This window comes from Alnus glutinosa, chromosome 6 (assembly GCF_958979055.1).
Source record: "Alnus glutinosa chromosome 6, dhAlnGlut1.1, whole genome shotgun sequence".
In the NCBI taxonomy this organism is placed as follows: domain Eukaryota; kingdom Viridiplantae; phylum Streptophyta; class Magnoliopsida; order Fagales; family Betulaceae; genus Alnus; species Alnus glutinosa.
The window spans coordinates 21,594,502-21,666,590 of NC_084891.1; the positions used below are offsets into that span (position 1 = coordinate 21,594,502).

A 72,089-nucleotide genomic window follows, 5' to 3' on the forward strand; every position below is an offset into this window, starting at 1 on the left:
GATTAGAAGCACGTACGTACAAGTGAAGAAAATTGCTATCAAACGATTGGTTAGAAATTCACAAAATTAGTTTGAAAGACGTTTTTGTACATGTGGACAAGTCTATAAATAGAAGTGAGCACCTTTGTTTTGAAATGTGAGCCAAACCCAGACCCATGCTCGGAGAAGTACACCAAAACTAGCCTACCAAATACGCAAAACTCCTGTTCTATTTATGTTCGTAGAAGAGAGCCGGAGAGGTTCCCCTTAACCCATAGCAAAAGCACCATTCCTCCTGTAGTTGTCGCCACTTCTTCTTCTACCAATATATATATATATAGAAGAGAGCCGGAGAGGTTCCCCTTAACCCATAGCAAAAGCACCATTCCTCCTGTAGTTGTCGCCACTTCTTCTTCTACCAATATATATATATACTTTCTTACTTTAGAAAATTCATTCTATTACGCAAACCAACAAGTCATGGTAAGATAACCTTAGTTAAAAACAACATGATTTTGGTGATCTAGATCGATCAACCTGAAAGCATGACCATGTACTAGTCGTCGACAATGGCAGGCCAGAAGCTCTGTTCCATCCTTTTTCTCTTGCTCAGCCTCTGGGGTCATGCACAGTACATGGCAGCTGTTATACGAGTGGGCGTAGTTCTTGATTTGAACTCCACGGTGGGAGAGATGGCGGAGAGCTGTATATTCATGGCGCTCTCGGACTTCTACGCTGCGAATGCCAATTATCGAACCAGACTCACTCTTTCCACCAGAAACTCTGGGGGTGATGTTCTCGGCGCTGCATGGTCAGGTAACATTAATGCCACTCACATGCTAAAAATAGTGTTATCTTTTTCGTTAGAGAAGCATCAGTATATCCACACAGGCAAAAACACATAGACAAGCGCGCGCATTCTCAAACAGCAATAGCCATATTCCAGGGTTTTTCTGAATAGTTTGAAAGTTATGACTTGGTAGTAGGTCTCTGTAGCGTCCAACAATTTTCTATGTCCCCTATTATGTAACAAGAGTCGAGCAGATCTTCAAGTAATGCTATAAATTTCTTTTGTCATTTTTGTATCCTTCTAAAAATGAGGTGGCTTGTAAAATTTTATATCACCTTAGATCAAATAGTAATTTTAAAAGTCATTTCATTTTTTAAGAGACACGAAAATGACAAATATATAATGGTCCATTTTCTCTATCCCTCACCTTTCCCTTCATCCAAGGCGCGCACTCAACTGGTTTTAGTATACATAACTTTCGATTTTGTTAATGGAACATTTCCCCCACTACTTAGCTAATTAATTAATTGTGATCACTAGCACCGGGAAAAAATAATTAAGAATTCTATAGAGAAGACCTAGACCTTGACTAATGGATGGCTTTCTTCTGTAATCACAAGTTATTAATAGAAAAAAGCAATAACCAAGAGATCGAGCACGTATACACATTTTTTTGGTTGGGCAAAATTGGTTGTATACGGTGAGAAATTATGAATTTCCACGTATTGAAGAAATTTTATTATACGGCAAGCATATTAAATTATCACTTATTCTAAAACTTTAAACTTATGTGGAAAAGTAAATTTAATTATTTAATTTATACTTTAACACTGTTAAGCCTATTAAATCATCACTTATTCTAAAACTTTAAGCTTATATGGAAGAATAAATTTAATCATTTAATTTATACCTTAATATTTCCCATCACATGTAGGCTCAAACTGCCCCTTATAAGAGGGGATCAACACGTAGAATATTAATTGAAATAAGAGGTAAACTGTAGAGTCACTATTCGAAATCAAGACCTCTACTTTGATTCTATGCATGTTAAATCACCATTTATCTCCCATTTATAAGTGACGACCAACAAATAGAATATTTAATTGAAATAAGAGTTAAATTTTAGAGTTATGATTCGAATTCAGGATCTCTGCTCTAATACTATATTAAGGGTATGTTTGAGATTGTGTTTGAAAATAGTTATAACTTTTAAAGTCAAAAAGAGTTTTTGAGGAAAAAAATAAATAAAAAAAAAACCTCATTTTCAAGCTTTTTCCAAAAGTGCGCTTTAGCTTTTTTAGAGCAAAAAAGTCAAAGAGATACTTTTTTGAGGTTTTTACCAAGTAGACTCACTTTTGCTTTGCACAGTTTTCTAAGTACTAAAAGTACTTTTTAAGCTTCTTAACGCAATCTCAAACAAATCTTAAATCACTACTTATTCCAAATTAAAGCTTAAGGTAATAAAAAATAATAAATAAACATACACTAAAAAATATATATATATATATATATATATATGTGTGTGTGTGTGTGTGTGTGTGTGTGTGTGTGTGTGTGTGTGTGTGTGTGTGTGTGTGTGTGTGTGTGTGTGTGTGTGTGTGTGTGTGTGTGTGTGTGTGTGTGTTTAGTGTCGCTTGAATAGTGTTGTTTTTAATTTAACATTGTTTACTGATCAAACTATACTAAATTCAAATTTTTTTAGTGTCTTTTAGTGTTCAAACGAAACTAAATTCAATTTTTTAGTGTCGTTTACTGTTCAAATAATGCTATTAAGCGTCGTTTTGTACTAGCGACACTAACCCAAACAACTCTAAACAGTTTTTTTTTTTTTTTAGTAGTGATATCATTTAATTTATAAATTTAACTTCTAAACAAAACTACTAAACTTGTATTGTATCATCACAAGTAGGTATTTCTAGTTTCTAACTCATTCCTAGGACTGCAGCTCTAGATTTGATGAAGAACGAAGAAGTGCATGCCATCATAGGACCTCAAGGGTCAGCACAAGCCAAGTTTGTCATAGATATGGCTGAAAAGGCTCAGGTTCCCATCCTTTCTTTCTCAGCCACAAGTCCCTCTCTTTCCCCAAAACAGAATCCATTTTTCATTCGGACAGCCCAAGATGACTCGGCTCAAGTGAAAGCCATAATCACCTTAATTAAATTTTATGGTTGGCAAGAAGTCATCCCTATCTACGAAGACACAGATTATGGCAACGACTTAGTTCCATATTTGACAGACGCCTTCCAAGAGGCTGATGTCCGTGTGCCTTACAGAAGTGTCATTCCTCCATCTTCAAAAGAGAATGATATTTTGGAGGAGCTTAACAAATTAAAGGCAATGCAAACAAGAATATTCCTCGTACACATGACTGCTTCTCTTGGCAAGAAGCTGTTTGTACTTGCAAAGAATGCTGAAATGATGAGCGAAGGGTATGCGTGGATAATCACACAAGAGTTATCAGGTTTGTTTGATCCTATTGTTTCTACGTTCATGGATTCCATGCAAGGCGTATTAGGAATCAGGCCATACATACGCATGTCAAAAGATCTTCAAGATTTCCAAGGAAGATGGAGAAAAAATTTCACCTCAGGAAAACCAGACCATATATATGAGATTCCTGGACCGAGCCTCTTTGGATTATGGGCATATGATACTGTTTGGGCATTGGCTATGGCGGTGGAGAAGGCTAGCCTAGAGAATTCTACTTACTTGAAGCAAAATGCTACCAAAAGCAATGTTGATCTTGCGGCTCTAGGAATATCTGAAATGGGTCAAAAACTTCTGAGAACAAATCTAAGTAGCACTAGATTTCAAGGACTAAGTGGAGATTTTCATTTGGTTAAGGGGCAGTTAGAAGCATCAGCCTTTGAAATATTCAATGTTATAGGGAATAGCGAGAGAATTATTGGGTATTGGACCCCTCAGAATGGGCTTTCAAGAGAATTATTCAATGTCTCAATTTCCAAGGACAAACTCAAGCAACCAGTGTGGCCTGGAGACACAGCAGACCAGCCAAAAAAGTTGAGAATTGGGGTTCCACTAAGAGATGGTTTTAATCAATTTATCAGAGTTGAATGGTGTGCTCAGACTAATGAGCTGAAGGTATCTGGGTTTTCAATTGATATGTTCCATGCTGTACTGGATGTGTTACCGTTTCCTCTTACTCATGAGTTTGTGCCCTACGTGAATGAAAATAGGCAGAGTGCAGGGAATTACGATGAACTTCTTTACCAAATTATGCTTAAGGTGACTACTAGTACTTTACCTTTCTAATTAATATACAGGTAACAGGGAAACTTCACTTTAACATTTCGAAACTTTCATTATTTTTGCAATATTTTTTTGGAAGTTTAAAAACTCCCAATTGAAGGTATTAAATTTCTAATTTTTTGCATTGTCACTCCTCCATTAAGTTTTAACGAAAAATCCTAACAGACGTTTTAGAAATTACCAAAATACTCTTGTTTTAAAATATATATATTAATTTTTAATTAAAGGTAAATTTAGAATTTTATAAAATTTTCGGAGCTAGGTATAAAAGTTATTTCACCTTTTTAGCCATATGATTTAACCCAAAATTCTAATGAATGGATGACATTGTAAAAAATTGAAAGTTTTTAAACTTGAGTGTAATTATAAATGTCATGAAAGTTCAAGTGGTTAAGTGAAATTTTTCCTAATATATATATACTATTTAATTTCATGATATATATATATATGATGATCATCGAAATGCAGAAGTTCGATGCGGTGGTCGCAGACACAACAATTGTGGCTAATCGCTCCACGTATGTGGATTTTACATTACCTTATTCCGAATCAGGCGTGTCAATGGTTGTTTTAATGAAAGACAATGAGAAGGAAAACATATGGATTTTCTTGAAGCCGCTAAGCTGGGATCTTTGGTTAACAATCGGGGCTGTCTCCATTTTCACAGGTCTGACAATATGGGCTCTTGAACACCGTGTAAATACTAGGTTTAGAGGCCCCCGAGAGCAACAGATTGGCATGATCTTCTGGTTCTCCTTCTCAACGCTCATCTTGGGTTACAGTACGTAAATTCTCTTCCTTTTCCCTACAAATAATTAAACACAGTTTTTTTTTTTTTTTTAATGATAATTAAACGGGGCCTCTGTTTCCAAGAAATTAAACATATTAATCTGGACATATACATTGTTATGTAGGAGGATCACTGGTGAACAAGTGGTCAAGATTTGTGGTTATCATTTGGGTATTTGTGGTAACAATCCTTACACAGAGTTACACTGCAAGCTTAGCTTCAATGTTAACTATACGACGCTTGAAGCCAAAGTTTGAGGATGTAACAGAGATAAGAAGGAATGGTTTGTACGTAGGATATTACAAAGATTCCTTCGTTAGAGGGCTTCTCGTAAAACAGTTGCATTTTGAGGAGTCCAAGTTGAAGCCTTACAAAACTCCAGAGGAGTATGATGAAGCCTTGTCAAATGGGAGCGACAACGGCGGGGTGGCTGCTATTTTTGATGAGATTCCCTACGTTAAGCTCTTCGTCGCCAAGTATGGCCCTAAGTATGCAGCGGTTGGACCAATCTACCAAACTGAAGGCTTAGGCTTTGTGAGTCTCCCTCGATCTCTCTCTCTCTCTCTCTCTCTCTCTCTATATATATATACCTCTCAGCCTCCCCTTCTATTATAATTCGCATAAGATTAATTAATCCATGTCAAATATATAGAATATATACATTTCTATATATTTTTTATTGGTAGGCTTTATATATATATACAATCGTTGCATGCATTCACTTAATTTGTAGGACCAGTATGATGGGCATGAGAGGATTCACATCCGACTCCACAAATATTTAGTTAAACATCATTTTTTTATTATTATTTTAGTTATATATATATCAATTTTTTCAAAACACTTAAATAGTACTGCAAAAAAAGCCCACTTCCTGGCATTTTTTTTTTTTTATTGCCAGAGTACCTTCAAAATACTTAATAGTACTGCCAAAAAAGCCCACTTCCTGGCATTTTTATTTTTATTTTTATTTTTATTTTTATTTCCAGAGTACGTAGGTATTATTAAACACCAAGAAAACCCTCTTGGCGTTTAATTCCTGGCATAAAGCTTAAGAAGCTAGGATACTCTAGTGTCGAGAAACTTAATTTCCACGACTTTTTTTTTATTATTTCTTTATCTATTTTCATTATTCTCAAAGAGGATGAGAAAATCAAATTGTTTTTTTCTTATTAATTTAACTTATGCATTGCTGAACTACAGTGCTCGACAAATTGTAACAACTTAACTAATCAAATTCTTAGTCAACATGACTAGCTGAATGTTGATCTTTGGTATTTTTCGGTACAGATTAGTCAAAATAACTCCTTTTTTTTTCTTTTCTTTTTTCTTTTTTGGCTATTTTGACTAGTCCAATATGAGTGCTCTCATGCCATTAATTAGTCAATTTATCGAAGTATTTTAATTTTATAGCTAATGTTACCGTGCTTGACTAGCTAACATGTTATCAGCACTACTTTTTACAATATTTTTTTTAATTCCTAGACTAGCTAGTCCATTATCCCACTTAAATTTATCAATTAAATATGACGAAAATAATAATCATTTGGCTTTGTTGCTTCAGGCCTTCCCACTTCGATCCCCCCTAGTCGCTCACGTTTCAAGAGCAATCTTGAAAGTCACTGAAGATAAAGATAAGATGACGGTAATTTGGCAGAAGTACTTTGCAAGTAAAAAAACTATATGCCAAGATCGAAGTGCCGAACACTATTCAGATTCTCTTAGTCTTGGTGTGTACAGCTTCGGGGGGCTCTTCATCATAACAATAGTGGCTTCCATGTTTTCCCTGTTGATATGCATGGGCAGGTTCCTTCACTTGCAGTGGCCAGCTCCTAACACTATTCCTTCACAAGGATCCTTATGGTTGAGACTTGTTGAATTGGCAAAGCATTTCGGCCAGAGAGATCTCAGTTTTCATCCTTTCAGGAGAAATAATAATGAATCTACCCTAAATCATCCTGAAATAGCTAGTAGTGACGATAGTTTGGCAACTTCACCTAGCATATATGATATACAGAACCATTCAAGGACATTCAATGAAAGAGAAGACAATGCTGCTGTCCACGAAGATGATCAAATATTTTCCTCAGGGCGGCATAGTGATGCATCTGCGAATGTGCCTGCCTAACTTATCATAAACATAAATACACTACTTTTATTATTGAATAGTTTAAATAAACTTGTCCGGTATGTGAAGAGTTTTGTTCTGTTTTTTTTTTTTTTTTTTTTTTGAATTGTAATAAGCGATTGATGTAATATAAACATAAAAGTGTATTTGACTTTTTTTACCCAAGTTTGTGACCCTAAAATGGTACGTACAACAAGTTGCTTTCTTAATGATGTCTTCTTAATTAGGCTATTTTAATTTAGTAATTAATGTCTTTCAAGTGAGTACTGCTTGGCTCCGATCGATGGAAGAAACTAGCCAGGAAAGCATTTCAAAAGTAATTCCTTATTGAGCACTCAATCCTTGTATAATTCGTCTCCGTCCATGGAAAGTGGGCAAGCTAGCTGTATGCTCGCTTTGTAAAGTGGAGCGAGCATTATGTTCAGTTTTCTCCACATATAAAACAACCCTACATTTGAATAGGTTCATGGCTTGACCTATGGTTCAGGGTCCTTTTTCTGTTGCCTTAATTTTTGACATTTTATTTTCTTTACTCTTTTTTGGTTTATATTACTTTTAATCTTAAGTACCTGATCATGTGTTTCAAGTGCAATCTTTTTTGTTTTTGTTTTGAGGAATAAGATTTTCATTCCAACACAATATTACAAAGATACACTCCATAAAAACCAAGCTAGATCAGAGTTGCTTAACAACAAAACAATCTACAAAATAAAACCCCATCTATGTTCCTATCCTCTGACATTCACAAAGCTATCGATCGATCTCCATTATTCAAAACAAAACCAAAACTTCAAACTCAACGAAAACAATACTAAAGAACAAAAGAAATCAATAGCATACTCCTATTCTCACACAGCTTTTTATTTCTAAGTAATGCTAATGTGGCAAAATGATGTGGCATAGGGGACACATGGCGGGTGCTAAAAGGTTTTGATGTGGCGGGCTGTTAAATTTTTTGGACGGAATATCGACAAAATGACTGAAAAAGGCAATGGAAAACTTATAGGTACCACTTCTAATAGTTTTTAAAACCGAAATATCCATTTGATAAAAGTGTAAACCACATAAACCAAAAATGTATTTAACCTATATTCGAAGGATACGATTCGAAGGAGACATGATACACGTACATACATCTGTAGTACATCGATAGTACATCTTTTTTCTAAATTAACCATTTGATGTGTACGACCCACATATAGGTCCTATAAATTCAATGGCTGAATTAAAAAAAAAAAAAAAAAAAAAAAAAAAAAAAAAAAGAAGAAGATGTAAAAACATCATTTCTAAATTCGAAGAGACTACTCGCTACTTCTCTAACTTCTGTCAAACTTTCATCCAACTTTTTTTTTCAAATTAATTATTGGATCTATATTTTCTACATGTGAATATATCCTACATATCCAATAGTTGATATTTTAAAAAAAAGAAAAATTGTTAAAGTTAGATTGGAGTTCGGCGGAAATTGAAAAAATAACATTTCTCTAATCCGAAAGATTGTATATATATGAATACCATTCAATTCGAAAAGAAAGTTGAATTTCTTTCCTTCTTTCAAAGTTTATGTTTAGAAAGGTGTTCCTCTATAGCTTTTCAACCGGCCGGTCAACGCACTACAAAAAAAAGCGGAATTCTAGACGGTTTTAAACCGTCTATAAAAAAACCGTCAATAATTCCCCTTTTTTTTGTAGTGACGTACCGAAGAACTAGAATTGTGCGTGGCTTGACCTAGAACAAAAATACGGCACAAAAGAGACTAAAAAATGGGTCTTTTAATACTACAAGCATGTTGCATCGATCCTTCATTGTCGACAGTCATTTGTGGCATGCATGCTTAGCCAAAAGATAATTCAAAAAATAAAAAGCTCCTATGCCATTGCCACATTTTATCGTAGTAGTTACGAAAGAAAGATTAAGAAATCACTATATAAAAATTGAAACACATTAAAAATTTGTTACTTTTATGTAGTTGAGCATGCGGTCCACAAAATTTCATTTAGACACTCAATGTTACAAACCTAAATATTAAGTCTCTAACTCACAACACAAGGGTTGATTTGCTGAATAATTCTCTACCCATAATTTATTCAAATACTAGTTACATACTACGTACGTACACTACTTAGACTCGGCCAAGATTACGACTTATAGTCCTACTTGGACTTTGACTCTTCCATAACTAAGATTATGACTTGTAGTCTAGCTCAGACTAGGATTGTGACTCTTACATAAAGATAAAGACTAACACAATTTATAGTCCTAACTTGCTAAAGACTGTAACAGTCCTCCCCCCTAAAAAACGTCATTGACCTCAAGGAAAAATTCCAAAAAAATTAAAAAGCAATGAATGACTTGCATGGATACAAGTTTGGGTTCTAAGTGTTTCAAATGCTTCCATTGTGTCCATTCTTTTAATTAACTGTTACTGATTTTCTAGGGTTTTGATTTGGAATTGTAAGAGAAAATTGAAATTGAAATAGAAAGAAATTGAGGAATTGATAAAGGAACAAAAGAACAGTAAAATTGATGAATGAAAAATACAGAATTCAGCCACATTCGAGAGGGTCAATCTCTTAGCACATTCGAGAGTGCAATTCCCCAAGTTTACCAAAGTAAACAATTCACTAATCAGCTACTTCTACAATTAGACTCTAGGCCTTATATAGACAAACTCAAGGCCCACTAAGCTACCAAAGCCAAAGGCCCATTAACCCAATATTACCCACTAAGCTACCAAGGCCAAAGGCCAAAGGCCCACTAAGCTATATATTATACCCGTAACACAACTGTTGTGGCCTCTGGTCACTGTTCTCCCTTGAAATTAATCGATTTGGTAAAAAAATGGTGATGCTACCATAGGGATTGGTGCTTGGATTTCAAGCAGTTAGAGGTTGAATTGTTTTGAAATTTTTTGTGTTAGTGGTGGTTGGTTTTCAATGCGGTGAAGTGGGTAGCTTGGTGCTTTTTGTTGTGATAGGTGTGGAGATGATACCGTTGGTTGCTCTGGCATCATTTGATCTAAACGAAAGTTCAAGGCAGCAATTAACTTCCTTACCTCACGCAACTGTGAATCAAACTTTGCCTCGAAACAATCAAGCCTCCAATCAGAACTGGAAGATGGTGATCAAGCCATTATTGGTACGTACTAATGTCAAGTTATTATGAACCTAAACATTAAGTCCATAACAAGATAATTTGGGTAGGTTCTTAGAGAAAACTTGAACCTCACAACACAAGCGTTGATTTGCTGAATAATTGTATCCATACTTTATTCCAATACTGCACTTAAATAGAGTTTACAACACCTACTTAGTCTAGGATTAAATCTTATAGTCCCACTTGAACATGGACTCTTACATAACTAGGATTAGGACTTATAAGCCCACTCAGACTAAGACTAGGACTCTTACATAAAGATAAAGACTAACACAAAAGTGCTCCCAATAATCTGAGAAAGGTAGACACAGATATACTTATAGTCCTAACTTGCTAAGGACTATAACACTCAAATTTGTAAATCAACTTTGACTGCGTAGCTAATGGAAATCTTTAACAAACTACGATATCGACACACTAGAAAGAAGCAAAGTAAAATACAAATATAAAGTATTGCCTAAGCGAAGTAATACTACATACTACACATTCATCCTACTGAGCTGATGTAGCAATGCACATTAACCATTGGATTAATTCTTGTTAAAAAAATAAAATTCAAGGGTTGATAGGCGCTAGGCAATAGCACATCAGCCCAATAAGATATTCTAACAAAAACAAAGGTAGAATGAGAGTATAGTATGTAGCATTATTCTATTAAGCATTCCATTTCACAACCCCTTGTTCATTTGCTCACACTGCTCATTCGAAGACTGGCATGACTACCCACCCTATGTTCACAAACCTGCATATATATATATGTTAATATTCACTTGTTTCGGACATTCTTGAAAATTAAATCTAGGCAATAATTAATTTTTGGTAACAAGAGGGAGTAGTGTTAGCATTATTCTGTGGTTCGAATGGCACTCTAACCCAAATGGACATGTATCAATTTTGGAATTTAGGTGGTTAAACATCACGTGCGATGCACGTGACTGATATTCCGTCTAAAAAGACGAAAAAACTTAATGGATTTGCTAACTTATCATAGTTTGATAGTTTGTGGGGGTCGAATGTTACTTTTTGAACTTATCATAGTTTGTGTGGTTTGTCGTGCTACCTATACATCATAGTGAGCTCATAACATACCCGGTACCGGTCATAACATCATCATAATGGTATTGCGGGAAACGTAGTGCAGGTGCATCTTTCATAAAAGATAACATCATTGAGCTCATAATCATTGTGCACGCATACTTTTTCATAATCATATTCAACTTATAATCTTTTGTGTAGAGCATTGCATGTGCATTTTCATGAATTATACACATATTTGTGACATCACAGCATTTTCATAAAAGATCATAATCTTGATTCATTTCATAAAACATCATGAAAATCGCATCATTTTCATTAAATTAGCATGACATATAAATTGTGTCATTCATTGCAATTTCCAAAATGCGAAAGGAAATATTAAAAATGCATGCATCGTTTATAAAATTTCCCGACATGTATAAAAATCTCATTAATTTAATAGAATGCATTTGTCAGGAATTTCCAAGTGTCTACTTACTTGAATGTTAGCACTTGGAAAAATGTCCTTTTACCTACTCCTTGACCTGAAGCCCTCAAAAAATTCTTGTGCTCATTTCATTTGCGCAGAGACAGAGAGAGAGAGAGAGGAGTTTTGTTTTGTTTCTTATGCATAAAAAGGAGATAACTTTGCTTTCGATAGAATGAGAGGGTTGTGTGTGAGAAGCAAATTTGCGCATCCCTTCACTCAATTAATGCAAATGTCTAGGGCCTATACTTTGATAGCATAGGGATTAGAGGTGAAAATGCGGGTAGAACCGCCCGCATCCGTTATTTGAACCTAAACACTATCCGCTATCCACATATGCGGATACAGATACGGTTTTGGTGTTTGCAAATGCGATTAATAACCACATCCACATTTTCTTTACATATAATAAATATATATTATATTTAATATAAATTTAATTAAATTAACTAAAATGTCGTCGTTTTGGATTCAGTAAGTTTAGGATCTTTAGATTATTAAGTTTTTTTCACTATCATCTCAAAGCTAAACCTCACTACATTTACTTTTCTTTTCTTTTTCTTTTCTTTGAGTAATCCAAATCTCGATTACTCTATGAAACAATAACCATCTATGGTTGATAATCATAAATTGTGTAACAAGTAAAATCTTAATTTATTTAAGCTTGCATATAGTAATAACCACATTATTTAAGCTTGCATATAGATTTGGATAGTAATTCAAAATGGTCATTACCGCATATTTGGATAGCGGATAAGAAACGTATTTAATAACAGCAATAACTGCGCAAATGCGAATATCTAAAAGTGATAACATTATGTAGATGCGGATATTACTAATAATTATATTCGTGTCCGCATTTTCACCCCTAATAAGAATGTATCTTTGTCCCTATTTTTCTTCAAAAATCTTGACTTGTGATTTTTTTTTTTTTTTTCCTTTCTTCTCTTCATTAATGCACATGGATTCCAAATCTAACAAAATACATCATATATATATATATATATATATATATTGACACACACACATCATCTTCATGTCCTCTCTCATCCTCTCACTTTTGAAAATCGGCATTAGATCTATAGGGTCCATATGAGAGACCCACACGAACCCCACAAATCCAATAATAGTTTTCAAAAGTGGGAGGATGAGAGGAGAACAGGAAGAAGAAATGAATCATTTCTCATATATATATATATATATATATATATATATATATTAAGTTGACTAGGTGGCCATGTTAATCTATTCCTACTTTGAAACCAAATCAAAACACAACACATAAAATCAGGATTCTTTTATTTTAGAAACAACACATGAAATAATGGGTTCTTTCTTTTGAAAACATCGCAACCGAGTCTAACACCATACTCTAAACAATCGAACAATATATTTAGACAAAGGAAAATGAATAGCAAGAACGAAAGAGTAGGTTTCTTCCTCTAGAATGCAAGAAACTATAGGTTTTAGTTCTTCTCTCTCTGTCTCACGCTTGGAGGCTGAGAAGTCAAAGAATGACTTTATCTTAGGGTGTTTAGGCTTTTAAAGGGGGTAAGAGTCGAGTTTTTGGAGTTTCTGGTGTTTTGGACACAAAAAAGCTATTTTTTCAAAGTGTTTTGCAATCGATTCCTTCAAGGGTTGATCAATCACCACGCTTTTTTTTTTTCTTTTTTTGAATAAGAAACACTAATATTTTAGAAAAATATAATTTGATTTAAAAATCACACTATTTTTAAAAGAGTGTATTTTAAGGGGGGGGAAAAAAGTTTAATTTATCGGGGTGCTACACAAGGAGAACTTTCATGTATCTTTGATTACAATCAAACTGATTATGGATTTCATATTGCAGAGTAGTGTTTCCACAATGCCACATGTGATCACTCAACACACTAAGATTTTGACCATAAAAGATCTCTCTTAAATGTATCAAAGTGACTTCCACTTCACATTTAAGTTCACACTCCTCTCATAATTGAGAGTCAATGTTATAAGCAGTTGTGAATTCAAGTTATTCAATTGACAGTTGTGTATAGAATAACAACTCACATGGCCTAATTAAGTACATTGTAACCACACCAAACATATCAATCAGAAGTCTTTTATTTCATAATCAAGATAGATCATCATAATTGATATGTTGTAGTCTTATCAAATGAAATGCCAAATTCCATTACCGACTATGAACTAAGGTTTATAAGTCACAAGCTTAAAGTATTATGAGTTAGATCTTCTGTGCGGTAATCTCATTAACACACCCAAATCATATTCAATGTAACTTAAAAAACTATATATGCATAATAGTCACACATGTATAGAACAGTATGCCGAATGTTCTAATAAATCTTAGAAAATAAACATCTTTGTTAATAAACCAAAAATGTTATACAAATGAAATATGCCCCCTTAACAACGTGCTCCACAGTCGAGAGAAGTAAATACTGGAGACTTATTAGGAGCTAAGACACATGGAACAACGACGCTGATCTAATCCATCGCTAGGTTCTCCCCCCCATCTTTGAATTCATATTTGATTTGACAACAATCTCAATCCTCACCTCAACAGATTCTTGATTTCAACTCTTTAATGAGAGTAGCAAAAGAGATAAAATTTTCAGATTTGCAATACAGAACAGAAAATGATTCTACACTTGATTGTTATTGATCGAATCCACAGGCACATTGTCCATCAAAAGAGTCATTGCAACTCAAAATGTGAGTACAGAATAGGAATGACCAGAAAAAAGACCAAACCACATTCAGGCAGTGAACCCCGTGAATTAATCACTGTGTTGTTCTCTACATGTATATCATCATCAGTTATATATAAATATTATACCACAACATTGAAGCGCCGATAAACCTGGTAGCCACTCCCCTTCTAAATAGTAACCTACTCTTCAACATTTTAAAAAAAAAAAAACTATACTGTATGTGAGATTTTGACTAACAATGGATTTGATACAACAACAAATACATCATAACTGATGCACGGAAATGTAATTTACAAGTGCTCTCAGGTAATACACCTGCTTTACATGAATCCTAGACAAACCCAAATGGGAGACGAGCCACGCACTGATATCACTCTCCATTAACCATAATTGATTGAAAAGGAACCCTTTTAATGTCCACAAACGTTGAATAGTCCTTGCTCAGTGGCTGTTTCCACGGCTCCCCATCCATCTGCAGATATACATCTTTCCACTCTCCACCTCTAATTTCCAATCGAATAGCTGCAGCCTGGAAGATATCAGATAAAACTTAATTAATTAGCACTGATGTTTGAGTAAAAGGCTTCAAGAATCATCATTAATTATCAAAATGGCAAACATTTAGCACTTAGAAAGCTCTAATTTCAAATAAGCAATTACCAAATTACCTTACCAGGGAAAAGATTCATATATATAATGACTGCTTGAAACCAGCAAGTAGAGGATGAGAAACCTAAGGCCAGACAATCAAGTACCCAAACCTCGACAACCCAATATATGGAAAACGCCACTAAATAATACAATAAGCTTTCCAAGTTTCTAAAATAGGGTAGGGACTCCTTCAAGAAGTTGAGTGAAAAATAAGATCGTTTCTTCCCCTACTTTCTTCTCCATTCAATTGAAGATCATACTTGATACAATTACATGAGTTTATAAAGAGAAGCAATACAGTCTAATATGGAAAATACAAATAACATGAAAAATGCAATAAATGAGAAAGATATGAAAATCAAATCAGGGAAATCATATCAGAATCAGATAAGCCACATATCTTCAACATTCCCCCAAAAGCTGAGGTGAAGATGTCTCGCATGCCCAGCTTGCTCAAGGCTGAATGAAGAACACTACTCGACACTCTCTTCGTCAAAATATCCGCAAGTTGCTTCCCTATCTTCACATAAGGTGTACAAATCAACTCCGCACGCAACATTTCCTTCATAAAATGTCTATCAATTTCAATGTGTTTAGGTCGATCATACTGAACGGGATTATGAGCAATATTAATCACAGCCTTGTTGTCGCAATATAATCTCATAAACTCCTTACAATCATATCCAAGTTCTTTCGGCAGAATCTTCAACCATAATATATCACATAACCCATAGGCTATGGCTCAGAATTCAACTTCTACACTAGATCTAGCAACCACTTACTGTTTGTTACTACGCTATGTAACTAGATTTCCTCCCACAAGCGTACAATGTATCAAAGTAAATCTTTAATTTGTGATTAATCCAGCCCAATCTGCGTCTGTATAAGCTTCTAAATTCAAGTGATCATGTCGGACAAACAAAAATCCTTTCCCTGGTGAAGATTTCAAATCGAAGTATTCTGTAAACAGCTTCCATATGAAGCTCCCAGGGTGATTGCATAAACTAACTCACTACAATAATTATATAGGCATGTCTGGACGAGTGTGCAACAAATATATTAACTTGCCAACCAATCGTTGGTCTCTGCCTTTATCCACCAGAAGAATCTCACCACTTTCTTCTAACTTTTTATTCTACTCTACTGGATTGTCAACATCCTTGTTTCCTTGAGTAGATCAACAACATATTTCCACCGGGAGAGGAAGACACTTTTTTTTTTTTATGACGAGGATCCCTTTCAAGGCAGGCCACTTTGTGTATCCACCCCTGTCGGGTAAACCTCATACCCGTGCAAAGCACCCCCTCCATACAAATCGAATAATACTCAGACTTCACCAGCGGGCTGGCCCCAAGAAATTATTTGCACTTAAGGGGATTCGAACCTCAAAACATAATGGAAATGCCGGGCTGGCCCCAAGAAATTATTTGCACTCAAGGGGATTCGAACCTCAAAACATAATGGAAATGCCACCAAGACCAAGACCCTTACCACTTGAGCCAAAGTCTTTATATCTTAAATGGCCAAAGTCTTTTTTAAACAATTTCAATCTCACCCATCCGTTAGGATTTTCGAAGGCTGTCGAAATTCTTAAAATACCTTTATTTATTAAAAAAAAAAAAAACGACGACAACAACTACCGAGGGAAGAGTCTGATTTAAGGGTAACTTTTTTAATTTTATATCGTTTACAAGGGTATAAGGGACATCTGATTTAACCCTAAACCCTAACGGAAGGGATGAGATTGCAAAAAATTGAAAGTTCGATACACTAAATTGAAAGTTTTTTAAATTTGATAGGATAATTGCAAGAATGATGGAAGTTCAAGAGAGTTAAATGAAGTTTTTGAATCAATTACCCTTCCCTATGATAAATGTTTGAGGAACAATGCACGATCCGCATGAGTCTATTTGTAGCCACATCTCTGCATAGCTCGAAAGAATCTCTCAAACCACGCCCTCGAAAATTGTTTCGGTCCATATAGGGCTTTCTTCAATTTACACACTTTACCTTAGCTGAGAAGAATTGCAGACCAGGAGGAAGTTCCATGCAAATAACGTAGTCTATCCCCTAAGTTTGAGTAAAGCCTTTTGCTACCAATCACACCTTATATCTTTCCGATAACCCATTAGCCTTATGCTTCACTGTAAACACCCATTTCCATACAACGGCCTTTTTCCCACTAGGCAACTTGACTGGCTCCCATATATTATTTTTGTGTAGAGCTCTCATCTCTTCTGGCATCGCTTCCCTCCACTTTGGATCACTAATTGCCTCCTATAAATTTTGAGAAATAGACACAGAAGACAATTTGAATGCAAAGGAACGATATGGAGGTGAAAGATGTTGATAGGATACAAAGTTAGATATAGGGTGTTGAGTAAAAGATCTAACCCCTTTAGTTGAGCAATAGGCATATCTAGATCATCGAAATAGGTATTGTAGAATTTAAATCAAGGGTAGAAGTACTATTACCTAAGTCAGGGTCAAATATTCAACAAGTAGCATCAGGAATAGCCTTACTTTTCTCGTGTTTGGAGTAACCTCTTAGCTCCTCCACTAGCAGTGGCTCACACGACTTATCAATAGTAGACTTATCGGCCAACAGCTGCTCACCAACAAACCATTGTTGTTTGTCATGCTCTGGCATAGCCGTTGTTGTTTGTCATGCTTTGGCACAAGAGTAGGGTCAGGACTCATAGAAAACTTCTCTTCACTCGAACTATCCCCCGACGAGAAGTGTGGGTGGATGAAAAATATGGTTGCGACTAAAAAAAGTAACACCCATCGAGACAAAACGCTTCTATGAATTGGATGACAACATTTATACCACTTCTGAATAGGGGAATAACCCACAAAGATACATTTAAAAGCACAAGGATCTAATTTACCTAAAGTCGGACCATGAATGTGAACAAAACAGACACAACCAAACACTTTTGGAGAGACACCTTTGGAAGTAGAGAAAAGTGGGGACAATAACTCAAGTGGTGTTTTGAAATATAAGACACGTGAAGGCTTCCTATTGATGAGATATGCTGCAATGAGTAAGGCATCACCCCAATAAGATTTAGGGACACACATCACTCATTAAGGATCAAGTTACCTAAAGAAGATGTTGATTTTTCAACTGAGCAACTCCATTCTATTGAGTATCAACACAAGTGGTTTGATGGATAATATCATGTTCACGAAAAAAGGTACCGAGACTACTAGATAGATACTCACCCCCAATTATCGAAACAAACAATCTTGATATGGGCATTAAACTAGGTTTGAATCATGCAGTGAAACATCTGAAAAACAGAAAACACCTCACTTTTATCCTTTAACAAATAGACCCAGGTGGTCCCAAAAAAATCATCAATGAAAGATACAAACCACTGATGGCCAGATAAAGAAACCACCTAGGAAGAACCCTAAACATCAGTGTGAACAAGAACAAAAGGCACATTTGTTTTAGTTATACTAGAAAAAAAAAAAAAAAAAAAAAAAAAAAAAAAAAAAAATGACAACTAATAATGTTTAGCAAGTTCACAAATTTCACACTAAAACTTAGAAACAGGATTATGCAAACAAAAAAAGAGAGAGAGAGAGAGAGAGAGAGAGAGAGAGAGAGAGAGAAAGTGAGGAAGGAAACATCTATTGCAATAATAGAAAAGAAGGATGTCCTAACCACTAATGCCAAAGCCAAATTCTTGTTGAAACGTCATCTGACCAAACAATGTGATAAGCTTTTGTGAGTTGACCTTGTGCCGTGGACTAAGAATCCAGATAGTACAAACCATCTCTAAGGCTACCGCCACCAATTATCCTCTATGTGACTAGGTCGTGAATAAAACAATAATCAAATTAAAAGATTACTCAAAAATTTAACTCGGATAATACGAGCAACAGACAATAAATTGGCTGCAAAATCTGGTAAAAGATGACTCTACAATTTAACCCACAGGCAAATACAAGCAATGGACAACAAATTGGCTTTAAAATCTGGTATATGAAGGATAGGCGACAATGACATGGGAGGTGTGATAGAAATGGAACTTTTACAAGATAATGACGATAGGGAACCATCGGCTATAAGAAGAAAACAACGAAGATATACCAGTCATATGGTCAGAGGCACCTTTGTCATTGATCCAAGAATCATCAGCTACAATAGTAGATGCATCCAAAGCTGTGGCCAAATTACGTGTATGGGCAAAGAAGGAAGATGCAGTACCAAATATTTCCAATTGAGACATAAGCTAATGAAGTGTCTACCTCTTCCTTGCTAAAAACACCAGTATTGGCATAATTAGAAATAGAATCTGGTGTGGAATAAATCTTCTCTACCAAAGACGTATCATTGGCCCGAGGCCTAGTTCCACCTCCAAAACAACCCCCTCAACCTCTTGTAGGACGGCTACAAGATCTCCAACAAGTCTCCAAATATCTTGAGCCTCGTGTATGGAGAGTTGAATTCTCACTATAGGAGGTCGCCTGACTCTCGATCAACTTTTTGTGAGTTTTTGAGGTCTGACGTGTTGCCAACATCTTAAATTCAGAAATCCAACCAAATAGCTCAAATACACAACACTCAGGCTCAAAAGAGATTAAGAGTAATTAAACAAGAAATTAGAATTCAAACGCCAAAAGTTGCTTCTTTTTTTTTGGGGGGCCTCCGCTGTTGCTAAACGATCTATAGCTTAGGAACCATACGTGTCATCCCTCCCTTTAATAAACGACATGTCATTTTTCTCAGCAGTGAACGGCATATCGTTTTTCTAAGCAATGTACGACATGTAGTTTTGACCAACATGATATGTACTGGCATTTTCCATTCAACCCTAAAGACCTGTCATTTTGTTCCTAGACCAAAACCACCACCTGCAGCAACTAGAGAACGCACTGCCGCCCTTAAACTTCGGTTTTTTCCTCAAAAAAACACCCATAAAAACACTAAGAACTAACCAAATAACCAAGAAAACACTATCTTGATCGATGGATTCCAACCAAAACAGCCTAATTCTCACGTCTCATCTGCAGCCGGCCACATTTGAGAGACCGTGGGTCTCCTCCAACACTTCGCATGTGGCACTCGACAGAATACCCTACGAAAGAAAGACTCAGACAATTGTACAAAGTCATTGTCATGCTTGACAGAGCGGCCAAAAAAAATTCCTGATGAGGTCAGCATCTGTACGGTTGACGTCAACTACCGGACAAACCGGTATTCCCGTGTTTTTCTGGATTGGGGCAAGGAATTTGATGCTTTGATACTAAGTTGAATCACCACTTATCTCAAAAGCTCAAACTAATACGAAATAGTGAATTTATTCATTTAATTAATACTTTAACAATATGGTAGGTTTACTGTGCAAAAGCAGCAAGACTAATGATTTGAAGTTAGAAGCAGATACTGGGAGCAGTATTCAGATCATCATGACTCACTCAAATCAACATTTCCTGAAGCTAAAATTGAGAGTTAATTCAGAAACCAAACCACTTGGTCTTAAAATCACTCCGCAGAATGTACAAAATTGTGTCCCAGTAACATAAAAATACAACAAACACCTTGACTAGTGCCAGATTCTTAGAATGTACATTAGCATTTGAATGGTCAGAACTTGACATAATAGCATAAACAATAAACAATTCTGAATTAGATGCAGTACCTGAGCAATGTGTTTGGCAGAGATGAGTTCAACCATAACAAATGATGCGTGCCATCCTTGCTTTAAGCCAAATATTTCTAGTAGGCCATCATCAACATGAGCCTCAACAAAGCCTCTCTGAAAATAAACCAAAAAAAGAAAGAAATCCAGGTAAGCATCCAACACTTGGAACCGACATTCCAACAAGTATACTTCCACCAAGAAATCATGACATCTAACTATTGACCATACTTGGAATTCAGAGTAACAAAGACCAAGCAGTAGAGAAACAAAAGATCTGATAAGCAACATATTATCTCTGCATCCATTCAATATGCAACCTCCAACATGAAACACTTAAACCTACTCAAACTTAAAACATGGATACTAAAACATCTTTGTAACAAAGACCAAGCAGTAGAGAAACAAAAGATCTGATAAGCAACATATTCTCTCTGCATCCATTCAATATGCAACCTCCAACATGAAACACTTCAACCTACTCAAACAAAAAACATGGATACTAAAACATCTTTTCAATCAGTGCAAAATCAAAAATACACAAATGCATGAGTAAACTATTATGACAGGAAAAGTACAACATGTGAATGAGTATGCATTAGAGGCCTATAAAAAGTGCTGATAAGCAACATATGTCATCTCAAGCACATATATATAATACCTTATCCAAATACTCCGGCTTCAAATTACCCCATGGATTTCTTCCACTTCCATAGTTATGAAGATTTAAAGCCACTATTGCCCTTACACTGACAGGAAACAACTAACAATGTTAGGAGAAATAAAGCAACACAACAAACAAAAAGGCAAGGGCATCCTACTATGATACAAGTCTGATATCAATCTAAATTCAACAATATAGCTTCAAGTCAGAAGGAGGGACCACAATTAGATGATAGCAACAATTGAAACTGATGCATCCAAGTAAAATTCTGATTATCAAATAGTAGTAATAGTAGTACATGTCAAGCAAAAGTTATACCATTAAAACTCTACCTTGAGGGGACTGGAATCTGCTCCCATTCTGAGCAATTGACCTTTTTCACGTGCATCCTTAAAATGTTCTTTAGGCCCCTACAAGGAGAAAATGTTTTCAAATACTTATTTTTTTTCTTTCTATAAATACACATCACCATAGCAATGGTAATTGTCAAGGCAAAAAAACATAGTGCTATTAACACAATCTTGTTGTTAACAACTTTACAATGCAAAAATTTTTACACCACAATAAGGCAATAAGAGTTATCAACTTGTTTACTTGTTGGTGGACGTCTAGAAGGCCGAGTAGTGCTATGATTTGGAAGATGGTGCCGATTTGCCTTTTTTGGTGTGTTTGGAAGAAAAGAAATAATAGGTGTTTCAAGGACTTGGAGAGGTCCATGAAAGATATTTTAGCTTTCGTTTTTTCATACTTTGTATCTTTGGACGGTTGCTTTTGTGTCCCCTTGCTTAGTTATGTCGATTTTCTTTGTTCGTTTTTCCCTTTCTAGTTAGGTGATTCCTTTTGTATACTCCTGGCATACATAGAGACGCCTTACACTTTTAATAAGACTTGATTTACTTATCAAAAATAAAAATAAAAAATAAGGCAACAAGAGAAATTACCTCACCATAATAAGGATAAGGGATAATTGCACCGTTGGTCCCTGTAGTATGCCATAATTATTTTTCACTCCCTATAGTTTAAAAAGTTCATGAGAAGTCCCTGTGGTATGCAATAATTACGTTTTACTCCCTGGGTCGATTTTCCGTCCACAATTTTGACCGAATCTGTTAGCTCTACACGTGTACATCTTAATAAAAAAAAATATAAATTTATTAAAAAATAAATAAATAAACTTATTTTTTTAAAAAAAAATACAAAAAAAAAAAAGGAGGAAAAAGGGCAGGCTTAGGGTGGCTGGGCCACCCCCAGCCAATGGGGGTGGACGCGGCGGCCACCCCTAATAGATCTAGGGGTGGCCCGATGGCCACCCCAGGCGGCAGAACTAGGGGTGGCCTTCGGGCCACCCCCGGCCACTGGGAGTGACCGTGCGCCACCCTAGGTGGCCTCTGGGGGTGGCCGCGCGCCACCCCCGGCGGCCAATGGAGGTGGCCTGGCCACCCCCTTGCCCCCATTTTTCTTTTTTCTTTTTTTTTTTTGTTTTTTCTTTTTTTTGAATTTTAACTTTTTAAAAAAAATATAAGTATTTTTAGTTATTTTTTAATAAATTTATATTATTTTATTAAGATTGGACATGTCAGCGCCACGTGTCACCAATAAGATGATGACACGTGGCGCTGACGTGGCATTTGACGGAATTTGTTAAAAATTTTAACAGAATTTGACGCCAGGGATCGATTTGTAATTATTGCATACCACAAGGATCTCTCATGCACTTGTTAAACCATAGGGAATGAAAAATAATTATAGCATTCCACAGAGACCAATGGTGCAATTATCCCTAAGGATAATTAACCTGCCGCAGAAATTCCTTTAAGGAGATTGATACCCATTTAAGAAAAAAGAAAAATCTAAATCTATATTTGATGAATGACACCTTTATAATGCAAACCTTTTACAGCATCATAAGGTGACAAGAGAAATTACATCACTATAATCAGGATAAACTACCCTGCCGCAAAAATTCCTATAAGGAGATTGATACTAATACAATACTACATTTGTTGACTGGCACAGCCAAGGTAATTTCCTAACAGCATCCTTTGGTCCAAGAGAAATGCCTAAATCTATCTCTTTGAGCTTTTAGGCATTTTAAGGAATTGAACAAAGCTGCAACCATTGCTCGAACAACAAGGTCATTGCTCGACCATAGCTTTGAATATTAATTTCATACTGCCCAAATGAAAGACCCAAGATCCAGAAATCCCCTAATTTGATGATTGAAAGAGCAGATAGCATTTTAAATCCCCATGGAGGAAGAATCACCTTCCCAGGAAGACTAAAGGTGTACATATGGGAGGGAAAACCTCTAAACCTCTCATTCATAAAATCAAAGGAATCATTCATGTTGATGAATTTTCTGTTATTCAGTCCACGACAAAATACAATACCAATCTATTTCTATAATATGTTTTATCAGAATGAGGGAAACAGAATAAGTACAAAACTTTCACTCTCTGCTCCTACTGAGGATTGTGGCAAGCCCTTAAAAACCTCATTTCTAAAATGACTTGCAGGAGCTTTATAGAGAAACTAAGGTGGTAAGCCCTAAGAAATCCCATCTCTAGATGGACTTATACAAGGAGCATAATGTAGGATGTGACGAGATAACCGACACAGTGATCCAGGTTAAGAGTAAGATGCAACAAAATAGAAATCTAACCGACCAAAACACAAGTCAGTTTCTCCTATCCAGTATAGAAGCTCAATGTGTCCACACTGTCATAATTATTGATCAATTTAAACATAAATTGCAAATGATGAGAGTCTCACAGTAAGTAAATAACCTCTCCTCCTGGACAACCAGAAAAATGAAATTATTTTTTTCTGCTGTTAGACTAACGTATTGGCCAAACAAAGCAGCTGAAGCAGCTGAAGAGAGATTGAGAGAGACATGAGAAAAATGTATAGGATCAGAACTAAAAGGAACAAGGTTAGCACGTCACTTTTCTCAGTATTCAGGGCCATTGGAACTTCTAAATAAACATAAGATAGAAGATCTCAAGAAATGAAGCTTTGATCCTCCCTTTTAGAGAAGTGGAAAACCCCAAAAGGCAAAAATTGAACCTGACACATTTATTCATAGGCCTCAGCAATGCCCTCATCACAAACGAGTTTGAAACTTCTCCCTGTGGAAGTATAGCGAAGATGATCTTTAGCAAAAGCAACCCCCCACTCTAAGAAAACTTCAGGTCAGAACTCTTTTAGCAGCCCAAGTAACTTCATAACTATAGCACTGCTACAGAATGTTAAAACCCAAAGCACAAATTCTACAAGGTAAGCTCATCTCCAAAGTTTCCCACCTATTACAATTTGAAACATACCATGCAAATATATGTGCTTAAATTTTGAGCATTCAATAAGTGATTTGGCTTTAAGTAGTTCAAGCCACAAGTTGAGAACTATACTGGAATGTAAGCCGGCGCTACAGGTTGCAAACCAGTTGCGACCATTATGGTTCTGCTCATCCATAAAGTCAAGGATGATTTCTTCTCAACCAGGAGAGAATAATATGTACCCTGTTTGATTACATTTCTAATAATATGAGCTCAGCAAATTATGCACTGCATTCAAATCAAAATGGAATCCCACTTACTCAGAAGAACAAATTTTTTGTTCACTTTTATTCATTAAAAAAAAAAATTTTAAAAAATTGTTCACTTTAAGAAAAAGTAACAAGCAAAGAAAACAATCAGAATAAATACAAACAATTTCAGTTGGGAGAAATCTGACCTTAAACTTGGAATGCTGGTACAAGGTGTGAAGAACCAACCTTGAGTGCAACTGTAACCAGAGTAGATCAGCTGTAATAACAGATGGATCAATCACAATCTTGTGTTAGTATGACCTAAATACCTAATACAATCAGATTTTGGTAAGCAACAGAAAGCCAAAAATGCTGGTCTATGATAATTATAACAAAAACTAATTGCATCTGAACAACAACAATAGTAACATGATGAATAAAATAAGTCTACAGTTCTCTGAATTAATTTGTATAGGATACTCAAAACTTCCAAGTTTCTAATCTATGTACTTATAATTCGAAAGATGAGTTTTCTGATTTCTGTATTTATTTTAATTTTTTTTTTATAAATAGTTTTCTGATTTCTGTACTATCAACGAAACAACCAAAAAAAAAACATAAAAAGAAGCTTCAATTGAACAAATCTAAGCACTGATATCTAATTACACCACTTCAACCAGCCTATTATATCATCATGGCTGTTCTGTTTTCTAGTGCCTCTCTGAAATTTTCTTCCACCTGAAGAGATTCTATTTGGAATTTTACGGAGGGAGGAGATCCTTTAAGTTTGAGAACATGCGGCTTAGGAAAGAGTTGACCCATACTTGGTTTCTTATTAGAACATTTATCTGACTCATCTTAACCTCATTCAACCAAGCTTCAAATTTTTAGGACAATGTATTTGATAGTAAACAGTTGAGACATCTCTTCTTGTGTTATGTTGCAGCATGCACAAAGGAACAAATTCATGAATGCTGGAAGGAAAACAAAATTAATTAGGTAGCACTTAGGATGAACCACTGTTTCATATCCAAAGATTTCAATAATGTCAATTGAAGTTGGACCAATATTATTCATGAGCAACACGTTTTCTCAGGTGTATCAAGGAAAGAAGGAATATTGAAATGTAAAATATTGTAAGAAATTATAAGCTACTTCCCATCCCTCGTTATTCATATTTTATTAGGATTCTAAACAAGACCTACAAATAAATTCCCATATGCCACATAGCAGATATAATAAACTAACCTAGACACAGCAAAGAATGTTGACCCAGATCAATTAAAGGACTTTCTACAACACCAAACTCTAAAGAATGATGATCCAGAGCAATTAAGGGACTTTAAGCAATTCTAAACTCTATTTTCAATGGTATAACACCTCAAAGCAAATATGAAACTCAGGAATAAAGCAATCAAGAGATTCAACCAGACCTTATTTGAAATTGGACCTTGTGCAAGGTAAGGTTTTTCATTGCGTAAATGGTGGAAGCCATAAGCAACTTGGGCGTCCATTCCTATATGACAAAATGATAAAGTACACGAACGTTCACAAAGACGAATCAAAAAAGTTCCATATAGGAAAGAATCTCAAATGGCTGCCATTCAGGCCAAAGGTTTAAAAACAAAGTTCTTCTTACTCTTGCAAGTTTATTTGTTTTTGTTTCTGCACACGTGTGTGTGTGTGTGTGTGTGTGTTTATTTGTTTTTGTTTCTGCACACGTGTGTGTGTGTGTGTGTGTGTGTGTGTGTGTGTGTGTGTGTGTGTGTTCATATAACAGCATTCTCATTTGAGTGAACATGTTTGGTACCCTAAATAGTAGCAATGAGGCTTAGATTCAATCTATTCCTTTGGAAAAAATGGTTTTTGAACAAAGGCTACAGCAGATGCAATAAATCAATCATTCTTAATTAAACATGGTGATTTCTCGAAGTTTAGTTCTTTGGTGAAGAACCAAAAGGAATCAAGATGGACATAAAGGTGCACATGAGCACCAGTAAGACATTAACTAGGCATGCAAAAGCTTCCTTTAGGTGGACCCTTTTAATTCCCCCCCATAACCCCACAAGCGCACACGTTTAAGATATATATATATATATATATATATATATATATATATATATATATATATATATATATATATATATATATATATATATATATATATTTAATTCCCCCCCATAACCCCACAAGTGCGCACGTTTAAGATATATATAATCCATGGCAATAAGATGAGAAATGGGCATGTATCATAATTTACCAATTTTTTTTTTTTTTATTAGTATCATAATTTACCCTCTACCACCAAGTCATATGGCATATATAAATTGATTTAAATTAAACAAGTCAATTAAATATACCAATGCTAAAGTAATTATAAAAGACTCCTTCATAGCAAGTCGCTTTCTGTGGCAACTGCCTCTCAACTTCCAAACCCTGCAGTCACAAGAAAGTTTTCACCATTAAAAAAACAAATGTCTTGTCTAAAAAGATAATATAAAAGCAAAAAGTCTCAATCAACAATAAAGATGCATTAGAAACATGACACATATCCATCAAGATCATGAGACATACAATTCGACTGCACATGCAGTGACTATTCCTTTTCACCAGGATCTATTACTTATCGCCAAAGATGTTAAGAATGCACTGACTCATTCATTTCCAAAAACAAAATAAACTAGTGGTAAAAGAAATATTAACCAATATTTCTACCCAAAATAATAAAAAAATAATAGAGAAAATTTCACTTACCACCCCTGAGCTTTCATCACTTTTGTTACCATACCTTCAAATTTTAAAAAGTGTCAATTTGGTGTATTCATCTTTCAATTTTTTTCAATTTCACCCTTCCGTTAGGATTTTCCATTAAATCCAACCAAAATTCCCAAAATACTCATTTTTTTAATATATATATATATATAAATTCAAAGATTCAGGCATGGGTATTTTTTTCAAATTCCGTTAAATCCTGACAAGACCTAAATCCTTGCAATTTTTTCCTTTTTTTCCTTAAAAAAAAAAAATGTTATTTTAGGAATTTTGACACCCCTCTGTTAGGATTTAACAGAAAATTCTAACGTTAAATCCTAATGGATGGGTGAAATTGAAAAAAATTAAAAGATGAATACACTAAATTGACACTTTTTAAAGTTTATGGGTATGATTGCAAAAGTGAATAAAGATCAGGAGTGGTAAGTAAAGTTTTCCCAAAATAATAATAACATATAAAAATAAAGAACTTAATCTGATTGCTAAAGTCAAATGCATTAGAAAATCCTTTTTCAGTATACAATGTCAAAATCGCCCTCTGATGCAACACTTGCGGCTAAACCAAAATTAATGTATAATGACCCAAAAAAAGTGCTAGCCACGTATGTGCTATACTCCAAAATGACTTCTCACTATTGCAAAGGTGTTGCATGGGCATATGCATCGGAGTTGCAAAAGCATCTATGCTAATTTGATTGCCGGAGTCAAATACATTAGAAAGACCTTCAGTATAAGATATTAGGATCACCTTCTAATATAACACTTGTGGCCAAACATTGGAATTGATATGTGACTTCCCAAAGAAAGTGTTGGTTGCATCATCCTTATACCTCAAAAGGACTAATCACTATTGTGAAGTCGTTACATGAATATGTGCTAAGTCTCACATTGGGCGTATATCAGGTGGAAATGGCCATATAAGTAATTTCATGGAACTCCAATAGTGACTAGTCCTTTGGGGATATAGCATAGAAGTAGTCAATGCTTTCTTTAGGCTATGACAAATGATATCAGAACCAACTTAGTAACATCATGTAATACAAGGCACTACATCGCAACAAAGGTCTTAACGAATACGTCAAGGATTTGGGTGAAGAAGATTGTGAAGATTAAGTCCCACATTGGGCAAGTGGATTGTGAAATTAGATTATGAAGGCATTGTACAGGCATGTTGCAAGTCCCACATTGGTTGTCTACTAGATTGAACCACTCCATAAAAGTGATTCTAGGGAGTTCCAACAGTGACTAGTCCTCTCAGATCATAGCACAAATGTAGTTAGCGTTTTTCTTGGATCATGATATGACACTTACTGTTTATCTAACTAATACATGTTTTCTAAGTTAGACTTAAAGAGGTTTTGTCTTATAGACAGTGAGTGCCCCATGTTTTCAAAATCTCGTTTAGATCAATAATAATTTTTTTGATAAGTACAAAAGCAAAACAAGAGTGCGGGCTCAGAAGGATCCATTGGTTTCTTCTAATCAATAATAATAATATTAATGATACATAAATAAGTAGAAACATATTCACTACAAACTCAGTTTTTGTAGTTCATACATAATGCTGGAGAAAAAGAGGTAGACTGGACAGTGGGAGGTGAGCAGGGACTACAAATGTAAAGCAGTTAAAATTCAATGGGGCATTTTGCAGCCTACCCATCATCATTAATATCATGGATCAGCTATGCTCAATTGCTCATATCATATTTTGAGTTTAATCATTGATCTTACCAAGTATCTAAAGCAGCTTCCATCTTATCTCTCCCCTTTAATAGCAAAGTGGATTCTTTAATCATAAAAGACTACAAAAATAGTTCCTTAATGCTTACAAATATGATAAGTAGAAAAATAGTTACTTTAACTTAAGCACTGCCAAATACCCCACAAACTAGCCAGGCTGGGAGTGACAAGAACAGTGCCATTGAAGTTGAATTCAAAACAAACTCTCAGCAACTTTTCCACCCAAAAGAATTTGATTCTTTAAAATTTGTCTCTATATCTAACATAGACATAATAACAACTCAAGAAAGAAAAATAATACATCTTTTGAATTAATTTTCACAATCAAGAATCACAATATTAACACTGAAGAGAACCTCCAGGACTGAGAAAATATATTATAAAGCATATCATTATTTAAAAAATAGTGAAACTAAAAATTATATACACATTAAGGCAATACAGAAATATTTCCTAAAACCCATTAGCCACACCAGTATTTCCCTCACAAACAGAATTTTTAAACTTAAATAGTAGGGAAAACTCCACTTATAACCCTTGATCTTCTATCACTTTTGCAATTAAGTACTCAAACTTTAAAAAGTGACAATTTAGGGTATCCATCTTTCAATTTAAAATTTTCCATTAAATTCTGTCAAAATTCCCAAGATACCCCTCTTTTTTTTAGGAAAAAAAAATGGGCAAGGATTTAGGTGTTGATCAGAATTTAACGGAATTTGCAAAAAATACCCATGCCTAAATCTTTGAAAATTTTTATAAATAAAAAAAATTGGGGTATTTTGGAATTTTGACAGGATTTAACGGAAAATTCTAACGGATGATTGAAATTAAAAAAATAATAATAATAATAATAATAAAAATTGAAAGATGGATAACCTAAATTGTCAATTTTTAAAGTTTGACTACTTAATTGCAAAAGTGATGAAAGATCAAAGGTTGTAAGTGAAGTTCTCCCTAAATAATAAATAAAGAACATACACTTAGATTTATGACTCACATATACCATGTTCTTTGTGCAGGCCACACCACTAGTGAGTATCTACCATAACAAGTTTTTCAATGCAAGATTCTCAAATTTAATCAAGAACATTTGGAAAATAAATAAATAAAGACCTCATATATCATATGTCATCATAGATATGGTATTATCAGATCAAGAGATTTAACCAGTATAGGTATAAAGCTGAATTTGTTAAAAACGACACAACAGCTCAGAATATGTATTTACACATGATATGTGTTGGTAGCTAACATATCACAATATAAACATATTCCAGAAGAAGCAAAACATAATAAATATAGATGAGATTTTGTTTATATCAGCAAAAATAGTATAACGTGAAGTAACTAGAACAGCAACCTCATCAAGAGCACAATCTTCTGTAGGCTTCAGAGAGAGAGGTGGATTAACAACTTTGCCAGCCGGCATTGACAGCCGAATATTCCAACTGCACCATCAAAAAGAGACTTGACATAACTGCTAGTCACATGAATAAGCCATCATAAAACAGTAGTTTTACCAACAAAAAAAATTGGGTGACCCAAAAAAAGGAATCCTAGCTAACTTAGATGATCATAAGAGGCAAACACATTATAGCATTTGTATGGGTAAAATATAAGAGATATTGTCGTTAATTTTCAAAATAATAAAACAATCACTTATAGGCTAGAAAGTCTACAATTACATTTTATTTCATGACGAAGAACCCCTTCAAGGCAGGGCCACTTCATGTACCCAACCCACAACATACAATCATATTTTATGTATCTTTGTCAATTTGTTCATCACATGCTAGTCATACAACTAGAAAATGGCATATACAGGAGCAAACTTGCTTGCGTATCAAAACAAATCCAGAATTCACCACCTAATATTTACTCATTTTTAATAATTATATGGAAAATGAAAATTAATGATAAATTTTTAACTTCATTAATATGCTTTTTATGAAATAAATTTACAATCAAGTGCTCTTAATCTGAATTGCACGATAAAATAATGATAACTTCAGCTGAATTCTATTGATTATGTAACCTTTAAAAATGTTGCAAAAAAATATATAAATTCAGATGGATGAAACTCATTACTCAGATTGACTTTTTTAACATTTCAACTCATTTGCTAATGGGACATTCTTTTAAAGTAGCAGAACCTTGAAGCACTGCCCAATGAATTCATCAGATAATAATGCAGAAACATTAAGGATTATAAGCTTCAAAGCTAAGCCAAATCCATCGTCCTTAAACCCCAAGTCTCAAGGCATTAACCTTATTCATCTTCTCAAACTACTTTTTTTTTTTTTAAGTAAGTAATAATAAGAATTTCGTTTGAAAGAGAAGGGAAACCTCATCTATCTGGGAAGTATGCAAAAGGTTCCCTTGAAGAATTGTAATCTAAGGCATATATAACTTCAACAACTGTTAATTACCAGCAAGGCATGACTATGGCGATGCAAGCGTACCCTCTAGGCGAAGGAAAGGAAAGGCTCAGGTGTTGGAGCGTTGAATGTTCCTTGTGGGTTTTGGGTTTAAGGGCTTTGGTTATTGTGGGTTTGTTTGGGCTTCATTCTTGTAGCATTGAGTACTCTTTGTGGGTTTCTAGTTGAGGGTTCGGGCTTGAGGGCTTTTGGTTGTTGAGGGTTTGTTGGGTTTCTTTCTTTTTGTGGGCTATTTCGTTTTTCACTTTCTAGTTAAATGCTTCCTCTTATATACTTCCGGTGTACTTAGGGGCGCCTTACACTTTTAATAAGATCAGTTTATTACTTATCAAAAAGCAAGCATGATCAATTACTAGCAATGATTAGAAAAAGTAATCAGCATTCCCAACCCTAAAATTAAGAGAATGGTACTAACTGTTACTGAATAAGAGAAAGCTCACCTATCCAAATGGCAGATTGGACCTGCACTCGCCCTGTGGAGAGATCTTTTGACAGCTGATTTCCATGCAAAAGGCAATGAACCACCCTGTGATGAAAGCATTCAAGCGCAAAGTTCAACAGGCAAGATATAACTTGGCAAACTCAAAAAAATTCAGTGTGCAAGGAAGCTTACCCAACCAAAACTTCTTGATAGGTCATTCCCAGTACCAAGCGGAATGATTCCTACAGGAGGAAATGGCTCTCTACTCTGTTTCTTAAGTTCTCCAAGACTTCCTAGCACCCAACCAACTGTACCATCACCTCCAGCAACCTGCTCAAGAATCTCTATATCTTACATTGGACATGAATATAGTTTTGGCGCATTCACAAAATGCCACTATTATCATTTCCTTATAGGTAAGTGGAGGAAATGCAGCTGAGTAATATACAGCAGACCAATATGTGAAAATGAGTTTCATGTTAAATTGACCAGAGAACATACCACAACCCTCATCTTTTCACGAGTCTCTCTGGCACAAGAGTCGCCAAGAGCAGCCAGCATCTCTAGGCATTTCAATCCATACCGGACAAAGTCATTAGGACTCACCTCTAGTAGGTTAAAAACCTGCACTACAAAGTACTTCCAGCTCAGAAGACCAAATTTCCAAACAGCAAACAGAAAAATATTATAGAAATAAACTAAAAAGGTCTCCCCCGCCCCAAAAAAAAAAAAAATCCTAAACCAAATAACTTCTTTCAAACCTACATTTAAGTTGCAGAATCATAAACGACAGCTGCATATTGTTTAAGTGATTTCAACAACATGGATAGACACACACACACACACACATGAATATATATATATATATATATATATATATATATATATAGAGAGAGAGAGAGAGAGAGAGAGAAAGAGAGAGAGAGAGAGAGAGAGAGAGAGAGAGAGAGAGAGAGAGAGAGAGAGATTATCATAGGAACCAACATAGTAAATTGTAGGTAAAAGTAACAATTCCTAACTTTGAGAGGGAAATCCTGAATTTGTTAGATTCCATAACCTGATAGTTAGAAGCCTTGTGGGCATGGCTGGAAGAAAAAATTTCCTATTCTCTGCCCTCCATAACATTCAAATTTTCACAAGTTTGTTTCCAAATCCTCTCAAGATAGTCAGAAAGTTAAAAACTTATCATGTCAGACATGGTAGCTAAACATGTTGCTTTTAGAGGCAAATGCAGAATAAAATTTCATAGAGGACCAAATAGCTTATATCATGATATCATTGTAGAGTAAATATGGGCCTCACCTTGACAGATGGAATGGCCACCAGCAAATAGAGAAACTAATCAATCCGCTAGGAACTTTCAGTCAAAGTACTCAACCCTTACTGTCTATCAATAGATATCATAGAGGGCTGACGTGCTGAAATAGACAGTGGCCTAGAATGTATGATTTACAGGTCTGGAGCACACACTAGTTTCAACAACCTAAGTATAAATATCATCTTCAACCTTTTGCCAAATGTATATGAAGTATGTAAGTTCTCCCGACTAAGTAGCTGAGAGGTCACTTCAATGTGAAGAGTTTAAAAGGCTAAGTAACCTACAATACGAGCAAGCTGCTAACTAAGCAGGTAGTCTTTGTAGAAGTTCCATATTACAACATTGCCCACATGTTTGAAGCAAACCACAAGCCCTTAAACTTATAAATCACATTCCAAGGCTAATCAAGCTTCCATGTCAGTCCTTCAGTTTCACGAAGACTATTCATGCTACCTTCACATGAAGGGTAGAACATTAAATCTCTATCCGGGATACCCAGTTTTGATATGTTCTAACCCAGAAACCCAAAAACAAATAGAGAAAGAAATGAAAATTTTATGAGTAACAAAGAAATTTTTATGCTCTTTATTTTTTCGTACAACATGACATATTGGATTCAAGTGTCTTTTTTCTTTCCTTATTAAAAAATAAAAATAAAAACTCTGTTTACTCAGCAACTAAACCAAAAGAAAACCTTAATCGTACACATTCAGCCCACAAAAATAATCAAATTCGAACATTAGATAGTACCACCACTCAAGCGATGACCTTCTTTGATAACATCACAATTCATCACAAGCCTCAATGCATAAGACTTTCATCAACACATAAACAATCCAACTAAACTACCAAAAAAGAAAACAATCATTTCATGCAACTAAAACCCTAAACCATCATTTCATGCACAATTTCTCGAGTAAGAGAAGAAGAAGAAGGAATTGGGACCTGTTCTTCGGCAATCAACTGCTGGAGTCTCTCCTTGAGCATGGGGCCGTGGCGGCCACCGCTGCGCGGGTTGATGAAGACAACAATCGGCGCCTGGGGCGGCTCCACGCTCTCGCCGTCTCGGTCGCGTTCGTTGAGCCGGGCCTCGCCGGCGGTGGGGTCCTTGAGCCTTATGGAGTCGCGCATGGCGAGCCGGAGGTACTGCGGCATCAGGAGGCTCCTCCGCAGCTCCTCCTTGTCAATCCGCATCCCCGCCAGCCCGCACCCCCTAAACGACTCTACCATGGACGTCCTCGCCGCTATCCGCGTTGTTTCGCCGGTCGCCGGAGACTCCATTTCCCTCTCTCCAATACTCCCAAAACCAGTTTTTCAAATTCAAATTTGGTGCGTCCGCGTGCGTCAACCCAGAATGAAGAATGCGTTCATGTGGTTGAGAGAGAGAAGAGTGATGAGTGGGGCTGCCAGGAGAATAATATATATAATATAATCATATATCATTCATAACATGGCGATGGCAGATTGGCAGGCCAGGCTAAGGAAGGTTGGGCGGAGAGGGTTAGTGAGTAACTGTTTTTGAAAAGTCCGGTACAGAGTTGCTCACACAGGCTTTTACCCTTCTGGGTTTCCGTTATTTACCAAACGCCCCCAGCTTTTGCTTGGGGGGTTTTTGCCAAGTTGCCAACTAATAATTAATAAAAGCAGCTTTGCTCTGTCTTATTGCTTGATGAGATATTTTACTAATTATTTTTTTTAAAAAAATATATATATATATATATATATTCATTCTTTTAAAATTACATAATTAATTAAATAATTTAAAAAAATACCGCCTTGTCAATTTAATTAATTAGTAATGGTAATACCCGTAGCATTTTTTCCAGAGGGGTGCTACAAGTTGGATAGACAATTTTTAATTAGATTATTAGTGGGAGATAAGAAAAGGTTTGGATATTGATTTGTTTCTCCAGCTAGTTTTTGAATCCAACAAACTAGTTATCATGTGTGGGAATAGTTGGTTAAAATACTTGTAATTAGTTTCTTGCTTCATGGATATGCTTTCCAGATTCCTGGCATTTATTTAAGCTTGCCCTCTCTACATGATCAAGTCCTGATTCCCAATCCATAAAGGTGGTCTATTAGGGTATGCCCCTGCCTTAACTCTGTAAATTGAATGCCATTTATTGAGTAGGGAATTTGAAGAATGAAGATAGAAAAATTTCTTACAAATTAGGTTGTAAGAAAATTTATCAAATTCAATTTCTAAAAATATCATGTGTCTCTTAACATGTAAGAAGCACGTATTTTTTTAATAGCATGCGCTTCTCACATGCCTTTTTTAATAGCATTAATAAAATAAAATAAAATGATTCCTACATGCTTAAAAAACATATAACACTTTTAAATACAACTCAATTTATAAGAAATTTATATGGATGCAATAAATTAGGACCAGATGTAGAATAATATATTAATTAGGGAACTGAGTTGCATAGGATCTCCAGTCCACTCATTAAAAAGAAAGGGATCCCCACAGCCACAGGTACATTCATCAATGTTTTAGGCCTCGTTCTGTTTGAAGGAATTTGAGCATATTGAATAGGGTAGCTGTGATCTTCCCATTTTCTGACCCCTTGTCCCCTCTCCCACATTGATTAAAAACAGAAAACACCTTCCCATTTCTGGCCCCAAGTATGGGCAGGAACTAATAATTAACTTTTTCTCTTAACTAATCTTGTATGCCAGCCTTCTTGATGGATCATACAGTAGGAACAGCAGACAAACTGACATGATTATCAAGCACAATATTGTTGGTCAGTGGACAATCTTGTATTGGATTCTCCTGAAGCACATGGGGGATTCTTGCTCATGCTGGCCAATGCCAATTAATGAACTTTTGGCTAAGCCACTCCTCTTACGATTACAATTACAATTATGTAAGATTGTTATATACTGTATTTATATGACATTTAATTAGTTATATATAATATAATAGACGTACTACTTGCTCACATTATACATATACTATAATTTCTACTCTTTAGTTATATATAATAATATATTGGACAAAAAAATAAAGATTATAGCGGCTTTTGCCGGGACATTTTTGTTCAAGCATGGAAGATCGAACGAGTGGAGTAGGCAACGAATGAAATGCATGCGCCCTTAATTTGTTACGGATAAACTATAGTTATATAATATATTGTATAATAAGCTTTATATAATTACATATTATATATTTATATTATAGATAAATGTACAGAGATTGCTCACAAAAAAATTGGGCTTAAACTCTATTTATATCAGAAATTAAAAAATTGAATAGCCTACCTCAAGTTCGAATTGACCCGAGCTTATCGAGTACTAGGCTCAACAAGATTGAGCTTGAGCTCAAGCTCATTCGGGCTTCCAATAAGCAGAGTTTAAACATGCATTTTATAGTTTGGCTCGAATAGGCATCCTCATAAACGAACTACTCTTAAAATCATAAAATTTGATTTAGCTCGACTCGATTTCAGTCCTACTAGTAATAAATATGCACACACAAAAGTTGTTTATTTTTGGAAAAAAATGTAAAATCAGTTAATGTAATTGGCCTAATTTACAAATCATTCCCTGTGATATCAAAGTGAATTCAAATGTCTCTAGGATATGCAAAAAAAAAAAAATAGTTTAGTCCCTGTAATCAAATTCCTTCAAACATTTGATAAATTCCGTTAGATGTCACATCAGCACCAATAATTGGACGACACATGTCATTCTTAATAAAAATAAAAATATATAGATATATAAAATTAAAAAGAAAAATTATTTTTTAGAAAAAGAAAAAATGAAAGGTCCCACGTCTAGGGGTGGCTTTTGTTTTTTTTTTTTAAAAAAAAAAACAAAAAACAAAACAAAACAAAAAGTTTTATATATTTATATTTTTTATAAAAAGAGTGACACGTGTCGTTCAATTATTGGTGTTGACGTGGCACTTCACGGAATCTGTCAAATGTTTTAATGGAATTTGACTTGAAGAACTAAATTGTTTTTTTGGCATACCAGAGAGACCTCTGAATTTACTTTAGTACCATAAGAAATGATTTGTAATTTTTTTTTTAAACCGAAAAATACTCTCCATTAATAATAATAAATAAATAAACCCAAATGTTAAAAAGTAGGAACAACAAGCTCCCTATAAACAATATCATAAAGGAAAGAAGGAATTTCTTCCAACCAAATAGAGTCTTTAACTTAAGCGGAAGCTGCTTTAGCTAGAACGTGTGCCGTTGAATTAGCTTCCCTCCTTGTATGGAACACTCTGGAAGACCGGAATAACATCGCTTCTTCTTTGATTCCCTCAATAAAATGACAAAATCTGCTCCAATTGGAATGATATGTGGAAATTGCTTCAACTATTTGCATACCATCGCCTTCCAATGTGATATCAAACCGTCTAATTTCTTCGCTAAACAGCACCGCCTGTAATACTGCCCTTGTCTCACCCCTTTCGTTCTTTTTATTTAAAAATAAAAAATGAAAAATTATATATTGATATTTTTTATAAAAAGAGTGACACGTATCGTTCAATTATTGGTGTTGAAGTTGCTTTTAATAGAATTTATCAAATGTTTTAACAGAATTTAACTTAAAAGAACTAAATTATTTTTTTGGCATACTTAAAAAATCTTTGAATTCACTTTAATACTACAAGAATTACAAAGGCTAATTTTACATTTTTTTTCTTTCTTTTTTTTTATTTTTCGCTCAATGGTTAGGTTACACAAGGATGGAGATACTTCTTCCTACCGTCGGTGGGATGGCACTTTAGTAAATATTGCCACCTAAATGAACAAGTATGGCAATGAAAAAATATTGCGTAAGTAGGACGTTGGGCATGGGCGGAAGTGGTCCACGGTGGGCTTGGAAACGGAAGTCCACGCGCTTAATTGATTGACGACTTTGACGTCCTACATTCCATAATTACTTTTCTTTATTCCAATCTAGAAAGCACTTTTGACACCCTTTGGCTCAGTGGCTGTAGTGCTATTTCCATGCTTGTGGGTGGTGAATACGTTAGAAAAGGATTCCCGACAATTATTTATTCAAATTGCTACTACTTTCAATATGTAATGTGAAAGAAAAGTAGCCCAACGGCCTAAAATTTATTACATAATTTGAAAGCAAGCTAGAGTTTTGCAGATAGATAGCTGCTCGAATTGTTAGCAATTTAAATGGATAATGTGAGAGATTTATGAGGCTAAATACTTACTTGTTTCTTGTGGTTTGTAAACTTTATTTTTTGTCCTTTGAGTTTTAATTTTTATCATAAATAGTACTTGTGGTATGAGAAAATATAGAAATAATACCTCCGTCTATTTTTCAATCCAAAACTGACGAAAATTCACGTCAGCACCACGTGGTACCATTCAAAATGCGACATGTGGCCACACTATTTTTTATTTATTTTATTTTTTTTAATTTTAGGGCTTTTTAAAAAAATATAAAATAAAATAAAAAATTGTAGGGGTGGCTCAACCACCCCTATTGGGCCACATGGGGGTGGCCAAACTACTCTCGTGGCCTATGGTGGGTGGGCCTTAAAATAAAAAAAATAAAAAATAAATAAAAAATAAAAAATAGTGTAGCCACATGTCGTATTTTGAATAGTGCTACATGGCGTTGACGTGGATTTCCATAAGTTTTGGATGGAAAAATGGACGGAGGTACCATTTTCATCTTTTTTTCATACCACAAGTACCACCTATAATAAAAATGAAAACTCAATGGACAAAAATAAAGTTTTAAAACCACATAGAACAATTTTGTATTTAACCCAAGATTTATACAAAATTCTCGTGTCCGAATAAACTTAAAATTTGTTTAGACACATAAGTCTTATATAAGAACTCTCATATTACTTGCTTAAATTACTAAAAATTCGAAGGGACCATAGAATTATGCTTTTGCCGACCATGTGACAAAATCCTTGGCTTATGCCGGAGTGTAATCACTATTCTATGCTAATCCAGCAACTGCAAGCCAAAGGAACATGGATTGATGTATATATATATATATATATTATTTGAGCAGCTTTTCTTTATTAAAGTGTAAGGAGGAGGGACGGTGGTGGTAACGAATTTTGTCGAGCCTGAGGTGCCATGGAAAAGACGGCACCTCGGGCAGGCTTAAGCTTCGCCCATAGAAACCTTGGGCAATGAAAACAAACGTTAATTTTGTATTGATGAAGCAACAATCATTTTCTACATCTTGTTCAAACTTGTTAATCATAGTCAAGTCATATGTGTCCATTTAACGAGAGGGAGAAAACGTCCTTTGGAAGTTGCTGAATTGAATGCGGCCGCGGTTTTAGTGAGGGGAGGATGATGGATTGGAATCTACGAAACTTTTTAGTTGTCCAAATTGTTGAGAGAGAGAGATGATGTGAGACTCATATGTTGGAATAAATGGTAAGGCAGTCTAAAATTTGTTTAGACAGATAAGTTTCATATGAATTCGCTCAAAATAACTGTTCAAAATCGAGGATGATTGTGTAGGAGAGGATATGGCCACTTTGTCTTTGGACTCGTATTTAACAACCAAAGACCTACTATTAAGCTTAGTTATAAGCTATTGAGTAATGTTATTTAGTATATGAGTAATGATAGAGACTATCTATTTATCCTCCCAAATTAATGTAGCTGTTAAAATTACCATTGAATTTGAAATGGATCACTATTGAATTTTGATCTAATAGTTATTTTAAAAACTGCAATAATAATAATAATAATAATAAAAAGAAGATGATCCCTAACTTTACTCTTAGTATACTCTTGTACAACTGAATGATGTAGTAATAAAAATTAACATTTGATTTTATTATTTTTACAACGGCTAATCCAAAGGCTGATTTTTACTACTATTGTCATAAAATCAACAGTTATACAATAATTGTACAAGAGTCAAAGAAATAGAATTGCTCAATCTCTTACATGTTAAGGCGGCAGCTCACTACCCTCACCCATCACAATCTAGAGTAATTCTAAATACTCAATTCATATCCCACTAGGCTAATGTGACAGTGTCAATCAACCCTTAATTTTTTTTTTTTTTTCATTTTTTAAAAAATACTAATTCAAAGACTGATGGGCACTGCTACGTCAGTCTAGTAAGATAAAAATTGAATATGTAGCATTGCTCCATAATCCAATGTTTCCATTAGAACCTAGTCTCTAGGGGGCCACTCATACTGGTTTAGGCAACCATAAGAAGAATTACAGAGCCCTCATTTTTCCTCCCCCTTTATTTTTCTGTTCTTTTTGGGAGTAGGAGCCATGAATATTTTGGGTCAGTATTAATAAAAAATAAATTAATATAACCAAAAATGCTATTTCCAGGTCTTGCCTCGCATTGGAAAATGCTGGGGAACCCAATCGTTTCAAGGAAACTTTTGGAAATCAAAGTTATTAGGAATCCTAAGCATTGAATCCACAATATCAGGTCCAAACACCTTGAGTCAAAATTTGTCTATCCATATTGCGTGATTGCAGCGGTTTTCGAAGACTGTTCGGGATGTCAGATGAAATTGCGACTTTCTCAACGACGACATTTCCATGGCAATCAATTCTATAGGAGACATCCATTCCTTCCAAATGCAGGTGATAAATTATATCTCCGACAGAAAGAGAAGCCGGATCAGTTCTGAGGGTAGAAGCTTCTTCATCTTTGCAACTGTCTGAATCAGAATCATTACCAGACTGTTTACCATTTCTTGTCTCAGCGCCATAATCATGAGGTCGATTTCTCTGAGACAGTGACCGAATATCCCATGAAAGCACCTGCTTTATTAAGCTTTGCAACTCATCTGGTGATGCATAGAGTGACTTCTTACTCTGAAAGAAGGAAAATAATTGCAGAATCACTCAGAAAATGCCAAATAAACTACATTGATACGATGCGGTTTAATGTAGATGAATGCATAGTATGTAAATAGTACAATTTAGGGAGAAAAGGTGGAGAGAGTACATAAAGAGTATACAAAAAAATCATAACTAATGATCAAAGGAGAAACAAAAGCAGTTGTCCAAAGATACAGGGTGTTGAAGAATAAAAACTTAATCTCTTTCAAAGTCTTTTCACGGTCCTCAAAACTTCTATCATTTCTTTCGCATTGTCCATTTTTCCTTTTAACGACCAATATAAAAGGTCTCAAAGTGAGGTCTATGATAATCAAGGAGTTCAAAATTCCTAAGCTCCACTTTTACTGAGGTCTCACCGTGATTACCCCCACATCACTAGGCTATATGCGATTTGGCTTTTTGCTAGATAACACCAATAGATGTATCACATAGTTTTTAACGAGAGTAAAAGTTCAAATAACCAACTTTTAAACACTGAACGAATCGGAAGGCCAAGACTGACTATTCTAGAGTTACAAAAAGGTAGAAAAAGATAAAGCAGAAAAGCGCATCTCCTTTCACAGATGGGAACAATAGATGGAAACCTTACTCTAGACATCTTATTAGATGGAAAAGAGAGACTATAATGGTAAAATCAGTTTTATGTAGCCAGGAATCAGCAATAGGATGTATTCCCACCTAAGATAAGATCATTCCAGCCTAGAATAATTGATTTCTCCTGTTCTCTTGATCATTCTAAAATAATATCAATCAAATCCACAATCATGTAGTTTCAAGAAATTATTGAGGACTGTCTGGCATATTGTCAGAATAGGTAGGAAATGTAGTGAGGTTGAAACAGATTTCTGTTAACACTTTCAAAAAGTTTGAGCATTATATTTTTGCAGAGGCCCAACTAGACTTTATACTCACAATCAAGACCATATCCAATGAATATGAGATTCCTTAACAGTCCCACTTACATCCAGGCCCAACTGAAACTGAAACAAGACAAATGGATCCAATGACCCAAGTGAAACTGAAACAAATTGGGTCTAGAAACCTTTTTTTTTTTTTTTTTTTTTTTTAAATTAGTAATTGTATTCGGTAAAAGCGTGCTTAAGACCCAAGTGCACAAGAGACATACAAGAGAAATACCAAACTAGAACGAGAAAAAAGATTAAAAAAAAAAAAAACACGAAAGGTATAAAAATGAAAGCAATTCAGGGAAGCCGTCCATTGGTAAAGGGTATTGAAGAATGAAGCTTTTAATTCCAACATCGTCCTCTCACAACTTTCAAAACTTCGATCATTTCTTGCTCTCCAAATGTACCACATCAAGCAGGACGGTACCAAGTTCCACACAATTGCACTATGAGAACTACCAAACAGCCCTCTCCAAGAGGCAAAGAGGTCTACCACTAGTCTAGGCATTACCCAATGTAACCCAAAAAGACTGAAAATAGGATTCCATTAAGCACAAGCAATCTCATAGTGGCGTCAAATGATCAACGAATTCCCCACACATTATACACGAGCAACACCAGTCTACCGCTATGGTATGCCGCTTCCTCAGATTATCCGTAGCGAGAAACTTCCCTAGCGCAGCCAACCAAGCAAAGAACATCACTCTCAATGGAACATTATTCTGCCAAATACTCTTCCAAGGGAAATGAGTACTCTCACAAGGAATTAGTACGTTATAGAATGATATGACATCAAACAACCCTCTCTTGCAAATGGCCCAACAAAGCTTATCTTTACTCTCTCGTCTCAGTTTGGAGTACAACATATTAAAAACCAAGGTAAAGAAATCCACCTCCCAGTCATGCACCGCTCCAATAAAGCTAACGGTCTATTGGTGAGAGTCGGTAGAAAATTCCAAATGATCAACCATAGAAGCATCCTTAAAGCAAGCATTACTGAATAATTACGAGAAAGCTACCTTAAGGGATTGATCCCCCACTCCACATGTCAAGCCAAAATCTAATGTTGGAGCTATCAACTACCTCAAATCTAGTAGGATTAGAAAACTCCCCTCAACCCCTACTAATATTTTTCCAAAGGCCCACCCCAACCCATGAACATCATTAGAACATCACCCACCTCACGGACTGCCATATTTAAAATCCACCACCACCCTCTACAAAGCCTCTTTCATGTAAATAGCGCTATAACCATTTCCCCAAGAGAGCTCTGTTGAACAAAAGTAAATTTATAACCCCTAACCCCCCTCAAAATTCGGACAACGGACACTAGGCCAGCTTAACCAATGAAATGTGAACTCTTAATCGATGCCATCTCACAAAAAAATCCTGCTGAAACTTCTCTTTACAATTTGCAACACCATCCAAGAGGGGAAAAAGAGACCTGAAGTAAGAAGGCAGATCAGATAAAGTATTTTTAATCAAGGTAACCCTACCACCCTTGACAACTATATCATCTTCCATCCAGCCAAATGTTTGCTCTATCTTCTTAACAATGTCATCCCAAATAGATTTGGCCCTAAATGAAGCTCCCAGTGAAAGACCCAGGTATTTCATAGGGAAAGAAGAGACCCTGCAACTTCCCAGAATACTAGCAAGAGGATTTGACCTCAAAGGATCTTCTTGAGGGCGTCCAAGTGGAAGTGGGATTTTGAATTTTCAAGGCTGAAAATTGGAATTCACCTAAACAGGGTAAAGCATTTTAAAACCTAATATATCTGGCAAGGATAGTAGGTACAATAAACCTAGCATGGCTCTCCACATCAAGCCTCACTTATTTGAATGGAATTAATGCTATACTAACCATCATTTTCAACGAGAAAACTTTTTACATTTTGTTTTTCTTCTTGATAAGTAAGTAAGTTTATTAAAAAGCGTAAGGCGCCCCTAAGTACACCGGGGGTATACACAAGCAGCCAAAGCCAGCACAAAAAAAGAAAAAAACCCCAAGAGGACCAAGCCCGAAACCCACCAAAACCCCAAAAGGAAAACCCTAGAACCCGAAAAAAACCAAAACAACCCACAAAAGAAACCTAGAGACAACCCAAAGGCCCTCTAAAGAACACTACCCTACAACTTGAGGCCCTTTCCTTTCCTGTGCCTAGAGGAGTCTGAAGCAACACCATAGTTAACGGAACTTTGCAAATTCAGTAACTCCCTCTTTCCCTTCGATTTCTGGCACGCTATCATCTTCTCACGCAGAAATTCCTCTTCCATGGCATCCCGAATAGCCAAAGCCGCCTCCTCAAAATCACCATCCATATCCCAATCCAAGGGCAAACCATCCCAAAAATCATTGACGTCCTCCCAAACCACAACCTCCCCGTTATGATCAAATCCAACCGGCCAATTTCGAGATTGGCAACCTCTCGAAGGGGAGGAAGGGCCAACCATCCCTAAAACATTTGCCTTCTGAGGCAAGGTGAGAGAAACTGGCACCTTCAGACGATGGTTGAGAAACCCCTTCTTAAGACCCAACTTCACTGGGGGCTCCGGAGAATCTGCAACCTTCTTAACTGGCGTCTCACTGTCAGCACAACCAGGAATCAGACAAGAAGAGGCAGAAACCGGAGAAGGAGCTGGATCTGCCGGACAAGACAGATCAGAAGCCGGCACTGGGGGAAAGAAGAAAACGCTAGCCCCTCTCCTGGAAGAAGGCAGATAAGGAATTGTATTTGAAAAATTAATGCACAGGAATTGTAATGGTGCCTTACATAACATATAGAAAAATATAGACGACTTTTATCATGACTATTAGCCAATCAAAGCATGGCTAACTCATGCTTCATAATCAACATGTGGCTGCTGCTATGAGCCGACCAAATTGGAGTGTGGCTGCTGGTATGAGCCAACCAAATTGGGTAGCCGCGGTCAACAAAAATATTCCTACCTGAATTTAAATCCCTATTTTGATTTTTGATTTTTTCTTTTTGCATGGCATTCTTCTGTAATATTTTCTTCCGAGGCTGTAAAAAATTGTTTTAATGTAGCTCAAGTAACTGAACTGCATAACAAGATCAAGGCAGAAAACATGCTGTATAATAAAATGAAATCTTAATTCACATAATTTTGTTTGTGGCAGTCAGTCATGCAGAGTGAAAGCAGTGTGTACGTCCCTACGCTGGTAAAGATAATAATAAGAACAATATATATTATCCTATCATGTAATACAAAAAATAAATGAATAAACGAAATCAGACTCATGTGCCTAATATTTCAAGTAGAATATTGAACCACTTACTATTGTAGCCCAACAATCAGCAAGAGTGGAAGGGAAACCCTCAGAGAAGCTAACAGAAGCTACTGCCAACAAATTGTCCTCCTATGCATACAAACATAGAATTTGCCAACAAGAAGGAATTAGTGATAGGCATTTCTGAAAGAGAAAAGGGGGGGGGGGGGCGCACAAGAGAGAGATCATGTATTTATGAATTCAGTCTTTATCAGGCTAATGCCATTTACACATAGAAAAGCATCTTTTCAGTTTATAATCCATTACCACCAACATACAAAATCACCATTAAAAGATACTAACTGAAGATGAATAAAAAAAAAAAACAAAAATGAGAAAAGGATATTAAGGCTTTGGGTTTAGATCAGGCAACTCTAAACCCAACACAATACTGACTTTACTCTCAGCATGCAGCAAGTGCACACATATTTTCTTGTTATGTAGATTTGTAAAAGGGGCATATTTCTTCATATAACTTGTCAAAAAAAATTAAAAAATTCTTCATATGTTTTTGAACTTCTGTTCTTATATAATCTGAATGGGGTCGTGTATCCAGGTTTTATTGTGCACTTATCTCTTTTACATATGAAATTTTTTTTTTTATAATTAATCAAGATATCATTAAAAGAGTAAGGCGCCCCATGTACACAAGAAGTATATAAGAGAAGCCACCTAGTTAGTAGGGGCAAAAAGACTAAGAAAATCATGATAACGACTAGATAAGTGGAATTATCTTCTTATAACGACATGCTAATTGTTACATATTCTTTACTGTGCACTTATCTCTTTTACATTTGAAAAATTATGTTCAGATTTTCATGGAATGACTAGATTTGACAGCTAATGTTCACGCTTCTAAATTAGTTTCTCACCCATAACTTTTGATACAGCAAAAATGTGGCAGGGATCTGTAATATAGATTACACAACTAGCCATATTTTAATCTGTCGTGCTTCTGTGTACACTAGATATAAAGAACTTTACTCTCTAGATTAAGAAAATGCACCTTGGAGAATAAAGCGCAATAACTTTAAACAATAGCAATGGTTTATAGCTCAAGTTTATCAATGCAATAAAGCTCATACATATGACTGAACATAGCTTTCTCTCTCAAGCGAAAAGTAAAAAATATCACATATGTGGAATTACATTATGTTAAAAAAAAAAATAGAGAATTACCGCTACCCACTTCGGCACTTTTGCTCCTTCAACTGCATCACAGTATGGTAGATAAGGTTTGACATCAAGCACAGGCTGTGGGTAAATTCAAACAATTAGTTTGACTATGTGATTTAAATCGTCAACATCACACTTAGATGCATATAGGTCTAAGTTACACCAAATAAACCCATAAAGTAAAACTAGTGTCGCTAGTAAATAAAAGCAATGAAAACTTACTGTTGCATCAACCAGATCCACACCAGAAAGAAGAACCATATTTTTTTGTACAGCCTCCACCTAGAGCACACAGAGTCTAACTTTAACAAACTGAACATTCCACTTTTTAAGTGGCATATTTGTCTTTTATTTGAAGGAATAAATTTCTCACATTAAAATTGAAACAGAAATCAAATTGTATTGGATGTAACTTGGATATATCTATATATCTATATATATAGATAGATAGATATACATGCATATATTCATTATATATATTTAATGGGGTGATAATGACAGGATTAAAATCGAAGATGGGTTAGGACCTTATGCTGCCTCCATGAGAGTTGCAACTACTAATTTGTAATAAGGGCTTATCTGGAATTCTTGTTACTAGTATAAAGGTAATACCGTTTGAAAAGGTGATACTCAAACATGAACAAAATATGCTCTTGACATGGCTGTCAAAACAACCACACAATATATTTCTAAAAAAGATAAAGGACTGATACATAGAATAAATTTTTATTTGATAGATAATCATAAAAAGCAGAAGATATTCTAGCCATTTGCATCAAGCTCAAACTTCTTGCATGTGTGCTCCTCCAAATGCACACACTAAAATACGAGGTAAAAGTTGATGGTAGAATATTTGATCAAACAAGTGATTTTCTCTCCGATTACAGATCCCATCTACCCCTAATAAACTGAAAATCCATAATCCTAATTGCTACAGGTAGGGATATAATTAAACTGAATCAAACCCAAGTATTAAACGTTCAAGCTTTGTTCTTTTAATTTTGATTTGAACATGAGCCAAGCTCGAGCTAGATAATTTGTTTAAACTCGGTTCGTTTATTTTTGAAACGAACTCAACCTTATTCACAAACTATTCAATTAACTTAGTCATTCTTTTTACAAATTAAATATCTTCATTGTTTATATTTTATAGGAAATACATACTAATCATTAGTTCATCATTGTTAAGATTTTATCATTCAAGTTACTTAGATAAATAAATAAAACAAAAAATTTTAAACTTCTAAAAGTTAACTTTACCAGTCTTGTATTTGTAATAAATCATATATAATTGTTTATAATGGAACATTTCTATTATATTGGGAAAACTTCGCTTACCCCCTCTGATGTTCCATTACTTTTGCAACCGTACCCTCAAACTTTAAAAAGTTGCAATGTCAGGTTGCCAAGTTTGAAAACTTTGCAATATCACCTCTCCGTTAGGATTTAACAGAAAATCATAACGAAGGATGGCAAAATACCCATTTAAAAAAAAAAATAAAAAATAGCAGCAAACCCACAGCCTTGGTTTGCCATGGGTGCCAAACCCACAGCCCTGGGTCTGCCATGGGCACCAAACCAACAGTCTAGTTCCAACGACTAATTTTTTTTTTTTACTTTTTTACTTTTTTCTTAAAAAAGAAATTAATTAAGGTAAATTTGTATTTTTATAAATGTTTTAGGTGTATAAGGAACATTTTACCTGGTAACTCTTTGATTTAACTCTAAATCCTAATGGTAGGGAAGACATTGTAAACTTTTGAAACATGGCAACCCGACATTGAAACTTTTTAAATTTTGAGGGTACAATTGCAAAAGTGATGGAACATCAGATGATAAGTGAAGTTTCTCCCTATTATATTTTATAACCTTATCTAAAATCTTAAACAATTAAATATCAAGTCTATATATAATTTTTACAATATACATATATACATTCATTAGACACACGTGTGCACACATATTGACACATACATACATCCATACACACATATCTATATCAAAACTCACAATCATAACGATTCAAGATATATCTATCGCATTAGGAATATAATTTCCTTTGATCTTTTTAAATACTTAGATGTTCTCATTACAAAGTTAAAAGCAATATTACAAAAAGTAATAAAAATAAAATTATACAAGTTTATACAGCTTATACAAGTCGAGCCGAGTTTATATAAGCTTGGCTTGTAAGAAACGAGCCTAAGTTTATGCTTAAGCTCAATTCATTTATTAAACAAATCAAACTCGGGTCAAGCTCGAGCTCTTTATGAACAACTCAGTTCATTTATGAGCCTAACTACTAGTTTAGTTGACCTGTGCTTGTTTGAAGAATCTTAGTTAATCATGTCAATCTTTAATAAAAATCAACATAATCCTTGTAAAAATGTTGTAAGTCAAATTTTTGTGGGATTTTAAGTTTCTCCTATTTTTAAGAAGTTCAATTCTCCCGTTCCGGACTAAATTTAACTCATTCACTCTAGGGAAAACTAAGAACATATTTGCCTCTTTTTATCCTTACCTTTGCAACGGTGAGCCCAATAGGGCATGGTCGATGTGGAGATCGTGTAGCAAACACTCCCATCTTTCCACCTTTCAATCTTGGTACTCTCACCTAACCATCCAGTCAACCTTTTAAAGGAGTTAAAGATATACAAGAAACAATTATCAGCGTGAACAATGGTAAACAAAATATTAAATAGTAGTGCCCAATACCTTCGCCTTGAACCGCGATTTAGATGGTTCCTTCCATAACTTATCCAGATCTGTATTTAGGTGAAATACATATATAATCCAGCAATGAGAATATTCTCCAAGACCCTCAAGGGATGCAGGAGGAACCCGACAAGAATTAAATACCAAACATGCCCTAGCAAGGGGTACAAGTAAAGGTTGCCTGGGTGTTCCATTCCTGCAAGAATGAAAACTGATAGTTAATTTCTTGGATATTAAAGAAGCATAGAGACATACATAGTTATATGGCCATGTTCATTAAGCTTTTACCAAACACATGAGACAGCAAACAATAATTGCACAATGAGAAAATGCACAGGCTCTCATTGAAGAACTAAATCACAAATATCTTAAGCCTGTTGGCAGTAAAGTGAAGACCTAACTTGGGACTTTCTATCAACATGACTGACACTGAATTGCAGCAAACAGGGAGAAAATCATTAGCAATAGGCACAAACAAAAATTGCAAATGATGGAAATTTTGTCCAGCTATATTCATTACGTTTATGGATGATTAACAATGTGATGAAAATTCATATCCTACATCATTTTTATGCTATATATATGACATCTTTCAAATATTACGAATCAACCAGGATAAACCAAGTAGCATATCTACTTACTCAACTTGGACTCTTGATGCAAATCAGTTTACAAGCATACCAGTGTAAAATGGTCATATCTTGTGATTTTGATATCAAATGAAGGCAAGCTTGGTGGCATTAGAAAGCAGATTCAAAGGGCTACAATTTTGTATTTCATGAAAATTTTCCAATTCCAACATTTACTATGTCAAAACAAGTTGTCAATAGAAATCTGAAAATCTGATTCAGGAAGTTTGATCGACTTCAATTGACCTTTGATCGGTCAAGCTTGCAACTGATGCCACAGGAGAAAGAACCGAGGGTTCAATCGATGGAACTTGCAACTGATTCCACGAGAGAAAAAACCAAGAGTTTGATTGGATATTTTAATACAGGAGAATTTTGTAATTTTACTTTTTAGGGCTGTGAACCTTCTCATATGCCACTTAGTCGATGTTATTTTCTCAGTTTTATCAATAAGAACACTCTTGAGAGAGTTTTTCTTCAGTTTTCCTAAAATCTTAGAATTTTCTAGGATTTATAGAAGGGTTGTGAGTTATTGTGCTTGCAGATTCTGCTTCTCACCATACCACGTTGCATCAACTATTCTAGAGGTCAACAAGCTATCTACATTTATTCAAACTGTACCTAACAATTCCACCAATGTTCCAATCCCCCACCAACAATTATTATCTGATGGTAAAAGGAGCAAAGAACTCATGTAAACTTTTCGTTTCCTCACAGAATAATGGTAGTGTGTCTACTTATCTTCCACCTTAATGGGACAAAATCTTATTTTCTTTTGAAATTAACATATATGCTTTTAAGAATTGAATGCCTCAAGCATTTTAGACAGAAATTCAAATGCCATAAAATGTGATCTCAGGAAAGAAAAAAATTATAGAAAAATGAATAAAACTCTTATAGCTGGAAACACTTATCTAAAGTATGATGATTGTGAGTACCTCGTAGAGAAGCATGATTGAATGATGCCAATAGGTGCCATGGGATAAGAAGACAACTCCAAATTGTCAGAATTAGGATGTGATAGTGCTTTCCTTAATGCCTATAAAAAATAACTCAGCAAGACACATGACCAAGCCCAACAAATACTTATGATGAGATATAACAGCACAACAATAAACAGTTAGAGATTGCTGGGTCATCAACAACACAGAAGGAAAGATAGAAATGTTTAACAGGAAAGAAATGAAAGAGATGCTACAACAGGGTAACTACAAGATTCTTATCTCCAAGGACGAAAGCTATAGAATCTCTTAAAAATAGCTAACAAGGATCTCATTTATTTGACTTTGGTGAAGACCTATGATTAGAAAAGATAATAATAATAATAAAAAAAAAAAAAAACAAAACAAAACAAAAACAAAAACAAAAACAAAAACAAAAACAAAACAAAACAAAACAAAACAAAAACAAAAATTTCACACTACTAGCATCTTGCAAAGCTCCCAGAGGAAGGATGAGACATGAGCATCTAGCTTTAACTTTGTGCTATTGGTCTCAACTCTCAACAAATAGTTTTCTCACAAAACGTACTTCAATGAGAATACAAAAACAAAAACAAAAACAAAAAAAGTCAGACATGAAGCAATGACCATTCTGTTGAGCATTACAAAAGTATTACTACCTCTTCCACCACGAAATTAATCGAACATAGACCCAAAAAAAAAATGAATGAAACATTAGAAACAATCTCTATTTTAGTTGAAACAGTAACAAATACCTTTGCAATTTTCATTATTCCAATTCCTGACTATCAACAACGAAAATTCAAAAGGACCCATTAGCATATTGTACAACATTGTTCGTAAAATTCGCGACTTATTCACCTTTAAAAAATCAAACCCGCGACCCATTTCATCCCTGCCCACAAAACAAAAACACATATGAAAGACAGAAAGAGAAGAAAAAAAAAATGAAAACCCCCGTAAATAATCAATCATCGGAAAATTTGGCTCTGTTTTTCTTACATTATTTCTTGGACCAGACAGAGTAACAAGTAAAATACTCAGAAAATATAAATGGGAACAATCACAAAAATAAAAAAGGTGGTGTGGAAAGAAGAAGTGTCCAGTGTGGAGTACCTGCTGAGCCCGAATACGACCTTGCCTCTCAGCAGCACACATGTCCAATGAAGACTTGACGGATTTCTCGAGCTCTCGTACCTTGGATTCCAACCCCCTCGATTTTCTCCTCCAGAAATATACTGAGAATCATAAATGTAGAAAAAATTAGGCAAGCTACAACTAACACATGCGCGTGCCTGTGTGTGTGAGATGGAGAAAGAGAGAGTTACGAGAGAGGGCTGAGGAGGCAGAGAGAGCTGCGGCGACCACTAAGGTTATGGTGGCTATCAACCGCTTGCAACTTCCGGTTTGGGAAGCCATGTGATGGGGCAGTCTCTGACCTGAGTTGCAGCTCCTTTTAGGCTTTTTTACGGTTGTTTGTTTTCTGCTAAATGTAGGGTTAACTGTTAAGTACCTTAAACGTCATCTGATTTCAAAACTTTACTCTTTTTTTTTTTTTTTTTTTTGCTTTTGCCTTATACTCCGTTTGTTTCGATATAAAATGATTTCTAATTTTTAACATAATTTTTGACATTTTACGGTGTTTGTATGGGCGAAAATAATGGTTAACATAATTTAGGTTTGACCGTAAAACCTTCTTTAATTTTTAAAAAATGATTTAAACTGTAAATTGTTTTCCGAAATTAAACTATTCGTCTTTGCACGCACGTTTGATATCCGATTGTCAGAATCCGACAATGGTCGGTCGTCGAAATCCAAGCGACATCGAAATTCAACAACATCCGGCCATCGGAATACTGCCAGCACCAGAATCCGACGACATCGAATTTCAGCCACCGTCATGGCCGAGCCACCCCCGATTTGGCCTGGGGTGGTTCGGCCACCCCCAAGGGCCAAAGTGGAAATAAAAAAAAATAGGTTTTCGCCCATGAGGGTGGTTCACCCCCAAGCCAAATGGGGGTGGCCGGCTACCCCATGTGGCCCAAATGGGTGGCTGAGCCACCCCTACAATTTTAGTTTTTATTTTTTATTTTAAAAAAGAGCCTTAAAATAAAAAACCAATGTACCATTTATGATACTTATTGAAATCACATAGGGTACACTATGAAATTTATAAAACCACCGAGGACATACAATTGAAAACTGAGGTACTATTTGTAATACTTAATAAAACTACATGGGACAAAACATGAAATTAATAAAACTACTGGGGGTTCAAAGTTACATAATTCACATACATATGTCAAACTATAAGTCAGTGCTGACATGGTGCTAGGGGACAAGTGTCGCAATATTACACCGACACGTGTTGGATGACGTGACAATCCGTTAGTTTTGGACGAAAAAATAGATGGAGGTATCATTTCCGTCTATTCCTATAACACATGTACCTCCTATGAAGAAAAAAAATGAAAACTTAAGTGGCAAAAAATAAAGTTTTGAAACCATATGAGACAATTAGATATTTAACCCTAAAATGTATTGTAAAACCAATTTCTTTTTCTTTTTTTTAAAGAGAAAAATGATAAATACATTATTTACACATGTCCATATAATCAAATTTTAAATTTACCATTAAATTTGTATCGAGGATGTATGTATATTATTTCTCTTTCCTCTATTCAATAAAAAGGCAATTTCTTGAGAACATTACGCAAACCCCTAATCATTAAATGGTAAATGTATGATAAATTTTTTAGTAAACGCGCGATTTGAAATTACTCTTTTGCGTTTTAGATGCCTGAGCTTTTTATTGTCGCAATAGATCCCTTCGTGAGTTTACTGTCCAAGTTTATTGTAGATCGTTAATACCACGTCTGTATTTTTACTTAAAATAATATTTTTTTTATTTTATTAAAAATTAAAATCTAAAAAAAAAATTTAAAAAATAAAACCTAAAAAAAGGAAAATGTTTTAAATTTTAAAAAAAAGTCTTCTTCATCTTCTTCTTCAACCATTTATCCAATGGCAGCAATCCACAACCCTCTCTTCGATAAATTTAAAAAATAAAATCTTAAAAATAAAACTTACCATGGGTGGTGCTCAGTTTCGTGACCCATCAAATAACCACCATGCATGGTTGATGGTGGTGACTTGCGGCTCATATTCCGCTAAGGTAAGATTTTATTTCCGGTGGCTTTGGTTTTTCTGTAGTATGGGTTTAAAGTCTTTGGTTTCAACGGGTTAGTGTTGTGGGATTTTTTGTGTTAAAATCTGTTTGTGTGGCAACTGAAATTGGTGTTTGTGGGTGGATGTTGGCCAAATGGGCGTGATTTTGATTTATTCGTTTGGGTTGTTGTTGTTGATTAGTTTATGGGTTTGATTTTGGTCGAATTTATTTGACCTTTGTTTTTTGTTGGCCGAAGTTGAAGGTTGGGTAGGTAACTTGAGAGCACTAGCAGCAGATACCCAACTATTTTCCTCAAATTTAAGGAACAAAATTACTTTTTGCTTCCCTATAAAAAAACATTTCACAATAGATTCTTTTATATTTCCCTATATCAATTAAATACTATTTTTTTATTCTTATTTTATTATTTTTCTTACTTTCCTACTTTTTGTCATATTTATCATTATATAATTCATTGGGTAGCTACATTGCTACCTAATACAGGGAAATTGATGTTGGTGATTTTTTGTAACTTTTTTCAAGTTGTTCCTATATTTAGGGAAATAAATTACCTATATGGTATATGTTACTAGTGCTATAAGGGTGTTTGAAGTTTTGAAAATGTATGTTTTGATTTTTGTTTTGTGTGTTGATGGTAGTTGGTTGCTTTGCATAGATGGAGGAATTGTGTTAATTTGTTTTTGATTCTCTACGATGGCTAACTGAAGATTTTTGTTGTGGTTTACGGTTTGTCTCTTTTTTGGAGGTGCATTTCACCATTGGAGGACAAAAGGACCTGCAATTGTAGAGCTTGGTAATTTTTCTTTTTAAGATTTTATTTTTTAGGTTTATTCTAGAAAGGATTGTGGATTGTTGTCATTGGAGAGAGGGTTGAAGAATAAGAAAATGAACCACAACCAGCCATTGGAGAGAGGCTTCAAGAGGTTGAAGCATTGGGTTTTTTTTTTTTTCTTTTGGGTTAAATACCTCATTGGTACTTGTGGTAAGGCCCAAAATTAAAAAGCCGCATCGGTTTCAAAAAGTTTGACAGGTGGTATATGTCATTAATGGAAAAACCAAGTTATTACTTCCATCTGGGTCAGTCTATTTTTTTAACCGTCATCCACGTCACCCACTTAAAGTGGGGATACCTGTCCTAGTTGCCACATATTTCAACCAATTCAGATTATTATCTCACGTGGCCCACATATCACAAGTGATACTTATGCTTTCAATACCACGTAGGATGAGAAACAGAATAAAAATAAAAAAATAAAAAACCTCAATTTTATTTTTTATTTTTTTTAAAAAAAAAGAAAAAAAATTTTGAAGAAAGAAAAAAATTGACCACCCTCAAAAGGCCAAAGGAAAAAATAATAATAATAATAATAATAAATTGAAGGGTTGGCCCTTGCGGGTGACTAAACCACCCCCGAGGACCATGGGGGTGGGTTCTGTAACGACCCACCCTAGCGACACAATATTATCCACGTTTTTCTCCTTCGAACCAGACTTCCCAGGAGGTCAACCATCCCGGTACTACTCTCGCAGAAGCACGCTTAACTGCGGAACTCTGACAGCTTCATGGCAATCATGGCTTTAAAACGCGTTATGTAAAAAATGATGTGTTTATACATATAAGCACAATCCCATTCACAGGCATTGTGGGACGTTATAATCACCCCCTCTTGGGACCCAGTGTCCCCGCTAACGACCTTCATGGGATCATATCATTCTTGGCGTCCCAACAAGTGTCCGCTGATGACCCTTAAGGGCTTGTGCACGCTCCCCCCATCTCAGGCTGGGCAATGGCTCTGATACCATTTGTAACGACCCACCCCAATGACACAATATTATCCGCTTTCAGCTCCCCTGAACCAGACTTCCCAGGAGGTCACCCATCTCAGTACTACTCTCGCAGAATCACGCTTAACTACGGAGTTCTAATAGGTTCATGGCCATCACGACTTTAAAGCGCGCTGTATCAATAATTGTGCGTTTATATATATAAGCACATCTCCATTCTCAGGCGATGTGAGACATCACAATCAATGAAGACCCATTTTTATTTTTTATTTTTAAAAACATGCATAAAGCGTAAAATGGATCCTCACAGTGGCACGATTACTTGTTGCTCAGCCAACATAATGTACATGTTCCATAACATGTACCTGATATTTAGAGTAACATCTAACAAAACAGAATATATCATGATACCAATCAGTCATAACGAAAAGCACATCTATAACTAGTCAGTGGTCCATACAAAAGAGTCAATTACTCATGTCTATATGTTTAAGGCTTACAACATATACCACTATTACAAAAGCATGGCTATACAAAAATGAGTGACACGTGCGTCACAAGCCATATACAAAATATAACCAAAAGACAGAAGACTTCGTAGTCCAACACATTACGATTGTCGCTGTGGACTTCAATCGTAATACCACAAATATAAGGCCACTAGGTCATCATCTAGCTCAGGAGTACCTGCAGTCACAGCATCGGAATCTGCACGGTTGAGGGGGTTGCCGCATCCACACATGTGGAATTATGATCCCACCGTCTTAGCATAAATAAATACACTAAGACCTCAGAGGTATATTATTCACTGAGTTTTCGCAAAGAACTAACTTTTCTTTTTTAGTCTCGCGTACACTATAACAGCTACCAATTTATAAACTTTTGTTTGAAAATCCTTATAGCTGATATAACAAACACCAACTAATAGAAAACATTTAAAGCATACTATGTAGCTGCGAATATATATAGAAGTTCCAGTCATCCTACCTTGGAAGCAACTACATACATTCTCACCTACTATAATATTTTTGTATTTGGTGGCTCAAATGTACAAAGAAACAGCATTGCCGGATGTAGGTAACTTCGTGTCGCAAGACATTTACATTACCCAATCCAATAGCATACAATCTAGCTACATCATGCATAAATCAATGGCGGCTCAAATGTACAAAGAAACAGCATTACCAGATGTAGGTAACTTTGTGTCGTAAGACACTTACATTACCCAATCCAATAACGTAAAATTTAGGTACATCAAGCATAAATCAATGACATCTTACTCAACAATACAAAGAAACAACATTGCCAGATGTAGGTAACTTCGTGTCTCAAGACACTTACATTACCCAATCCAGTAGCGTACAATCTAGGTATATCTAAGCTCAATGCCTTTAAATCATGCAAATAAAAAAAATACATATCATAAAAACAGCATACAGAAATACACCATGATATATGTATGCATATGCAATGTCCCCAGAGCCCCTGGCTCAAGAAACTGAGTCCCAGACTCAAATCACCGAGTCCCAAACTCAATCACCGAGTCCCAAGTTGTGCCATTAAGCACACAATGCATCATGATCCCAATTTTATACTCACTCTAAAATCACTTTCATGTTCCACTGCAATCACAGTTTACAAAATTCCTAACCATATCATTCAGTCACACAATTCATTCATAATTCCACATATCATATTCATACTTCAAAACATCATCATAATTTCAATATACTCAAAAATACTCAAATCATTCAAAACATATATATATTCAATATACAGTTGGTTCGGATTTAGAAAACAACATATATATTTTGCAATTTATTAATATATGAAAATAATAGTTTCTTAGTGAGTAGAATATTCACATTGAATTGCTCGTACTCCCGATTTCAACAATTCTAGGTTTGACCCGCAAAGTGCCGCTATAATCACAACACAATGCACCATTTAGCTATTTAACCAACAATTTTAACAATTAGCACTTTGAATTGCTCAAAGGCTACGACACAAGTTTACCGCAAATTAACTAAACTTATACATGAAAATATTCTTAAATTTACAATTAAAAATTTCAATTTATACAAATTATCATTTTTAGAACTTAATCCCAGAATTGCCTATTTTCATGAAACCTATAGATAATTTGGGAATTATTTAACACTTTCAATGCAATTAATCCATAAATTCACAATCTATGTTTTAAACACTTCAAAATCTCCAAATTAATTTAACCCATTAAATTAAGGTTTCCCAAACTTAACCCATAATTATAAAACACTACCAATCACAATATCATTAACCCAATAGTATTTACTAAGGGTTAATCCCATAAAATACAATCAAAATCAAATACCTAAAAGTTAGGGTTTGAGAAAAACTCACCAATAGTTCACCAAATCAAAACTCAAGGTTTGGGTAGCCACAAGTAAGTTCCAACAAGCCCAAATACCTAAAGAACATAGAGGATTAAACTCATTTATAGGATTTTACCCAAAAATTACAAAATCATGAATTTAGTGTTTTAGCTTAAAACAATCGGTGAAAACGTAGATCCAAGTGCAATGATCACATTTCCAAAGACAGATTGAAGATCGGACCGTTGGATCTTTGTGGATCAAAATTTTTTTTGTATATAGGAAAATGAGAAATCTCCATCTCCCCCCTTTTCTCTTCTTTCAGCCTTACGGAAAAGCGGCACACTGCCTCTTTTCTTTTCTTTTTAAGTGAGGCACATATGCACCTCACACTTTTTTCTTTTTCTTTTTTTTTTAAAGGCAGTGTGTTGCCTTTTAGCTGAAGGGTCGTACGACCCTTCATCTTTTTCTTTCTTTAGGTGACTGTGCGCCTCATCTTTCTTTTTATATTTTCTTGAACATTAAATCCCTCCCTCCTTATAAAAATTTTGTCCTCGAAATTTGAACGTTCAACTATTACGTGATCATGCAAACATGACATTTACATAAAACGAAACACAACTCAGTATGAATCCACGAAACATACCTGGGTTCACTCAAACAAGCGGGGATATTTATCCCGCATCTGTTGCTCAAGCTCCCATGAAGCTTCCTCAACTCCGTGGTTTTGCCATAACACTTTTACAAGCGGAATCATCTTAGTCCTCAACTGTTGTTCCCTACGATCCAAAATTTGCACGAGCAACTCTTCATATGTCAGATTAGGCTGAATATCAAAAGGCTCGTGACTAATCACCTGAGATGGATAGTGAATGCACTTCTACAACTATTAGACGTGAAAGACGTCGTGAACGCCCGCCAAATTAGGAGACATCTCGATCTTATATGCTAAGGAGCTCACTTATTTCAACACTTTAAATGGTCCAACATACCTTGGACTGAGCTTGTCTTTGTTGCCAAAACGAAACACATTCCGCATTGGTGACACCTTGAGATACACAAGGCCACCAACTGTAAATTTTAACTCACGACGATGTTTATCTGCATAGCTTTTCTGTCTAGACTACGCGGTAAGCATGCGCTTTCGAATCAATGCAATCTTTTCCTTCATCACCTGCACTAATTCTGGCCCCAACAACTGTCTCTCACCTATTTCATCCTAATACAAAGGCGATCGATATTTGAGCTCATACAACGCCTCATACGGTGCCATGCCAATAGTTGTCTGAAAACTGTTATTATAGACAAACTCAACTAATGACAAATGACATATCCAACTCCCCTTGAAATCCAACACGTACAACTTAAGCATATCCTCGAGTGTCTAAATGGTTCTCTCGGATTGGCCATCGGTTTGCGGATGATAAGCCGTGCTAAAATTCAACTTCGTACGCACTATGTAGCTTCTCCCAAAATCTCGATGTGAATCGTGGATCACGGTCCGACACACTGGAGATAGGCACTCCATGTAGTCTCACAATTTCCTGCACATACAGATCTGCCAATTTTTCCAACGAGTCAGTGATCTTAATGGGAAGGAAATGAGCACTCTTCGTCAATCTGTCCACAATAACCCATATAGCATCTTGTCCGCTTGGTGCTTTTGGAAGACCAACGACAAAATTCATAGAAATCTGATCTCATTTACATACTAGCACTTTAAGTGGTTTAAGTATCCCTACAAGCTTCTTATGTCTAGCTTTCACAAGTTGGCATGAATGATACTGTGCAACATACTTAGCAAAATCCTTCTTCATGCAGTGCCACAAAAACTTCTTTTTCATATCTTGATACATCTTGTTGTTGCCTAGGTGCACTGTATACCGTGTTTGGTGAGCTTTATTAAGGATACTTTTCCTTAACTCAGCATCACAGGGAACAACTGTTCTTCCACTGCTTGTCTTCAAAGTCCCACCTTCAGTGATATAGAACCCATCAACTTCTCCTTGTCTAGCTTTATCCCCAAGGTCTTGCAACTCAATATCATTTTCTTGTGTCATTCTAATTATGTAATCACTCATAGGTTCAACCACAAGTGTTGCCATAATAGAAGGACCTTCTGTCATCACTTCATCAATTCGTACAATGGCGAACTGCTGAGACAACTCTCCCATAATTTCCTCTGGATCTGTCTCTTCTTTTCGATACTTCCTACTCAATGCATCAGCTACTGCATTAGCCTCAACAGGATGATGGAACATCTTGCTATCATAGTCTTTCAAAACCTCGAGCCATCTCCTTTGCCTCATGTTCAAATCTCTCAGCGTGAAAATGTACTTAAGGCTCTGGTTATCTGTATGAATTTCACACTTCTCACCATAGAGGTAATGTCTCCATATCTTCAATGCATAGACAACTGCTGCCAACTCTAAGTCATGAGTAGGATAATTCTTTTCATGTTCTTTCAGCTGTCTTGAAGTATAGGCCACCACTCGACCTTGTTGCATAAGTACACATCCCAAGCCCATCTTCAATGCATCCATGTAGACCACATACCCAACTGATTCCATAGGTAATGTCAACACTAGTGCAGTAACCAATCTACGCTTCAATTCCTAAAAACTGGCTTCACATTTATCACTCCATACAAATGAAGCATTCTTCTTTGTAAGAGCAGTGAGTGGCCCTAACAATGAAGAAAACCCATCAATAAACCTCCTGTAATACCCTGCTAAGCCTAAGAAACTACGGATTTTCTGTACACTGGTTGGCCTTTCCCATTCCACGACTGCTTGTACTTTGGCTGGATCAACTGCTAGGCCATCCTTGCTTATAATATGGCCCAAAAATGCTACTTCTTCAAGTCAAAACTCACACTTCTTGAACTTGGCAAATAGTTTCTTTTCTTGCAGCTTCTCCAACACAATCTTCAAGTGTTCCTAATGCTTCGCATAATTGGCCGAATAGACCAATATGTCATCAATGAATACCACCACAAAAGAATCCAAGTATTCATGAAACACCCGATTCATCAAATCTATAAACACAGAAGGGCCATTAGTCAATTCGAAAGTCATCACCAAAAACTCATAATGACCATACCCCGTTCGAATTGCCGTCTTGGGGATGTCTTCTTCTCTCACTTTCAACTGATGGTACCCTGAAAGAAGGTCTATCTTCGAGAACACCGAAGCTCCCTTGAGTTGATCGAACAAATCGTCAATCCTTAGTAAGGGATACTTATTTTTTATAGTAACCTTATTCAACTCGCGGTAGTCAATACACATCCGCATAGATCCATCTTTCTTCTTTACAAACAACACCGGCGCTTCCCACAGTGACACACTTGGGTGGATGAAGCCCTGGTAAAGTAACACTTGGTGTTGCTTTTTCAACTCTCTTAACTCTGTCGGTGCCATTCGATAAGGTGCCTTGTGGATCGGTTAAGTCCCCGGCACTAAGTCAATAGAGAACTAACTTCACGATCTGAAGGTAAACCTGTGACTTCAGAGAAAACATCCGTGTAGTGACATACTAACTGAATGTTTTCCAACTTCGCTTGAGTCTCTAGCTTATCTTGTACATATGCTAAGTAAGCCTGTGCTCCGTCTCTAACATTTTTGAGAGCTTGAACGGCAAAGACGAGTGGTGGAGTAGATAGTACTCTAGATCCACAATATGTGAACTATTCTATGCCATGAAGTCTGAAAGTGATCTCCTTCCTATGGCAATCCATGTTAGCATTATACTTCGATAACCAATCCATTCCAAGAATGACATCAAAGCTCATCATGCCAAATACTGCTAACTTCGCCGGTAAGACTCTCCCTTCAATCACAATAGGACAATTGTCCACATACTTTTTACAAGTGATAGCGTCGCCGACAGAAATGGCTACACATATATTATGCTCTAATGGTTATGTGTTCACTTTACACAACTTCACGTATGATGATGAGATAAACGAGTGTGTAGCACCCAGATCAAACAATACACAAGCAACACTACCAAATAATGGAATCGTACTTGTGACCACATCGGTAGCATTATCCTCAGCTAGGACATTCTATTGGGTGATAGCATACACTCGAGTTGGAACTGAAGGCCTAGGCTGATTGATGTTAGCCTGAGACCCTTGTCCTCTACTCGCACTTGTTTGTGAGCAATCTAGCAAAGTGGCCTGTCTTGCCACACTTGAAACATGCATTTGTTTTCGTCCTACACATCCCTGTATGCGATCTCTCACATGTGTTGCACTTTGGGTTCCCACTACTACCTTGACTAGGAGGAGTGCTCCTTCTTCCTTGTGACCCGACACTACTGTTAGTGGCTTGCTTCTTGGGCAGTAGTGTGGAGGAAGTTCCTGCAAACCTTGTCCTCTTCCTAGTGAGATAGTCTACAGTTGTTGCCTTAATTTCTTTCTCTGACATAGTCGCCATGTGTACCATCTCTGAGTAGTCAGTCACCCTGACGTGGATGATCCTTTCAAGAATTCGCGGAGTCAACCCATCGCAAAATTGCTCAGCTTTTGATTCTTCATCCGGTATAAGGTTTGGGGCATACCTTGACAACCTTTGAAATTCAGCCGAGTATTGCTCAACTGTCATAGACCCCTGTTTCAGATCTTGGAAATATCTTACACATTGCTGCCTCTATGCATGTGGGAAGAAACGATTGTTAAACTCTCTTTTGAAGTGCTCCCAGGGAATAGGAACACCTTGCCTATACTCTGTAGTGAGGTGTATTTTCCTCGGCTTCCACTAGTTCTTTGCCTCACCTATTAGCTTCATGTTTACATAGTCCACCTTTTGTGCATATGTACAGTGCAATGTCTCTATCAAATCCTCATGAGAGGTAAGCCAATCATCAACTGCAATTGGCCCCTCATCCCCATTGAAATAAGGCGAATTATGCTTGGTTAAATGAACGAAGGAACATCCAACCACTGGAGCATGCTTGGCTAGCCTAAGTGCAGCGGCCAATAATGCATCCTAAAACAACCTAAGATATAACACCTCAGATAATAATAATAATAATAATAATAATAATAATAATAATAATAATAATAATTAAAATATCTAATAATTAAAATATTATAATTTTTTTTTATATTTTTTTAGAAGGTGTTATTAAAAGGAGATTAATTTTTTATAAAAAAAAAAAAAAAATCTGGCAGATTAGAGGGACGTGTGGCAAGTTGGTAACTTCATGTTTTTATGGATTGTAATACCCCGTATTTTAAGAGATTGAGTAAAATATCTTAAAATACGATTTAAGGCCTAATAATAGGAATAACATACATATGAATATTTGTGGAATAAATATTCATCAAGATAGGTATAAATATTTAAGAGATTAAATATTTATTAGAAATATGTGTATAAGTATATAAGAGTTAAATGGATTAGAATTAAACTAAGTCTAATTCGATCGATCGATTATAGAATCGATCGAGCGATTGTTTAATGTCTTAAAATCGATCGTGCGATTAAAGAATCGAACCCTTATTAGAAGCCGAAATCGATCGAGCGATTTAGTTATATAAGTGCTGAAACGAGTGAAAATTTGGCTAAGTATATTGGATCGATCGATTATTTTATAGTGTAAAAAGTGGATCGATCGACCTACTGTTCAAGTAGATCGATCGACATAAAAGTGGATCGATCGACTTTCTGCAGAAAACAGATTCATGCACCGAATCTCCGAAAATCTGATATTTAATACCAAATCTCCCCAAATCTTCTCCCCAGCCGTTAGGTGCGGTCGTTTTGGAGCAATCTTGGCCGTTCATTTCACTATAAAAGGAGCCCAATCCATTCCTTCAATTATACATCTCATTTCTCTCTCAAAACTCTCTCCCAATCTCTCTCAAATTCTGTCTCTCTCTTTCTCTCTCTCTCTCTCTCTCTCTCTCTCTCTCTCTCGGTTTGTCTAGCAGAAGAAGGTAGAAGAAATCCTAAGCTCTCTCTCTCCCGTGGGTAAGTCTCTCTCCCAAGCTCTTTCTCCTTCTCTATCTCTTTGCCTCTCTCGGCTATACTGTGAAGGAAGAGGAAGAAGGAGAGAAAAAGAAAAGGGAAAGGAAAAGGAAATGATATTTAGCTTTTTTTAAGGTTTTGTTCTAATATTGTTGATTATATGAGTTATTTATTAATCTAATGTTTTTAAGATGTATTTCTAAACAGGGTATTTCAAACGGAGTATTGAAATATAAAAATACGCCGTTATGATGCCCGAATATAAATATATTACTTTACAAAAACGCCGTTACGCTGCGCAAATATTTTTAAGTATTTTAGATATTATTGATATTAATGCCGTTATGCTGCCCGGACTTTATAAAGAATAAAATAAGGTTATAAAGCTCATTATTTATATCTAGTAAATTATTATATATATGCTTTTTAATGATAAAACTTTTATAATTAAACTAATTATACGCCGTTACTATGTCTAGATAATGTTAAAGATTATAATAAGGTTTAAAGGTTAAAAATGGGAATAACTTTAAAATGTATTGTCAGTGAATTATATTAATTCACTATTGTTTGTATTAAATTATTGCAGTGAATATTTATCTGTAAACACTTTCCGAAGCGAAAAATAACTGTGAGTATTTTTACTCACTGAGGATCATACGTGGTTGTTTTTTATAATGTTGTGATTTCTGCTTTATTTAATTATATGCATAGGAATAGTATATTGCATACTGTTAATAATTCTGATGCAGGGTTAATAACAAGTTGGTTGTTGGGATGACCAATGGACAGGCATACCGCCTGTGTGAAAAACAATAATAAGTACAAGTTGGCTGTTGGGATGGTCAATGTGCTAGGCAAGTTATGGCTACTTAATTGACTGTCGGGATGGTCAATGTACTTGGTTGTCGAGATGACCAATGTACTAAGTATGCTACTTTGACTACTAGTGCGAAAAAGCTAAGAAAACATGGTAAGGGAGTCTGTGCTCCAATAATTAGCCGCTTAAATGAACAGGGATTTAATGGCCCTGGTATGAGAGGAGTGCAAAAAGAGAATAATTAAGACTGTGCATATAAAACTGTCATTACATCATATCATTGCATCGTATATTGTTAATTAAATCAGTAATCATCATATTATTGAAAACAGTGGACTCACTTTAGTGTTTTGTGTTTTTGCTTCTATATATATATGTATATTGGTGCAGGTTTATAGATAAGGAATAGAGCTCAAGAGGTCTTAAGGCTAAGGGCGCATAGTTTGCATTTTGTTTATAGTTTTCTATGTTTATAATGTTTTATGTTGACAAGATTGCTAATAATTTCCATGTATTCTCTTGTGTCACTGTTGACACATGTTTACATGTATTTGTCTAAACATTTTCTTTAAGAACGTCTAGAAGTATTTCAATTAGAAGCTCTGTCGTGTTATTTATTCCAAACCGATTGGATACCTTTTTATTCCGCTGCCAAATCTTAACTCTGAAGAGGTTGTAGTAATGTCACGTGAAAATTCGAAAATTTTCACTTAACGCCTTTTTGTAAAAGGCGGGGCGTTACAGATGTGCTTAATCTGCATAACCTGCACGTAATAGACTTCTTCTTCTTCAAGTAACTTTCATCCGATCTTCTGACTTAAAAAGGCTGTGCTTATCTTTCTTCTTCACGCCTTCCATTAGCTGAACTGAGAAGCTTATAACCCAGAGTAAAATCAACAGGTATTTTCTTGAGTTTCTAGTGCACATTCTTTTTGTTTTCTAGCTCTTTAACGTTTTTGGCATATGTATATTATTATTTTTTTCCTGTTTTCTTTCTCTTCTCTCAGTACCCGTGCGTGACCCAGACCATCACAATTGTTTTGTTTTCTTTCCTCTTCTTCTTTTCCTTCCTCTTTTCTTCTTCCTTCTCTGTTTGTTTCTTCTTCATTTCCTTCATTCACGATCAGAGAGGGAGCCGAGAGTGGAGATGAGGGAGAGATGAGTGTTGGCCGAGAGAGGGAGGGGAGGAAAGAAGAAGACCCAGCCGGTGGGTTGGCTACCGGACTGGGCGGACGACGCCGCCGGACCGGCAGGCCACGGCTCCGCGGCGGCGACGTCCTTGGTGGACCATTTTCGGCGATTTTGCCGGTACCCATACCATAGGAAGCCAAATTTTTCCATGGGTAAGTGAAAATCTAGTCCTTTTCCATATTTAGATGTTTTTTTAGAAGAATTTAGAGCAGGATTTGAGGGTAGACCGAGTGGGTTGTTGGGCAGAATTGTTTTTTTTTTTTTTCAGATGGGTTTTTACCTGCGAAAACTCTTCCCTGTTTTTTTTTTTTTAGGTTGGTTCAGATGTAGGTGAAATTGTTGGTTAATGTTTTTTTTTTGAGCTTTTGGACGATTTGGACGGCTGATTGGATATTAATTTTTCTCTCCTATCCTCTGTATGTGCATGTATATTCTTGAGTGTCTAATTGTAGAGATATTGGTAAGGCCGAGTAGTTCTTGCTATTGATTCCATGATGTTTATAGGAGGACAGTAAGTCTTGGTGTTAGGGGCTATTAACAAAATTCCTCATTTGTCCCAAGCTTTATATATATATATATACATTTTCTAGGATTAATCAATGTTGATGACCATATTTTTTTAGGTGTTATATAGAGGTTATTCTATAAATGGAATACTTTTACTTTTATCTAAAATTTATCCTTATGTTTTGTTTAGGTATAAGGACATCTCAAACTTTGGTTTAGCAAGGTAAGGGGATACAACATCGAAAAACCCCCAACAAGATTTTATTACAAAATCTTTTGAGAAAAGTGTTGGGGAATTTTACGAGGCATTTACTCATGTGAATTTAATTATATCAATGTAAAGCTTTATTTACTCATGTGTTATTATTCATGCAATTTTGTGCATAAATTTACAGTTATGATTAAGAGCATTTTAAAGTTATGGATTATGCATATTTACAGTCATGAATAAGAGCATTGCAAAGATTTGATTATAGAGTATTCCAAAGTTTATGATTTGCATAGTTTTGAATGAAAAGAGGATCTAAAGTTTAAAGTCTGCACATGACTATAGTTATAAAAGCGGCTCTTACAGTTTTAAAGTAAAGTATACAGTTATAGCAGAGCCTACAGTATTACAGAAAACGTTCATGTGCAGTAATTGTTTAAATCCTGAGGCACTACAACAGTTAAGATCAGTACCATATAGGGTAGCAAGGCAAGCATACCAAAATACGATGTGTGCTACCGGCCGAGGTTGGCCTTCACCTAGGGAAGATCCCCAACCCGGCGACTCTTCTCTGTGACGACAGGCTGAGTCTATAGGTCCTTTGAACAAAACCAACGTGCGCCGCTCACGGGAACTGGCGGTGTAAAGTCTATAAAAGGTTAAACCACAATTACAGTTTTATCAAAAGATAAACGATAAGAATTTACTTGATTATTTATAAAATTTCTCATGCTATTATTAATGTTTCTTGTTCACTTATTTTAAGTTCTGTTAATTATACTTATAAAGTCAGTTTTAATTGTTTATTTTGTTATTTTTGTATAAAACATCATTATATATGACTAAAGAGTTTATAGCATGTTTTATTTCCCTGGTGTTGATATTTCCTTACTGAGTTGTCGAACTCACCCATTTTCCTCATAACCTTTTTCAGATAAAGGTTTATATAATAGTCATGAGAGGAGTACCAGTGGGACTCCTAGTTGTTAGTGATCCACAGATCTGGCCCCATCAATGGGCAACCTGGACCTACTATTCTGTGGACTAGCTGATGATGTAGATATCTGTAAATAGTAGCAGTTTTAGTACTTGGGGACTCCTTCGTGGACAAGGACCGTAGAGCTAAAAGTTTACAATAGTACAGTTTTATTTTGTTATAGAAACTGTACACATTACTGTCCCTTAACTTAAGTGGTTATCTAGCAATGTTGATTGCTAGCTTTTGTATTACCACTTTACTTTTGAGTTGTAAATAACTTTGAACCCCAGTATAAATTTTTTTTTGATACTGCTATTGTAAATAGTATAATTAGAACTATTACTCGTGTCTAGAAACTCTCTGTCTTTTTCATAAACTCACTTAGTTCGCGTTTCCCTTATATCCCAAAATGGGGGCGTGACATAAGATCAGGCATGTATTGTGGAGGAGGCGGAGGGGGAGGTGGTGGTGCATCACTGCCACTTCCATGAACAGACTCCTCATCCAAATAGCAACATTGAACCCTACGTCGTCTAGGCGGCAGATTCAAGTTTGCACAATGAAATGCCACATAAACAACACTGCGTAAGAAAGGTTAAATGCATCACAATATCCATGAAATGCGCACAAGAATCATAATTTTTTTTTCCGTGTCTATGTTAAAGCTTTTAGAATCCTATACTATAGGGCATCTCTTAAGTTTCCGCTTTTCCTAACCAACTCTAGAGCTAACTGCTCTGATACCATCTGCTGTGATAACCTTTTTTTTTTTTTTTGAAAACATGCATGAAGCGTAAAATGGGTCCTCATAGTGGCACGACTACTTGTCGCTCAGCCAACATAATGTACACGTTCCATAACCTGTACCTGATATTCAGAGTAACATCTAACACAGCGGAATATATTATGATACCAATCAGTCATAACCGAAAGCACATCTATAACTAGTCTGTGGTCCATACAAAAGAGCTAATTACTCATGTCTATCTGTTTAAGGCTTACAACATATACCACTATTACAAAAGAATGGCTATACAAAAATGAGTGACACATGCGTCACAAGCCATATACAAAAGATAACCAAAAGACAGAAGACTCCGTAGTCCAACACATTACGATTGTCGCTGTGGACTTCAATCGTAATATCCTAAATATAAGGCCACTAGGTCATCATTTAGCTCAGAAGTATCTGTAGTCACAGCATCAGAATCTGCACGGTTGTGGGGGTTGTCGCATCCGCATAGGTAGAATTATGAGCCCATCGTCTTAGCATAAATAAATACACTAAGACCTCAGAGGTATATTATTCACTGAGTTTTCGCAAAGAACCAACTTTTCATTTTTAGTCTTGCGTATACTATAATAGCTACCAATTTATAAACTTTTGTTTGAAAATCCTCATAGTTGATATAGCAAACACAAACTAATAGAAAACATTTAAAGCATACTATGTAGTTGTGAACATATATAGAAGTTCCAGTCATCCCACCTTGAAAGCAACTACATACATTCTCACCTACTATAATACTTTTGTATTTGGTGGCTCAAATGTATAAAGAAATAGCATTGCCAGATGTAGGTAACTTCGTGTCGCAAGACACTTACATTACCCAATCCAGTAGCGTACAATCTAGGTAGCATAAATCATGGCGGCTCAAATGTACAAAGAAACAACATTGCCAGATGTAGGTAACTTCGTGTCGTAAGACACTTACATTACACAATCCAATAGCGTACAATTTAGGTACATCAAGCATAAATCAATGGCATCTTACTCAGTAATACAAAGAAACAGCATTGCCAGATGTAGCTAACTTCGTGTCGCAAGGCACTTACATTACCCAATCCAGTAGCGTACAATCTAGGTATATCTAAGCTTAATGCCTTTAAATCATGCAAATAGAAATATACATATCATAAAAACAGCACACACAAACACACCATGATATATGTATGCATATGCAATGTTCCCAGAGCCCCTGGCTCAAGAAACTGAGTTTCAGACTCAAATAACCGAGTCCCAGACTCAATCACCGAGCCCCAAGTTGTGTCGTTAAGCACACAATGCATTATGATCCCAATTTCATACTCACTCTAAAATCACTTTCATGTTCCACTGCAATCACAGTTTACAAAATTTCCAACCATATCATATAGTCACACAATTCATTTCAAACTCCACATATCATATTCATACTTCAAAACATCATCATAATTTCAATATACTCAAAAGTACTCAAATCATCCAAAACAGATATATTTAACATACAGTTGGTTTGGATTTATAAAACAACATATATATTTTGCAATTCATTAATATATGAAAATAATAGTTTCTCAGTGAGTAGACTACTCACTTTGGATTGCTTGTACCCCCGATCCCAACAATCCTAAGTTTGACCCGCAAAGTGCCGCTATAATCACAACACAATGCACCATTTAGCTATTTAACCAACAACTATAACAATTAGCACTTTGAATCGCTCAAAGACTATGACAGAAGTTTCCCACTAATTAACTAAACCTATACATGAAAATATTTCTAAATTTACAATTAAAAATTTCAATTTATACAAATTATTATTTTTAGGACCTAATCCCATAATTGCCTATTTTCATGAAAGCCATAGATAATTTGGAATTATTTAGCACTTCCAATGCAATTAATCCATAAATTCACAATCTATGTTTTAAACACTTCAAAACCCCCAAATTAATTTAACCCATTAAATTTGGGTTTCCCAAACTTAACCCATAATTATAAAACACTACCCCAATCACAATATCGTTAACCCAATAGCATTTTCTAAAGGTTAATCCCATAAAATACAACTAAAATCAAATACCTAAAAATTAGGGTTTGAGGAAAACTCACCAATAGTTCACCAAACCAAAACTCAAAGTTTGGGTAGCCACAAGTAAGTACCAACATGCCCAAATAGCTAAAGAGCATAGATGATTAAACTCATTTATAGGATTTTACTCAAAAATTATAAAACCATGAGTTTAGTGCTTTACCTCAAAACAATTGGTGAAAACGTAGATCCAAGTGCAAGGATCACGTTTCCGAAGACGGATGGAAGATTGGACCGTTGGATCTTCATGAATCACAATTTTTTTGTATATAGGAAAATAAGAAATCTCCCTCTCCTCCCTTTTCTCTTCTCTCGGCCTTATGGAAAAGATGCACTTTTCTTTTATTTTTAAGTGAGGCGCACATGCGCCTCACACTTCTCTCTTTTTTTTTTAAAAAAAAATGGCAGCATGCTACCTTTTAGTTGAAGGGTCGTACGACCCTTCATCTCTTTCTTTCTTTAGGTGAGGCACACGACTGTACGCCTCATCTTTTTTTTTTTTTTTTTTATATTTTCTTGGACATTACAGGTTTAGCCACCCCAATTCGCTTGGTTTGGGGTGGTTGAGCCCACGGCATGGGCGTTGAGGGTGGTTTAGCCACCCTTAAAAGGCAAAAGAAAAATGGAAGGGTTAGCCATTGGGAGTGGTTGAGCCACTCCCAAGGCTCTTAGGGGTGGTTTTGACCACCCCCATTTTGGCCTTGGGGTTGGTTTGGCTACCCCCATTTTGGCCCATGGCCAAATGGGGGTGGCCGGTAATCTTCAATCTTGCAGCGTATATTTATCCTTATTATTATTATGGGAAAAGTCAACATACTCACTTCAAACTACCACTCAATTGATAATGTCCCTCTTAAACTATCAGAAAGTTATCAATGTCCTCAAGGCCAACAAAAAGACAGAAATGACATTACAATTTTTTAAATAAGACAAAAGCACCCTTAAAAATTCAAAGAAATAAGTTTTTTTTAAAAAAAAAATGAAATATTTTATTTTATTTTTTAAAAAAACCAAATTTTATTTTATTTTTATTGAAACAAAAAATTTTAATTTTAATTTTTTTAAAAAAGGAAATTTAAATTTGTTAAAAAAGAACAAAAATTTTAATTTAGAAAAAAATGAAAGCTTTTTAATTTTTTAATTTTAAATTTGTCCACCCCTGGTTTACATGTATTTCTTTTTTA

At 35.5% G+C, this 72,089-nt stretch overlaps 3 protein-coding genes and 1 non-coding gene across 5 annotated transcripts; 1 reads left to right on the forward strand and 3 right to left on the reverse strand.

Annotated features, from left to right (window-relative positions):
- Nucleotides 1–548: 548 nt before the first annotated feature.
- LOC133871611 (glutamate receptor 2.2-like) lies at nt 549–6,960 on the forward strand. The gene is made up of 5 exons (XM_062309037.1): nt 549–795; nt 2,715–4,018; nt 4,511–4,823; nt 4,957–5,366; nt 6,397–6,960. The coding sequence occupies exons 1-5, from the start codon at nt 549–551 to the stop codon at nt 6,958–6,960; spliced, it is 2,838 nt and encodes a 945-aa protein (XP_062165021.1).
- Nucleotides 6,961–14,247: 7,287 nt separating this feature from the next.
- On the reverse strand, nt 14,248–35,052 carry LOC133870516 (diacylglycerol kinase 7-like). The gene is made up of 12 exons (XM_062307678.1): nt 34,464–35,052; nt 32,702–32,824; nt 32,393–32,530; nt 32,220–32,305; nt 30,702–30,789; nt 27,190–27,265; nt 26,263–26,345; nt 25,036–25,106; nt 21,636–21,713; nt 21,301–21,388; nt 20,640–20,756; nt 14,248–14,860 (listed from the first exon to the last, which is right to left on the reverse strand). Exons 1-12 carry the CDS (start codon nt 34,797–34,799, stop codon nt 14,702–14,704), a joined length of 1,443 nt encoding a protein of 480 aa, XP_062163662.1. The 5' UTR covers nt 34,800–35,052; the 3' UTR covers nt 14,248–14,701.
- On the reverse strand, nt 29,049–29,144 carry LOC133872107 (small nucleolar RNA R41). The gene has a single exon (XR_009900956.1). It is a non-coding gene; the product is annotated as a small nucleolar RNA R41 (small nucleolar RNA).
- A 5,745-nt stretch (nt 35,053–40,797) lies between the features above and the next one.
- On the reverse strand, nt 40,798–52,521 carry LOC133870088 (uncharacterized). Of its 2 annotated transcripts, none has more exons than XM_062307133.1 (9): nt 52,370–52,521; nt 52,158–52,279; nt 51,018–51,118; nt 49,451–49,646; nt 49,257–49,349; nt 46,958–47,017; nt 46,739–46,813; nt 45,569–45,649; nt 40,798–41,335 (listed from the first exon to the last, which is right to left on the reverse strand). In XM_062307133.1, exons 1-9 carry the CDS (start codon nt 52,458–52,460, stop codon nt 40,940–40,942), a joined length of 1,215 nt encoding a protein of 404 aa, XP_062163117.1. In that variant the 5' UTR covers nt 52,461–52,521; the 3' UTR covers nt 40,798–40,939. The 2 variants fall into 2 exon arrangements, with proteins under 2 accessions (XP_062163117.1, XP_062163118.1); XM_062307134.1 differs by lacking the exon at nt 52,370–52,521 and adding an exon at nt 51,903–51,936.
- Between the last annotated feature and the right edge of the window lie 19,568 nt (nt 52,522–72,089).

Excerpts from the sequence above, each read along its gene's own strand:
- LOC133871611 (XM_062309037.1), top strand. The coding sequence starts at position 549 with ATGGCAGGCCAGAAGCTCTGTTCCATCCTTTTTCTCTTGCTCAGCCTC. Across the intron at positions 4,019-4,510 it reads TTTACCAAATTATGCTTAAG|AAGTTCGATGCGGTGGTCGC; the intron begins GTGACTACTAGT and ends ATCGAAATGCAG. Across the intron at positions 5,367-6,396 it reads AAACTGAAGGCTTAGGCTTT|GCCTTCCCACTTCGATCCCC; the intron begins GTGAGTCTCCCT and ends TTGTTGCTTCAG.
- LOC133870516 (XM_062307678.1), bottom strand. The coding sequence starts at position 34,799 with ATGGAGTCTCCGGCGACCGGCGAAACAACGCGGATAGCGGCGAGGACG. Across the intron at positions 26,346-27,189 it reads TTATAATTACTTTAGCATTG|GAATGGACGCCCAAGTTGCT; the intron begins GTATATTTAATT and ends TTTGTCATATAG. Across the intron at positions 20,757-21,300 it reads AGCCGGAGTATTTGGATAAG|AGAGGCTTTGTTGAGGCTCA; the intron begins GTATTATATATA and ends GTTTATTTTCAG.
- LOC133870088 (XM_062307133.1), bottom strand. The coding sequence starts at position 52,460 with ATGGCTTCCCAAACCGGAAGTTGCAAGCGGTTGATAGCCACCATAACC. Across the intron at positions 51,119-52,157 it reads GTCGTATTCGGGCTCAGCAG|GCATTAAGGAAAGCACTATC; the intron begins GTACTCCACACT and ends TATTTTTTATAG. Across the intron at positions 41,336-45,568 it reads CTGATTGTTGGGCTACAATA|AGTAAGAAGTCACTCTATGC; the intron begins GTAAGTGGTTCA and ends TCCTTCTTTCAG.